This window comes from Prosopis cineraria, unplaced genomic scaffold (genome assembly GCF_029017545.1).
Source record: "Prosopis cineraria cultivar Desert tree isolate PC_DT_omini unplaced genomic scaffold, ASM2901754v1 PC1, whole genome shotgun sequence".
NCBI lineage: Eukaryota > Viridiplantae > Streptophyta > Magnoliopsida > Fabales > Fabaceae > Prosopis > Prosopis cineraria.
Window position 1 is genome coordinate 28,149,026 of NW_026555332.1, and position 72,089 is coordinate 28,221,114.

The window sequence follows — 72,089 nt, forward strand, 5'->3', positions numbered from 1 at the left end:
CTGAAGAAGAAGCATTCAAGAAGGTTAAGTGGGGTAAAACTATTATGAAAGTAGTAATACGAGCTTGAATAGCTGGTCATAATTTACCAGTAAATTGGAATGATAGGGGCCAACTAGTTAAGTCTCCTTAATTGCTTAGTTACATAAGGGTCTTAATTCATCATTATGTGCCTTATTGCATTGTAGATTGGAGAAAGAAAAATGACTCACAACTTAAAGAAGTAAAAAATAATATATGGGAAGATCTGTGTTGACCTAGAGGAGAGTCATAGGCATTACATTATGAGAAAAGTAGCATATGCTCATAGAAAGTTTTAAGCTACTCTCACAACATATCATCTAAAAGATACAAATGAAGAATTCAATCCTCATCCTCCTGAAATGTATCTACAGATCCAGCAAGAGCATTGGGATGAATTCATTAAAATGCACCAGCAGCCTGAATTTTAATAGATCAGCTAGGTCAATCGCTTTAGAGTCGTAAGTACTCTTTTTCAATATAGAGTAGGAAGAAAGAGTTATCTAGATATTGAGCATGGTTTGATAAGTTTCAATTAATATCATCTATTAATATTACTTATATATATAAGGAAATATTTTTTAATCATTCTAATATCTTCTTTAAATGGAGAGAAGAGATTGGACCTAGTGCTCCAATTTCTCGAGCTCTTATTTAGAAGACTGCTTAAGATGATAAAAAAGGTAAATTACCTTATGAACGCACTCAAAAAGTCTGGGAGGATTGTGTGAGTACTGATATTTTAGTATATTACTTTATTTACATTATTTACTTAATAATTAGTTTACAATTTGTTTAACAAGAAGCATTATCACAATCAATATCACATGATATAGGTGAACATGTGGATGTCCTTGGTAGGGCATTAGGAGCTCTAAAGGTCTTTGAACACATTAAAGGAGTCAGATTTGGCATTTCTCAAGGCACCTACTTTGGACATAGGTCCAAATTTTTTACCAAAGATTATTTTAATACAAGGATGGTGAAAATGGAGGTGAGAATGGAAAAAATTTTCAAGCTCACATGGAAAAGAGATTTAAGCAAATGATTGGAGTTGTAAATGTGCCACAAGGTAGCCCTAGTGATTAAGATAGTTGCTCATTTCATACTAAAGAAGACTTTCCTAAGGTTATAATTTTCTTTATATTAACTTCTCTTTATTTACAAATTATGTTTTAGATTTTCTTAAAATATTAATTTTTTGATTTTTTAGGGCAAGTCTTAATGTCAATTATGGTTAGAATGACCACATTGTCATGTTGTAGCACTCGAATCTGTGTGTAATGACAATAGTGTTACTATGCACTTCAGACCATTGCTTGCTAATCACTTAAAGATGACTATAACTATTCCAATAGAAAATAATGCTAAGTTGCCATTGCAAATAGAAGATAAGGATATGTTCATGATTTTTGATGTCGTTAGGACTTATGTGGCTTAGCCTACAAAGCTTATTAAGTTATAGGTATATTAATTGATGGTTCTTTAAAATCATTCATGTTTTTTATGGCCTTTCCAATCCATTTTACATATTATAGTCCTCAAAATCTAAAGAAGTTGTAAATAAGCCAATCAAAAAGAAAGCCGTCGAAAGGATCTACCTCTGTGATTAAGGTAGAGAAAACTGACACAGAATCTACTCAGTTAAAAGATCATCATCAAAATGCACTTGAAGTGATTATGTGGACAATACTTAAAAATAAGATCCGTGGAGTAGAATTTGAAAAGGAGATTTATGGTGAAATGATTAGCGAAAAATTAGCGGCTAAAAATATTAATGAGATTTTAATCAAGAATTCGCTACAAACAACATAAATTAGTTTATACATCATGTGCTTTCTAAATTTTATAGTTTATTATGGTATTTATTTAATTTTAGTTGTAAATGATTCTATTTTTTTTATTTTAAGTACTTGTATCATACTTTTATGATGCCGGGCTCATTGATAACAAAATTTTCATTTATTAGCCCTCATAACACCAATACCTATAGTGTTAAGTACTATTTTTAAAAGATTATTGATACATTCAAAGCCAAAGGCAAAAAAAAACACATCCTATTTTTAGCTCCTTACAATCCAAGGTAAATTGTTATTATTTTTTATTTTTAAATTTAGTTGATATTTTAGTTAATGAAATATTTTATTTTTTTAGGCAACATTGGGTGCTTGTTTGTATCAATCCATCATCCCTATGATTTATTATCTTGATTTAAAAGATAGTGACTTTAAGAATTATAAATTTATGATGATAATATTTAATTAGTAAGTTTTTAGTTCTATATTCTTTATATATGTTTATTATAATAATTGGTTTTTACTTGGTATGCTTAATCATTATATAATAGGGCTGTAGCATGTGATCGAGGTGGTGAAGATCTCCCTCCAAAAATTAAAAGACCTAATCCTGTTGAGTTTTATTTATGGAAAGGAATACAGGTTTGTATTATTTTCTTGATAAAATAAGTTGGTATGTATCTAAATGATTGTTTGATTGATATTTTATGCTTGTTATTCTGAATATATTGTTTTGGATTAATGTAAAATTTTTGAAAAATTTTGGAACTTTCAAGTTATAGTAGAGACTCTGCCGGATTTTTGACAACAAATACTTATACGATATATATAACTTCATCCCTAAAGTATTTTAAATTAAGTTAAAATTTGTTTCTACCATATTTTGATAATGATATCTTTTATTGTTTTATAGGTACCTACACAATTACAAGATTGGGAGTGTGGATACTATGTTATGAAGTTTATGAGAGAAGTAATCATACAACAAGAGTTGATTATTGCTAAAAATGTAAGTCAAAAGCTTTGAAATTAAGTTAATATAAGGTTAATTACTTATATATTGTTTTCATATCTTATGTAGTATTTTGTTGGAGCAAGATCTTCACTTTTCATTATGGAGCAAATAGAAGATTTAGTTGAAGAGTGGTCAGAATATATTATTCGCTATTTATGATAGGAAGTTACATTTTAATATTAGAAAAATAACAATAGTTTTATTTGTTAGGCTTGTTAGAAATTAAACTAGTTAGTTAGAAAATTAAAATTGTTGTATCAGTTTCAAGTTCTTTCCTTGTATATAAATTTTTATGTTAATATTATTTCTGAATTAGTTTTTGATATTAGGATTAGCCATTGTTGTTAAAGAGACATAAAAGAAAAAATTTTAAAAAATATATTTTTTAAAAAATATATTTTTAAAAAATAAAAGTAATCTATGAGAGCGCTCATTTGAAGAGCGTTCTTGTATGTGCCTCTGCCAACCATTTTTGGCCCTCATACACGGGAGCACTTTTCTGAAAGTACTCTCATATATCATACATATAAGAGCGCTTTTTTAAGCGCACCTATACATTTCGGAATGCTCGATATGGGAGTGCTTTGGAAGGCTCCCTAAGGCCAAAAAAAAAAGTGCTCTTATAAACTTATTTTGTAGTAGTGTGAAAGTTTAATTCATTCATCTGAAATCTTAAAAAGATATTTTTCAAATGGTTATAACAACTTGCTAGATTGTAGTAAGATTTGTTAATTAATGTCAGACAAGTTAAGCCTTATGAGTTGTACTGTGGTGGCAAACATCCATTAAAGCTTGTGAATTTAATTGGACATCTCAAGTGTAATCTTGAGGATTAGACGTAGGTCAAGTTTGGGGCTGAACTAGTATAAATCTTATGTGTCTTATCTTCTCATTGCATACTAAAGCATTTTACTCTTTTAAGTTTTCAAAAGTATTTAAATGTGACCCAACTTACCCCCTTTTGGGTGCTAGCCTATCCTATATATTTTCTTCATTAAGGAGGAGAAATCTAAATGGCGTAGAACATAACATTAGTGGTATAATCCTTTAATCAGTCATGGTGTGTTGCAGAACTTCTTTAGATGATTGCACATGCTGTAATTAGTAAATTGAACTACATAAATAGCTTTAAAAATGATGAAAATATATAGCTCATTGACTATTCCTATTAGTTAATAGACTAAGCAAATTTTGCTTATTTTTGGATGATAAATTTGGTTTGTCCACTTCAGTGTTAATACTTATTTTGTGTTCATGTTAGGTTTGTTCAAGTGGAGAAGTTGAAAGGGCAATTGTATGGAAAATAACCAGCCGACTTATTGGGTTCCAAATTTTGTGAAAATGCATTCTCGCTTGCAATTTGTTGTCCCCAAAAGTTTCACCATTAGTGGCAACTTAGCTCCAAATTTTTGACGATAACTTGCTAGCTTTTAGTAATGAGATATGTTATCACTAAAAATCTACTTTTGATTATTACTGCTAAAAAGTTTTAGGAGCGACTGTTATAATGGCAAACTTTTGTCACCACCAACTCGCCATTAAATAACACTAACGGTGACATTTGTACTTTTGGTGGCCAAAAGCCTTGTTTTTTTTTTTTTTTGTAGTGATTACTAGGCATAATACTAAGTTTAACACATCAAGATCTGGCTGCACCTACATAAATTTTCTTAAATCAAGCAACAAGAAAAGGAAAATGGAAATAGTTCAAATCATTTGGCTCACACTTCGAATTGATCACACCGTTTGATTGTCTGATGGAATCTTCAAACTGGAGCAGCAATCACGTGTCTGGATTTCTCCAGCAAACTATGTTTTGTCGGTCCTATTCAATAAACAATTAATTTATAATAGCTAATCAGGAAGATTACGGAGGATATTTATATTCGAGAACCTCGAGGAGTGTGTCACTTGCCTCTCACGACAATGAGGGCATTCAAAAACTGGCAACAAAATCTGCAGAAAATGCAAATTTTGAATAGATTTATCCTCAGAAAACTAGCGGATAGATTGATAAACATAAGGGACAGAAAATCTAAAGCAAATGTGACTTTAAATAGATATTAACAAATGATCACATAAGGGAAAAAAAAAATCAGCATTTCGAGTCATTTTCTTTGCAGGAAATGAACCTTCACTCATCTCATCTAGCAAATCAATTGTTTTTCCGACAAATTTCTAAAATATTTTTTTGGTACATTTTTTTTTGGAAGGAAATGAAGCTTGTTATCAGGTTTGAGTAAAAAACAAAGCTAGTTCTAGACCTTTGGACGTTTAGAATCATTGAGACAAAAATAAGCCTAAAACAAGTTTCCTCTAAACAGTAAATTGAGAGTTATTTTTGCAAATTCAAGAACAGGTTTAGAGTTACGTGAGTTAATAATAGTTCAATTCAATAAATCCATAAAATTATGAATACCAAATTCTTAGTTTGGCCAAATTAAAAATGATTTTAATGAAAAAGTCAGTAGCCAGTCCAAACCCTATTCTGACATATAATTATGTTCAAGAACTGGCTATATCTTACAGTACCTAGTTATATAGACTATAGTTCTTGCCACTCTAATGTAAACGAGTGTTCTGTAATACAGCTAGACAAAGTATCACTAATACTAAATTTAATTGATGCATGGCTAATAAACGTAAGCTATATGAATTAGCTAACTAGCTCCTACTTTGCGCTTCGTGCTTGAACTTGAAAAAAGGTGTTTGCAATTTAGTAGAGCATGTACCAAGCCACCACAGAATTGCATGATAAAATGTGAAATTTAGTGGAGCGCACAAGTTAGAATAAAATAATCTAATAATCTAATAGAAGAATTATTTTAGTGGTACACAATTTATTGAAGGATGCTAGTCTTGTAAGGGATGAAATTAAAATCATGTGCGACGATTCTTTAACTTGTTTTTTTTTTTTTGTTGTCTCTTTTCTTTTCTCTCTCTCTCATAACCTTCTGTGTGTGACTAACTATAATCAATAAAACATGGAGAAATCCAAAATCAATACGCAACGTCATTTTAATAATTAAATATGAGAAAAAGAACCCAAAACACCGGTTCGAATTACACAATACCTCACCACCCAAAAAAGAAACTTTACATTAAGAAGGTCGGGCGTGGTGCTGTGCCAGTCTCTTGAAATAGAAGCATTAATAATGTCATTCCTTAACACATCAATCACTCACAAAAAGCGATTGCCGGATCAGATTAAATCAATGCAGAGATGCGGTAACTAGAAGGCAAATGAGACGAACCACGAACAGCACTATAGCTAGGGATCTGGATCTTCTCACCGTCCATTTCCTTCAGCATTCATCAGCATCTCAATTTAGTCCCTTGGATCTATATCCAATATTTCATACTTTTCCACATCATCTCATGTTAAAATAATTTAATTTTAAAAATTAATTCTTTCTTTAATAATTTTATTTTATATTTTCAAAACTTAATCTAAAAATTTATTTTACAGATTTTTGTAAAGAGACCTGCAGTCTAGCTTATTTAAATTTTTTCCTAATCTATTTAATAAAAATATGTTTTAAAAAAAATCTACAGATTGAACATTCAAAATTTGGCTTGACCTTGTTCTAAGAAATTTTTCTTTAGATTTTCTTAAGCATATTTTTATTAAACAAATTAAGTCATAGTTTAAATAAGCCAGACTATAGGTCTTGCTTAAATAAATTAGGCCAAAATTTGAATAAGCCAAAATGTAGGCTTACTCTGTAGATTTTTTTAAATAGATTTTTATTAAATATGTCAAATTAAAATTTAAATAAGTCAGACTGTAGATCTCTCTGCAAAAATATGCAAGATAATTTTTTAGAATAAGTTTTGAAAATAGAAAATGAAAAAAAAAACTAAAGAAATAATTACTTTTTAAAATTAAATTATTTTAATATGAGATGATAGGGCAAAGTATAGAACATTGGATATAGATCCGATGGACTAAATTGAGATGCAGAGGGACACTGAGAAATAGATACTGAGAGGATCCAAATCCCTATCGCTAGAAGGCGCGCAACCCTAAACCAGCGGCGACGCTGAACCAGTGGCTACTCATTTCCGATAGAGAGCATCAACGGAAGGTGTTTGGAAGTTTGGGAGGGACGGAAGTCCACGAATTTGGAGCGATATGAAAAAGCAAAAATTGGCTCTGATCGTAAGTTTTTGGGAGTGGATTATGATTAAAATTTTGTTTTCTAATAAAAATATTATTTTTAATATAAACTAATCAATAATTAATATAAGTTAATATTTTTTAGACTATGATGCAGATTTTAATATAATTAATATAAAAACAAATCCGACTGAAAGTGCTCTCATTATAAATTAATAATTATATATTTAACCCACATTATTTTAAAAAATAAAAAAAATTATAAAATAAAAAATGGAGGGAGTTTTAGCACCAAAAATATCCCACAAAAAAAGCATATTTAAAATAAATTATAATGAAATTGATCAATCTCGTTTATTTATGATATAATTTTCTTTTGATAGAGTGATGTGATTTTCTTAGTTGCATAAAATAACATATTAGAACTTCTCATTTAAATGTATTTTTTTAAATAATCATAAAATAATGTATTCAAATATATGGTTTATTAATTTTAAATGAAATAAAGCTTAAAAATAATTAATATTTAATATTTTATATATATATATATATATATATATTAAAAAAGTAATTTTTTGTTCAATAATTTTCTTAATTGTCTTTTTTTGTTATATAATTAGTGGGTTGATCCATTTAACCTACCAACTAACTAAGGTTGGGTTGAAATTTTTCTAAAAGTGGGATTATGAACTAACTCGGACCATATGGTTTGGCTCATATGAGTTTGGGAAAATATGTGCTGAACTTGGTTCAGCCTATTTTTCTATAAATTGAAAAAATTTCAATCCAACCCACCCCTTAAAAGTTGATAAATTAAATAAGCTAACTTGCTTATTCATTTTTCTTTCAATTTATTTTTTCATACTTTTTCAGACATGCACCTAAATGATAATTTGTGGCAGAATTTCTCTCTTTTTTATTTTTTTAAATAATATGGGTTAAGCCGGCTAAATCTATTCCATTAGGATTAATCTATATGGTTCATAAGTTATATCCTTCAAGATAAAAAAAAAACATTTTTATCTAGGTTAATTATTTTCCCACCCAACCTGACTCTTATGATTGATTATTTAGACTAATCCGTATAACCAGACCCATATTCACAACTCTAATTTTTTTTACAAAAGTTATTTTTTGTTCAATAATTTTCTTAAAAAATAATTTCCTTCATAATATTTAATATATTACATATAGTTTTTAAAAAAGTAATGTTTTGTTCAATAATTTTCTTAATTTTTTTCTTCTAATTCTTGGGTTAGTCTACTTAACCCACCAACCAACTAAGGTTGGCTTGAAATTTTTCTAGAGCTGAGAATATTTATGAGCTAACTCAGACCATATGGCTTGGCTTATATGAGTTTGGGAAAATATGGGTTGAGTTGGGTTCAACTTATTTTTCTAAAGGTTGACAGGTTAAATGGGTTAACCTATTTATCCATTTATTTTTTTCGATTTGTTTTTTTATGATTTTTTTTAAAAACACATAAATGATAATTTGGTGGTAGAATTTTTTCTTCAATTTATATTAAAAACTTGACATTATAAAAGAGGGATCGAATTCATGACTTACCATTTAGAGGGAGGCTTATTGATAGCAGTAGAAGAGAAAGAGGAACAGAGAGAAGAGGGAGAAGGGGGGAGAGAGAGAGAGAAATAACAATTCCATCACAATGACTCATTACAACCTAGATATTTATTTAAAGAGAATATATCTAAATACCCAAACTATCCTATTATTCCTAATTCCCATATATCAATACTCCCCTCAATAAGAGATCCTTGTTCTCAAGGATCAATACAAAAGTAGAAAGTAAAACATATATATAAAAGAAGATTTCTCTCTATTTTTTTTACCTTAAGTTGCTAAAATTTGTAAAAGAAAATAATTTAAAAATTAAACAACATTAATGGACATCAAAAGCCCAGACTTTCTGTCATGATCCTTCAATCCAAAAGCCCATTATAGAAAGCCACATAGACTTATGAGAGACCCATTGTTGAAGCTTAAGAACACCTTATAGATCCATCTTCACAACTCAATCCCATAAGAAGGCTTTTGGGCTCATATATACTTAAGAGGCCTAAATTTCATCAACATAATGTCTAACAACATTGTAGTTAAGCCCACTCTGAATTTGCTACAACTTGCTTGCATGCAAAGCCCAACTTATGTCCAAAGAAGGTCTAACAACACTTCCATTAAATCCTCTTTCAATGAAGTACAAATTATTGGCACATGGTTCATGTAATACTTGCCCCGAGTGTTATCCAAAAATCACACAATTCAAATAAACTAAGTGTGGTTAAGAAGTTAATTCTAAAACCAACTTAGAAAACAAATCATTTATATCACTAAACAGATACACAATTGTAAAATAAACAATTAAAACTTTTTTAAAAAAATTATAGGTTTTGCCTATAGTGCGAGGAAGCAAGCAAGGTGAAAGCAAGGTAAAAAGATGCTATCATGATAGCCCTCCCAGGCCAACTTCCGAGAGGCGCCATTCTGTCATTCGGTCCTCGATCGAAGTAATTTTAAAGCTCACACATCACATTCAAAAGGTACTATAGGTGTACTGAATTTCAAAAAGATATAACGATTGAATTAAAAATCAGACATTTTACAAGTTTGGTCATTTTTGCTATCATAACAGCTTTTTAGCTGTCATGACTACACCTCCAGACTAACTTCCGGAGTACACCATTTTATCATCCGACCTTCGATTGGAACGATTCCAAAACCCACATGTCACTTTTAAATAGTACTATTAGCATGCCAAATTTTGAAAAGATCCAATGGACGGGTTAAATTTCGTGCATATTGCAACATCAACATTGTTACTATCATAATAGCTCCTCCAAACCAAATTTCAGAGTGCACCGTTTCTCCGTCCGGTGTCCGATTGGCATGATTCCAAAGCCCACAAGAAGATTATAAAAGGTTTTACTTGTGATCCAAATTTTAGAGAAATCCAACAGTCGGATTAAGATTTGGACACCTGGATGCAAAAGTACAGCTTTTTTAGTAAAAACCATTTTCAAAATTGTCCAAATCTCATCCTAATTGTCACAAACTTGTGAATATTTAAATGGAAAAAAATATTTTATACCAAAATTTGACCACCCAAGTGTTATTTCCCAAAATAGACCCTAAGTTTCTAAAATTTACAAATCAAACAAGAGTGGCCAAAAACCATTCTAAATATCATATACACACGTTAAATATTTTTACTTAGCTCAAAGATCTCCGTGGAGCCCACACACCCACTCTCTCTATCCAAGGTGTATTTTTGCCCACAGCACACTGTTTGCAATGCAACCACTTTGCATTTGCTTGTGGAATCATATATATACTAAAATAAATATTTTCTTGTAGTGAAAACTTGGTCTACTAAATAAATCCGTCAAAACCACACACCATAACCAAGTTATCGAGCCACAAGTCTACAAGCAAACAAAAATTCACACACAAGCCATACAATCCACACGTACTCACACACATATATACATAATCACATCCTGCTGGTATCCTAATCCTAAATACATTGCAATAGATTTGCTTAAAAGAAAGGGGTTGCAGTTCTTTATGATCTACAAACAACCCCTAGCTCTGCTTCTTTCCTCGTCCTCCACTAATTTCTTCTCCTGGACTTGAAAATATTGAAAAGAAAGGGGTGAGACAACCATAGTCTCAGTAATAGAGAAATCTACATTGATTATTACAAAGTAAGCTATAATCGAATAAACAAATAATAAATTCAACGTAATATATAATTTAGCCATTTAAAATGCATGAATGCATGACATAGGTCGGCATAGCCTTTCATGACCAACAGAATGTGCCCAAGCACTCTTTAACTCGCAGGTAAACCTTATACCCACTTGTACCTCCATAAGCACAAAACATAATATAAGGCATGATCTAATTCACCGAACTGTCTATGCCCCTTTGATGTGAATCTTGAGCAGTCAAAGCTAACTCCCTCTTAGAGCCAGCTCGACTTACTCTCCATGTAAGGACTACCTTGGCCTAGGCACTCAACCTCACACTTTATATGTCAGATTCCCTCCTCTACTGAGAGGTGTCAAATACTCAATACACTAACCACTTTGGTGTACTGAACCCACAATACGTAAGGCAACACTCAGTACTGGCAGTGTGCTATAGAATATTACAAATCCACAACTTCTCATTGGTGAACTCCTACCGAGATCATGCCTTTTACTCTTATCTACCTTTCCCGAGTATTGACCACTTTAACATTCTAAGGTAGTATAAAATTTATAAATCTCCTTTAAATGGTTCCTTAGCTTATCTAAGGTACCTTACTTAGTTACACTTCCTTAAATACAACTTCCATTCTTTATGATTACAATACATGCAAACAAATCTTGTTTCTATAAAAACATTGTTGTTAAACAATTAGAAAACATATTTGCACTATAATCAAAGTAGTACCCCATAACCCTTTATAAAGCACATTTAATCTTTTAAAACATAGAATGCATGATAGCTAGTAATATTTTTTCAAAAATAGCTAAAATAAAGTAATAAAAAATATAAATTCCCCTGTTACCTTAACCCTTTAGTTCCAAAAGGGTTCCTCTTATACAAAATAGGACTTGGCTTGTTCTTTAACTTTCGAACAAATTCAACCAATAATCCCTACAACATATAAGTAATTTACATCACTTATCATGACAAATAACATTAACGAAGACTATAACTCATACCACACAACTTGGGTCAATGAGTCATAATCCATCCTAATGGTCTATATATTAAACCAACTATTCAGATAGTATCACTTAACCACCAAAACCATTTGTTAGCCATCACTAGGCTAATTTTTAATTCATATAATTTTTAATCAATTAAAAACCTTCACTTAGTATCACTAACTTTCACCAGTAGCCTTTATAATGAAAACCAAACCTTAATTTAAATCTTATTGGGCTCAAATAGCAAAATTATAACTAAATCAATAGAGTTAAACCATTGAGGAGTAAAACCCAACCTCTTAGGGTTTGACTTTTGCCTTAAAACTCCATTTTTCATCCAATTACCCACTCAAAACATTAGGGCATCATATAAAAACTCAAAACAACCTCCTAAAGACCCAATGAAACTAAATCTTACAAGAATAAAGCCTTTTGGATCAAATTTTAAAAATTTTCTCTTACAAAAATTGAAGAAAATAAAGAGGGAAGGAAGAGGATTGAAGTAGAAAGTTTACATATCATGTAGCCGAGCTCACAACGATCATAAAGCCTCATAGATCCAAGCCTAATTCTCTCTCTTTCTCCTCTCTTCTTCCTCTCTCTCTCTCTCTCATGTGTTTCTTTTCCATCTTCCCTTTTTCATTTTTGTTTCTGCATTCATTTTTCCTCTTAAAGCTGCTGATGTAACAATTTGGGAAAAATTACAAGAAAGGGCCAAACATTTTTTTATTATAGTACAAAAGCCCGGCTCAACTTTGGTAATTTTTCCATAGTTAAAAATAAAATAAAACTAAACTTTTGCTGAGAAAAATTCAAACTCTGGACCTTTATCAAATGATTCTTAATTTTAATTTAATTATAGATATTTTATTTTATTTTTAAAATAAATTTGAGTCTTAAAATTTTGAGATATTACATTCTCCCCTCCTTTAAAAAGGATTTTGTCCCCAAAATCCCAGCTAATTCATGAAGCAAAGAGAGAAACATATCTAGGGAAACAACTGTGGATACTCCTTCCTCATTTGGTCCTCAATCTCTTAGGTTGTATCTCCTGAAGTCATCCCTTTCCAAATCACTTTTACTAACCAAATTGTCTTATTTCTAAGTTGCTTATCTTTAGCATCCACAATACGATCTGGTTTAGTTCGATAGGTTAAATTTTCTTGAATTTCAACCTCCTCAGATTCTATCACATGCGACGGGTGTAGCTAGTACTTCTTCAGCTGTGACACATGAAACACGTTGTGTAGACCTGCTAACTGAGGCGGCAACGCTAATTGATAAGCTACCAGCCCAACTTTCTTCAAAACCTCAAAAGGACCCATATACCAAGGAGATAAATTTTTAGCTCGAATTGAGCATCCAACGCCTGTCAATAGGGAAACCTTGAGAAATATATGATCCTAACCTCAAAAGATAGATCCTTACGACGATTATTTGCATAACTTTTCTGTCTACTTTGCGCTTTAAGAAGCTTGTGTTGGATCAATTTGATTTTCTCTGTAGTCTCATCTACCACATTTGGTCCCATTACTGTCCTCTCACTTAACTCATACCAACAGAAGGCGATCTGCACCATCTTCTATACAATGCTTTATAAGGAGCCATCTGAATACTAACATGATAACTGTTATTATAAGCAAACTCTTCCAAAGGCAAATACTTATCCTAGCTTCCCTGAAGCTCTAGGGCACATGACCTCAACATATCCTCTAATGTCTGGATCGTTCGCTCAGTACGTCTATAGAGGCAAATGCTTATCCCAGCTTCCCTGAAGCTCTAGAGCACACGACCTCAACATATTCTCTAATGTCTGGATCGTTTGCTCAGTTTGTCCATCTGTCTATGGATAATAGGACGTACTAAACTTCAGATCCGTGCCCCTGGCCCTTTGCATAGCTTGTGACAACTTCGATGTAAACCGAGGATTACGGTCTGAAACAATATCCCTTGGTACCCTGTGTAATCACACAATCTCCTTAATATAGATCTTGGCATACTTATCAACCATATAGGTAGTCTTGACTGGTAAGAAATGTGCTGACTTAGTCAAATGATCTACAATTACCTAGATGGAGTCAAAACTAGCCTGGGTTCTTGATAGACCAGATACAAAATCCATTGAAATACTGTCCATTTCCATTTGGGAATCTCCAAAGGCTATAACAACCCCGACAACTTCTAGTGCTCTATCTTGATCTTCTGACAAGTAAAATACTTACTAACGTACTCTGTGACATCCTTTTTCATGCCTGGCCACCACCAATGATGCTGCATGTCATGATACATCTTAGTAGCACCAGGATGAAAGGTGTAGCTACTACAATGCACCTTATCTAACAATCACTTCCGAATAGACTCATTGTTAGGAATACACCTATCCTTGAAAGCCATATACCTATCATCACTAAATTAATAGTTCTTTGTCTCACTATTCTCAATATCTTGACTTATTTTTAACAAAATTGGATCTTAAAGCTGAGCATCTTGTATCTCTTTCCAAAATTCATTAGAAATAATCGTGGTCTTAAGACCATTCAAGTAGAACTCAGTCATACCCAGAGAAGTCTCAACTAAATACTCTATCAATCTATGCTCCCGAACCATTAAATAGGCTACATGTAAGGTCTTGTGACTAAGAGCATCTGCTACCACATTTGCTTTCCCCGAATGATACTTAAATTCAAAATTATAATCTTTAAGAAACTTCATCCAACATCTCTGTCTCATGTTTAGCTCTTTTTGATCCACTAAGTACTTGAGACTTTTATGGTCACTCAAGACCTTGAACTCTATTTCATAAAGATAATGACGCCAAATCTTCAATGGAAAGACCACTGCAGCTAACTTGAGATCATGTGTCAGATAATTCTCCTCATGTGGCTTAAGTTGTCGAGACACATATGCCATTGCCCTCTCATCTTGTATTAGAACACAACCAAGACCCTTATGAGAGGCATCGGTATATACGTCATAAGGCTTTTAAGGATTCGGAATCACCAATACTAGAGCTATCATTAACCTTTCTTTCAACTCAAGAAAAGCTATCTCGCACCTATCATCCCAGATAAATGGCCTATCCTTCCTTGTGAGCCTAGTCAAAGGCATAGAAATCTAAGAGAAACCTTTAAGAAAATGCCGGTAGTAACCTGTTAACCCTAGGAAACTATGAATCTCTGTAATTGATTTCGGTCTCTCCCATTGCAAGACTGCTTCAACCTTATATGGATCAATTGCAATACCATTTACCGACATTATATGTCCCAAGAATCTAATCTCTCTCATCCAAAACTCATACTTACTGAGCTTGGCATATAGCTTATGATCTCGTAGAAACTTTAGGACACTCCTCAAGTGTCTAGCATATTGCTCCTGATCTTTAGAGTATATCAGTATATCGTCAATAAAAACCACCACAAATTGATCTAAGAAAGGTTGAAAGATACGGTTCATATAGTCTATGAAAACCATAGGTGCATTAATTAGCCCGAATGGCATAACCAAAAACTCATAATAGCCATATTGAGTCCTGAAAGCTGTCTTTGCCACATCCTTCTCATTAACTCTCAGTTGGTGGTACCCTGAACGTAAATCAATCTTAGAGAAAACTGTGGCACTAACTAACTGATTTAAGAGATCATTGATGCGAGGAAGTGGGTACTTGTTCTTCACTGTAACCTTATTCAACTACCTGTAATCGATACACAATCTCAAACTACCATCCTTCTTCTTCACAAATAAGACAGGGAATCCCCAAGGAGAGACACTGGGTCTAATAAATCCCTTGTCTAATAGCTCTTTAAGTTGCTTTTTCAACTCAACTAACTCTGAAGGAGCCATTTTATAGGGAGCCTATGAAATTGGCTGTGTCCCTAGTACCAGGTCAATCGAGAATTCAACCTCATGCTTTGGAGGTAATCCTGACCCATCCTTTAAAAACACTTCCGAGAACTCCCTAACAACCTCAATTTCATCTACTTTACCTGTCTCGGACCCTTGGGTAGTAAGCACTACCATGTAAGCCTTACAACCCTGCTAAATCAACCTTTCAGCTTGCAAAGAAGAAAGAAAACAAGAATGACCAGGGTATTCCTCAATCACCTATGGTACTTCTACTAAAGTCACGGTCTTAGCCACACAATCTAAAACAACACCATAAGCTATTAACCAATCCATATCGATGATTAAATCAATCCCTTGCATAGGTAACTTGATCACATTCACTAAGTTGATCGCCCATTAAAAGTCATCTTAGTCTTACACACCTTACTAGATCGACCGACCAAATCAGAAGTAGAGAAAACTTCTATATCATGGGGCAACTGGTCAACAAGCATACCTATTCCATCTAAGAGCTTGACAAAAATAAAAGAATACATCGCACCACAATCAAACAAAGCTTTTAAATCAAGGCCACAGATAGAAACCATACCAGTGATCAGATTCAATGACTTCCTAGCCTCCTCTTGAGATACTATATACACTCTACCAGTGATCAAATGGCCTAACTTTTCACACTTGTAGCAAGCAAAATAGTGACCAGAATGAACCCTACCATATCTATCACAAGGTGACCTCGCTGTGCTCAGAATTGGGCCCTAACTGGCCTGTGAAGAATGTGCTGGAGCATTCGTAAAGAAACGAGAACCCCCAGATCTCATATTACCATCTCGATTACCTTAAAATCTTGAATCCCTATTTAAATTCTGATTACCAAAAGTATAAGAAGACCCAACTCTAAAGGAGCCACCAGAAGAAGAATAGAGCTAAAATCCATTCTTTTGGATACACCACCAATAGGAGCTAACCCAGAAGAAAATTGACCTCGTGTATCCCTACTCTGGCTACTCTCTGTGTCTCAGCCTCAGTGAGTAGCAATCCTTATATGATTACACATCTCATCATATATCACCTTGCCCAATAAAGATAGCTGCTGGCGATATTCTGGCCTCATCTTTTCCAATAACCTCTTTGCTTTCCACTTGCTATCATTAGAAGCCTTTAGACATGTTGAGAACTTAGACAATTGACTGAATTTTCTCATAAAAGTCTCCTCGTCTAAGTCCCCCTGCTGAAATGCATGAAACTCTACCTCTTTCTCGTCTCTGGCTGGTGGAAAGTAAAAATCATAAAATCTTTTCTTAAATTTGGCCCAAGTCATAAATCTTCCATCTCTGGGCTTAATAGAATCCCACCAATGCTTGGCTTCACCAATAAGCTACATTGTAGCTAAGATAACCCTCTACTCAGATGTATACCTCACTACAGTAAATAACTACTTCATCTGATCCAACCACTCCTCAACTTTCCCATCAAGCATAATACCATCATATGTGGTCAGATTAGAGCGAGAGAATTCCTTCTAAGGTCCAGATATGCCATCCTTTAAGTTATCAACAACTGATCCATGAGGTCTCACTACACTAAAAGATCCCCGCTAGCACCTGGGTCAACATGCTAATCTGGAATAGCACGATCTCTAACATTTTACTGTATATCTACCATCACTTCAAGCAGCCTAGCCATAACTGCATCTATCCCCTGTGGTGGTGGCGGCAGAGGTAGAGGCAGAGGAGGTAAGGGTGGTGGTTGTTCCTTATTCCTCAATCTACGTCTTCCCCTTTGAGCCATATTACAACTGAAAGGTGTACGGCCATAAGCATACGGACCTTTCTCCCTTCCTAAAGAAAAATAATATTAGTCCAGGTTAGTAGCAGAAGGGAAAGAGCATAAGAGTAATGTATTTAAGGTGCCAAATAGGAAAGAGGAATCATAAACTTAAAACTAATACCAAATGTAATACTTGCCTCAAGTGTTATCCAAAAATCACACAATTCAAATAAACTAAGTATGGTTAAAGAGTTGATCCTAAAACCAACTTAGGAAACAAACTATTTAAATCACTAAACAGACATACGATTGTAAAATAAATATTTAAAACCTTTTTTTAAAAAAATTTATAAGCTTTACCTATAGCGCGTGGAAGCAAGCTAGGTGAAAGCGGGGTAAAAAGATGTTGTCATGACAGCATTAAATTGCTGTCATGATAGCCCTCCCAGGCTAACTTTCAGGAGGCACCATTCAGTCATCCGCTCCCCAATCGAAGTAATTTTAAAGCTCACACATCACATTTAAAGGGTACTATAAGTGTACCAAATTTCAAAAAAATTCAACAGTCAGATTAAAAATTGAAAATGTTATAAGTTTGGTCATTTGTGTTGTCATGATAGCTTTTTAGCTGTCATGGCAGCACCTCCAGATTAAATTATAAAGTGCACCATTTCATTATTTGACCTCTAATCAAAGCGATTCTAAAGCCCACATGTCACTTTTAAAGAGTACTATTAGCATACCAAATTTTGAAAAGATCCAACAAATAGATTGAATTTCGTGCCTATTGCAACATCAATACTGTTGCTGTCATGACAGCTCCTCCAGACCAAATTTTAGAGTGCGTCATTTCTCCGTCCGGTGTCCGATTGATGTGATTCCAAAGCCCACATAAAGCTTATAAAAGGTTTTACTTGTGATCCAAAGTTTAGAGAAATCCAACAGTTAGATTATGATTTGAAAACCCGAATGCAAAAGTGCAGTTTTTTAGTAAAAACCATTTTCAAAATTGTCTAAATCTCATCCTAATTGTCACAAACCCATAGGAACACTTTGGACACGTGAAATAGGACTAAAAACACCTGATAGAACATTTAAATGATAGAAAAATCCATTAGACCAAAAATTGACCACCCGAGTGCCATTTCCCAAAATAGACCCTAAGTTTCCAAAATTTACAAATCAAACAAGAGTGGCCAAAAACCATTCTAAATATCAAATATACACGCTAAATATTTTCACTTGGCTCAAAGATCTCCATGGGGCCTACGTACCTACTCTCTCTATCCAAGATGTATTTTTGCCCATAGCACACCATTTGCATTGCAATAACTTTGCATATGCTTATGGAATCATATATATACCAAAATAAATATTCGCTTGTAGGGAAAACTTGGTCTACTAAATAAATCCACCAAAACCACACACCATAACCTAGTTTCCTAGCCATAAGTCTACAAGCAAACAAATATTCATACACAAGCCACACAATCCACACATACTCACATACATATATATATAATCACATCCTACTGGCACCCTAATCCTAAATACATTGCAATAGATTTGCTAAAAAAAAAAGGGGTTGCATTTCTTTGCAATTCACAAACAACCCCTAGCTCTACTGCTTTCCCCATCCTCCACTAGTTCCTTCGCTTAGACCTGGAAATATTAAAAAGAAAAAGGTGAGACAACCATAGTCTCAGTAACAGAGAAATCTACATTGATTATTATAAAGTAAGCCATAGTCGAATAAACGAATAATAAATTCAACGTAGTATATAATTTAGCCATTTAAAATGCATGAATGCATGACATAGGCCGATATGGCCTTTCATGACCAACAGAATGCCCCTTGGTACTCTTTAACTCGCAAGTCAACCTTATATTTACTTGTACCTCCACAGGCACAAAACATAATCAAAGGCATGATCTAATCCATCGAACCGCCTATGCCCCTTTGACGTAAATCCTGAGCAACTGAAGCTAACTCCCTCCCAGAGCTAGCTCGACTTACTCTCTATGTGAGGGCTACCTTGGCCTAGGCACTCAACCTCACACTTTATATGTCAGATTCCCTCCCCCACTGAGAGGTGTCGAACACTCAATACATTAACTACTTTAGTGCACTAAGCCCATAATACATAAGGCAATACTGAGTACTGACAGTACACCATAGAATATTACAAGTCCACAACTTCTCATTAGTGAACTCACACCTAGATCATGCCTTTTACTCTTGTCTACCTTTTCTGAGTATTAACCACTTTAACACTCTAAGGTAGTATAACATTTATAAATCTCCATTAAATGGTTCCTTAGCCTATCTAAGGTACCTTGCTTAGTTGCACTTTCTTAAGTGCAACTTCTATTCTTTGTAATTACAATACATGCAAACAAATCTCATTCCCATAAAAACATTATTGTTAAACAATTAGAAAACATATTTGCACTATAATCAAAGTAGTACTACATAACCCCTTATAAAGCACATTTAATCTTTTAAAACATGTAATGCATGATAGCTAGTAATATTTATTCAAAAATAGCTAAAACAAAGTAATAAGAAATATAAATTCTCCTGTTACCTCAACCCTTTGATACCAAAAGGGTTCCTTTTGTACAAAATAGGACTTGGCTTGTTCCTTAACTTCCAAACAAATTCCACCAATAATCCTTACAACATATAAGTGATTCACATTACTTATCATGACAAATAGCATTAATGAAGACTATAACTCATACCACATCGTTTAGGTTAATGAGTCATAATCCATCCTAATGGTCTATATATTAAACCAACCATTCACATAGTATCACTTAACCACCAAAACCATTTATTAGCCATCATTAGGTTAATTTCCAATTCTTATAATTTTTAATCAATTAAAAACGTTTACTTAATGTCACCAACTTTCAGCATTAGCCCTTATAATGAAAACCAAACCTTAATTTAAATCTTATTAGACTCAAATAGCAAAATTATAACTAAATCAATAGGCTTAAACTATTGAGGAGAAAAATCCAACCTCTTGATGTTTGACTTTTGCCCTAAAACTCTATTTTTCATCCAATTACATGCTCAAAACATTAGGGCATCATGTAGAAACTCAAAACAACCTCCCAAGGACCCAAGGAAACTAAAGCTTACAAGAATAAAGCCTTTTGGATCAAATTTCAAAAACTCCCTCTTCTAGTGGGGACATTGTAATATTTCTTTTTTGGAAAAAGGGTTAAAGAGAAAATCTACCCCTAAAGTATTACAAGAGGTGCAATTGATATTCTTAACTCTTAAAAAGTGCAATGTTTCCCCTACCTTTGAAAAAAGTGCAACATTCCCCTCTACTAATAAATTCCATTTGTTGACCATGAATAGGTTATATTTGACTATGAAATGCTTTGTTTGGCTAGACACCTAGCATATCCTATGTGAAAGTTGCAACATTTTGATTTTTCAACCCCTAACTAAATAAGAAAATGAAGGGTAAACTAGTACATTTATGCATAAATTGAGTTAATGGTGGTTAAAGATGACTAATGGACCTATTGAATTCTTAGACAACCTTAGATTAGGGTTAGGTGGCATACTAGGCCATTATAGGCCAAGTGGAGGTCCAAAATTAGTGGAGTTACTCTCTCTATACCGTCTTTGTGATTGATGTTCAGTACATCATGGAGGATGGTTAAAAAAAATTATTTTAAGTATGATGCAATTAAGGTAAAAATAGAGAAGGAGAAAATGAGTGACCGAATAGAACTTGATATTCCTCTACTATGGCATGCGATTTGAGTCACCTAGAGGCTTATTTAAAGTAGAAATCACTAAGTTAAACATATATTCTCATCTCCCTCCCTCTTTACATGATTTTGGAGCTATGTTTTAAGTTGGAAGATGATAATTTCAGCCTTGTGTGGGTTTTGGCCGGATCCAATAGTCTTATAGGAACTAATGGTAGCTGTTTTAGGTTTTTAAACCTACGTTTGTTAATTTTTTAAATTTTTATGAATGGGTTTGGATGAAACATAGAGAGAAAAATGATGATCTAGGTCGTTGAGTGATAAATTGATTTTAGTTAAGCTAATGGAAATTTATTTAAGCCAATATATGTTCTTAAATGATTATATGGTGAAGAAAATGTAGAATGGGAATTTGATGTTAAGTAGAGATAGTTAAAAATATGTGAATTATTGTTGGAAATTTATGTTGGAATTGTTCACCAATTTAAGCTCAAAGTTAAGGTCAAAAAGCATGTTATTGGTTGGAATCATTCACCAATTTGAGCTCGAAGTTAAGGTCAAGAAGCATGTTATTGAGGGCTAACCTTTGATAACCCAAAGATTTGAGGTGACCATGACAAACTATTTAAAAAAAATTCATTAAACACCCCCGACCAAACTTATTTACAATCAACTCCATAAAATTTTGAAACATCAGTTCAATCTTTGCGGGTCCCATTTAGGCTAAATTGAAATTAAGTTTTTGAAGGAAATGACACAAATAAAAGCAATCCTCTCGAATAAAAATGACTAACATAGGGAACATGAACAATTGATGTATAGAAAATGAACAACTAATGTAAGGGAAATTTTTAACTCTCATTAACAACATAACACTATTATGAATAAAAACAAGTAAAGCTAGGCATATGAATAACTAGTAAAAGGAAAATGAACAACTAACATAGGTGAAATTTGTAGCTCTCATTAACAGCATAAAACCACTATGATATAAACAAGTGAAATTAAGTGTATGGACAACTCATGTAAAAATAATAATAATAACTGTTATATAGAAAATAAACAACTAATGTAGAGAATTTGGGTAATATGCATCATTTCCCTTGAAAACTTAATTTCAATTTTGCTTAAATGGGACCCACAAGGACTGAACTAATGTTTTATAATTTTATGGGGATTGACTTTAAATAAGTTTGGTCAAGGGGTTTAAAGAAATTTTCCCAAACTATTTCTTTTACCTTTCTTGTTTAGATAATTGTAAGTTTTGTTAACTTGTAAATATGTGTTTTATATTATAAATTATGTGTTTTATGCTTTTTGAAACATAATGTAAGTGGGGTTGAATTGTGAAATGATAAAAATTATAATGAAAATGATGACTTGAACTAGAATTTGACTTGAGAATTTTGAAATGAAATTTGCACTAGCTCAACTAAGAGAGTCATAGATTGAAAGGGTGAAATTGGGGTGAACTTTAGTTAAAGGATATTTATGTTAAGTTTAAAAATTAACATATGATACCAATTATTGTAGATTGAGGTGGGTGGGAGCTCATTAAAGGTTCAAGAGGTGATAGAGGAGATTTAGCGTAATGCCCTTCATGACATTACAATGCAACACACCATTCCACAACTGGTATATATTTTCATAAAAAACCAATTATCATAAAAAGAATGGGATTACCATAAAATCTTTTGGAAAACTGATGCACACAAATATGTAACAAATTTTACAAGTGTACTAGTCAATACACAATATGTTAGAGTGTCGAAGTCGATCCCATGAGAAATCAAGTAAAATAGTTACTAGGCAATAAATTCTCCATTTTCATTTAAGTTAAGAAAAGCAAAATTTAGATTTGATAATACAAAATAAAAAACAAAATTATAAAAATGTACTAAAACTAAAGTTCCAACAACTTAAATAATCAAGGCAACTTAAGATGATTAATCCCTTCTTCAATTCATAGAGCATATAATTGCTTGAATAAATTCACTTAATATTAATTTGTTAATCTAGAGTATTAATAGGAATAATTATCTTTTGATTAATTATACCCCTCACTTGAATTAATATGCTATTCCTAACACAATTATCCAAGAGGCACAAAGGCACAAACTCACTTTAATGTAATTATTTGGGTTCAATAGGTATATTCCTTCGCTATTTGCAAATTAAAAATAATCCTAATCCCACAATACTCAATCTAATAGTCTAATCTAGATTTTCCTCTTCCAAGGCAAAACCTAAACTCATGAATTCATACTCAATAATAGCCAAGCATTAAGTAGATAAATAAGAACAAGATTAAGTAAATAAAACTAACATTAAGCTCAAATTAATAGTTCAACCATACTCTAGTCCAAGATTCAATTCATAGCTGTAATGTCTACCTTGACAAAGCTCTTCTTGCCCAGTGCTGCAGAACTACTTAGGCCATAACCCATCTTCTTAGAGACTCCTAGCAGAGCAATTTGCTGTCTATATTCAGGCTTTATCTTTTCCAAAAGCCTCTGGCCTTCCACTCACTATCATTGGTCTCATTCAGATAAGTAGAAAATTTTAACAGCTAATTAAACTTCTGGATAAATGCTTCCTCATCAAGATCTCCCTGTCGAAATGCATGAAACTCGGCCTCCTTCTCATCTCTAAATGCTGGAGGAAAATGATGATCAAAGAATATTTCCTTGAATTGTTCCCATGTTAGTTGGCATCCATCTACTGGTCTTGCAAAATTCCACTAGTGTTTAGCATCTTTAACCAGATACACTGTGGCTATGATCACCTTCTATTCTGTAAAGCACAGTACCACCACAAAGATGGTTTCAACTCTCTTTATCTATTTTTCCGCTTCTCCTTCCTTCATAGTTCCATTAAAGGTTGGAGGGTTAAACCAAGAAAAAGTCCTCTATGCTCGATCAATAGCCATCCCTTTAACATCTCCATCCACTCTCGTCCCAGATGATCCAGGTCTACTACTAGAAACATGAGATGGTTCCAATCTGCTCTCATGAGCTTCCTCTTGTCTCCTTTGTTCCTCCTCACCTCTATTATAGAGCAGAGCATTGTGGTCTTGAACAGTTCTCTGAATATTCCTTATCATATCTCGCAATTCTTCAAGAATTGCATCATTACCCTGGGGCCTTTGTTCTTGTTCCACTTGTTATCTCTGGCTATACCTCTGGCATAGGCCCATCATTCTCCGTTAAATTATGGGCATTTCGAGTACTTCTTCTAACCATTTTCTCCCCTTTTAAGGAAGAAACCAAGTGGAAAAGGGGAATTAGTGAGAAATAAAGGAAATGAGACAAAGGGAAAGAGTTGTGTACATAAAGTTGCCAACTAATAAGAATGAATGCAATAAACACATCACCACAACTAGATCTTATAACCCGAGAAACTGATACCAAAATGTAATGTCCACCTTAACATTACCAAAATTCACCACACAATCATAACAAACAATCATAATTAGGAGTAAAGATTGCTCTTAAGCTCACATTATAAATATAAAGGTTAAAACTAATAATCCTTTAAAAATAATTGTGAAATATTTGGGATCCCATGAAAACCCTTCATATTGATAGTTTGAGCTGAAACATAATGATTTATAAAGGTATTAGAAGCATAAAAAATTTTTGGGAAGCAAACCATTTCAAAACAGAGCCAAAAATGTCATTTTTGAGTGTTTTGGTCCATCCGCCGTGGCTCGTGGTCCGTGCACCATGGCATGTGGTATAGAAAGCCAAGTTTGCTCACTGTATCATGTGCCATGACTTGTGCGAAATGCGCCGTGGCCCACCTATCTATAATAGCAATGCTATTATGATAACTTTTCTGGATAAACTTCGAACACGCGCCATTTTCACATCCGATGTCCAATTGGAGTGATTCAAGTGCCCACGCGAAGCTTATTCAATAAGCTAACTAATGGTATAAGTTTTGTTATGGTTTGACACTATATGAGAATTTTAAAAAATCGAATGTAAAAGTTAGTTTTTCAAAGAAATTTTCAACCATCAAAGTACCAAAAACTCATAACTTATACCATTAACCCATTGTAAGGCTTGAACTAAGTCCAATAGACCAAAATATACTTGAGTGAGCATTCAAACACACAAAAACATACCAAATCTAAAATTTGGCCACTCAATGGCCCTTTCACCCAATATGGCCAAAATGCACAATCAACACTACAGGCCCTATTTAGCCTCTATTGCTACATAATACATTACAATTACATTATCACCACATAGATAAAACATTCCTTACACTTGTATTAGTATTTTAGCCCTTCACCAAAAAAATTCCCATATATTCACATCATATACCATATTAGGCTAAAATACAAAATAACATAGTATGAAACAAGTGCAACTAATCACAATGATATGCATTCCTAGTTGGCAACATATAATATCATTCATATAAGTTTATATACACCACTCAAACTAAAATCGGGCATTACTATTTGATGTAGCAAATCTACAAATCTTTGCCCGATTCCTCCCCTCGCTCAGTCTCAACTGTAGAACCTGTAAAATGGTAACCACAGGGTGAGATAAAAATCTTAGTAACTAAGATAATCTACATTATTGATTAACAAGCCAAGTTTAAACAAGCCTTAAAATAAGTAACATAATCACATCATATAAGATCACCACAAATTGCATGCATGATCCCTAACCATCCAGTCCTCCAATACTCTCGACCGAACCAGTAGGCTATTTCACAAAACCAAACCACATGTATGGTTCCCAAGCTCACCATCCATGGTAGGACTACCCGACCAAGGTGTCCTAAACCACTTCTAGACTACTATTTTCCCCTATTACAAGTAATTAGGGTGTCGTTACTCCAACATCACATCCTACGAATGCTAAGGAGCATAATCTCCAACTCCGTACCCTTTTGGGTGCTAAGGAGAATAAGTCTCTAACATCGCACCCATTTTCGAGCACTAAGGAGAGTAAGTGCTGTACTTCGTGTCCTGAGGTGCCAGTAATGCCATATGGACTTAATCTTCACGATCTCCACTAGGGTGACCTCCCACCCTCTAATATGCCACATTTCACTACATATCTTTACTTGACCATGCATAAGCAACTTTCCCAACAAATATAACAAATCTTACCATTTACTTCAAAAATATAGAATTTCACAAACTAATACTCCACTCATTTTCTAAAATAGTTAACCTTTAAAGAATTTATACATATATACCCAACAATTCATAGAAAAGAAACTTGAGAATAACTTATACAAGGTAATAAATAATGCAAATTATCTAGTTATCTCAACCCTTTTGTTACTAAAACGGTTACCCATGGTACTAAATTTCTTTATGTGGCAAGGTAAGTCTTCTCACACCACAATCTACATCAACAAGTACTATATGTTAATTTTCAATTAACACAAGCACCATTAGCTAATATTAACCTCCCAATTCTCCCACTTCTCACTCATATTCTCAACAAATAGACTTGTCAAGATTATAATTTATTCATATCATCCCTTTAAGTCTCCTTCTAACTCTATCACAACATAAAACTTAATATCTCAACTTATCACACTTCAAAATCCTATGATCAAGTTAAGGCTTGATCTAACTTTTACTAAACAACAAAGTAGCTTTATATTACCACATATCCAAGATCAATAAGCCTAAATCAAACCTTTAGAGTCAATAGAAACCTTTAAAACATTGATTCCTGGCTTAATCTAATCAGACCAAATTCTCACTCTTCCAAATCCCATAGAAAATGAGATGAAAAGGTAGAGAAGAAGGGTAGGAAACTTACTCAAGAGTTTGGAGGCTCAAATTATCTTCAAAAAGCTCATAAATTGATGCCCTAGTAGTGCCCAAAGTTGTCCCCTTCGTGTTCTAGGTTTTCCACCCTAAAATCTATCAATTTTTGATGATTCCTGAAATTTTAAGTTTCCTGCTGTGCCGTGCACCGCAGCGCATGCCACACAAGCCACGACTCATGATGTAGCAAGCAACAAGTGGATTTTGCTCTCCTCGATGCCTCCCAACATGATCTGACTTTCATCCTATCTCAATTTATGGCCAAAAATGACCTAAAAATCCAATTAGCAACCCAAAAACATAATTAAATAAATTAATCATATTTTTAACTAATTTATCCCTTAATTAATTAACTTTTTCCAAATTTGAAGTTTTAGGATGTTATAATAGCTACCCTACATTAAGAGAAAATCAACCATATATGGCTCTCATGATAGCATAAATAAGTAATATTTACATCAAAGTAAAGAGAAGAAGGAGAAGAAATGCTTAATCAAAGTAATCTTGAGTTAAACCCTTTATTTCCTATTAAACTCAAGCTTCTAAGCCCCCTTTTGGCTTTTTTTCCTCTCCTTAGACATTTTGCAACTATTAGAAGTAAGGAATGGTTAAAAATGAGATCTCCAAACCCTAAAAGTTTGCTGAAGATCAAAACTATGTATTTTGCTAAAATTTTGCTTCATTGCAGTGAAACATGTTCTCTCTACAATGAATATGACCTATGCAAAATTTCTTTTCAAATTTACTTCCATGGATTTGGACTTCAAAATTTTCACTTTGAGGCCCATAAATTGGGCCTCCCTACATGTATAAAACCTAAAATTAATGCTAGAATTGGTCTACTAATTTTCAATTACATTTCTATATCCATTTTCACACATAATCATCCATTGAATCATATCTTTGCTAATAAATTCAAAGAAACGACATCCAATTGCATGAAAAACATAAATCAATTCAATAAAATATTGAAATTCATCAAAAACCATTTAATTTTTTTTAAAAAAACTCATATATGCCTAGCAAAAGTATATGGATTGCATATATGGCACATAAAGAGAGAACAAATTAAAAACATTGAGTCAAGGCAAATTGAGCCATATGTTGCAGCATGTGACACATATGCTATGGCATATGGTACAAAGCCACCAATTCTCATTTTGTCCCATGTGTGGCACCATGTGCCATGACTCACATATCAAATTTTACTGTCAAATAGCACGTATCATTTGAACTTTTAACGTGCACTATTTTCGTATACAATGTTCGATTGGGGTTATTTAATTGCCCACACAAAGCTTATTTCAAAAACTAGCTAATGCTATTAATTTCATTTCAATCTAATATTTTATTTGAAAGTTAGACACCCAAATTCAAAATGATCATTTTAAGTCATTTTTACTCAACTGAGCAACCCAATCTCAAACCATATGTCATTAGCCACTTTTAAGACCTTGACCACGATCAATGGGATTACACACCTGATTAACCATTCACACAATTAATATCATACTTATACACAAGTTTGGCCCTCAAATTGGCCCCACACACACACCTAGGCAAAATCACATTTATACACATTTATACACTCTCGGCTAAACTTCACACACTTTCATATTAAACAAACATGCATGCATTTGACACCATATCTTAGCCTTTGATTACAGAAAACACCACATATCACATGAATACACACCTAGGGATAAGTTTCATATATTACACAAGTGTATTAGACATCTCATATTTATGCAATCCTCTGGCAACTTATACACAACAAAAATTATAGATTCAAGTTTATTACACTCACTCTTGGGCTATCAGTAGTATCATTACTCTTGATGTGAATCTTCTTGTTGGGAACTCTCGACATCAAATCCTATAAAATGGTAACCACCAAACCTCTATGCTCCCTGACTGAACCTATATGCTCTCTTAAACCAATCTCATAACATTGATCGAGCACACCTTTAGTGGTAGAAACACATAACCAAAGGTATTCTAACCCAGTTTTAAACTATGCATTCCCCCTTTCACACACACACAAACACACACATACATACACATACAATATGGGTGTCATTGACTCCTAATTGTAGCCCCACTTGCACTAGGGAGTTGCTAGATTGCCGGATGTCCCATGATAATAGTCTCAAATATAATACTGCACCGGATGTCCTATGGTGCCAACCTGACCCTATGAATTTTGTTTTCACACATATCTCTATACATTTAGGGTGAACTCTCACTCCCTAAAATGATCATGCCATATTTGTACCTATATAGTCACATTCTCACACTTTTGTACAATAACTTACTTAAAAGAAGCATTTTAAAATCATTTCAATTTATAACTAAATTCTTTTGATGCTAAAACTTGTTAAGACATGCAAATTCAAACATAATGATGATTACAATCATAAATCACATTTATATTTATTTATAAACAAATAAACCAATTAATAGACATAATAAATTATCTAGTTACCTCAACCCTTCTGCACTTTAGAAAGGTTACCCGTGGTGTTACTCAAATCTTTAACTTCTTTTTTGCTAAACAACATGCAAATCAAGCTAATCTACACAAATTAACACTATAAGTCAATTGCTGAATGGATTAAAAATACTAATTGTCATACTAAGCATCCAAACACTCTCACTTAACCATCTTAGGTCCTTACCATTCTATTAACTCTTCTTATCATTTCTAGTAGCCTTATTATACTTTTTACTAAACTTCCACCCTTTTTAACATATTAAATTAGGCTAAATTAACCTTATAGCTTCAAATCTTAACATTAACTTTTAAATCAGTCGTAAAGCTTTAATTTAACTTTAAGGAGTCTTTTTGTTACAAAAGCGTTCCCTTAAAACTCCCTAATTCAATTTCTCTACAACTTAAACTAAGAGAAATTAGTATAGAATAGTAAGGTGGTATGAAACTTATCCAACAAGTGACAGGTCAAAAATATTTCCCAAGGATTCAATATTCCTTACTCTAGCACAGCTCCCTCACTTCTCCTTTCTTCGTGCCTCTTTTCCCTTTTTTGTTCTCTGGTCTATGAGCTAATTACATCTTAATCATTTTTTTATGTCATACATTGTGGCACATGAAGTGTATGTTATGGCACGTGGCATAATGGAAAAAAATATCACCGTGCTCACACTCTTCACTTCAAGCCTTCATTTTCTCATGTGATCCTATCAATTCAACAACCCAAGAAGTCAAAACCTTAATTTACCATCCAAAACCCTAATTATCATATTAATATACTAATTACTAATTTATCCTTTAATTAATAATTAGTTTTTCCTCAAATTTAAATTTTAGGATCTTACATTTAGTATTATGAGTAACCCTTTTTGCAATAAAATGACCAAGGTAATTGGATAATTTACATTATTTATTAGCTTGTAAAAGTTATTCACAAGTAGATTGTATTTATTAGTGGTCAAATATATGTATGTATAGGTTTTGCAAAAGAAGAGTATCTTAAAAAATATAAAGTATTAGTTAGTAAAATTTTATAATTTTAAAATAAAGGAAAAGGATAGTTATTATTTGTATAAGTCTATTAAAAGGCTAAATTGGTGATGAATATAGTTGAAAGTGTGGCACAAATGAGCATAATATTTATAGAATGTTATGTGTATAGTCTGGTAGTAATACATGGTGAAATGTGACATGTTAGAATAGGTAGGAGTTCACTTTAGTAGAGATAAAGTCCATATGGCATCGCTAACACCTCGAGATGCCAGGTGCATCTTATCTTCTTCTTAGTACCTGAAAGGGTGTGTTATTAGAGAATTACTTTTCTTATTACCGTAAAAGAGTGCAATGTTAGAGATTACGCTCTTTAACATTAGCAGAATGCAGCATAGGAGTAACGACACCCTTATTACTTATAAAAAGGGGAACCTATAGTCTAAAAGTGGGTTAGGAATCCTTAGCTATGTAGACTTATTATGGATGGTGAACTTAGGACTAGACTCATGATTTGCTCCTGTGAAATAGCTTACACATTTAGTCAGGAGTATTGGAGGATCAAATAGGTAGTGATCATGCAATATATTATGGTGATAATACTTGTATTTATAAATGTGTTTATACATATTTTATTACTTGTTTATGACTTGGCATGTTAATTGATAATGTAAATTATCTTAATTACTGAGATTATTATCTCACTTATAGTTACTATTTTATAGGTGTTGATTCTCGTAGGGATCAAGGGAAAGATCCGGGCAAAGATTAGCTCCTAAGCTATATTATGTAATGCCTAAGTTTATTTTGAGCTTGTGTACATGTTTGTAAATATAGAGTACTTTGGGTTGCCAACTAATAATGCATGTCATTACGATGGTTCCACTTGTATGATATTATAGGCATATCACATTTTAGCCTAAATATGTATATGTTGTGAATATGTGATGATTTTTATGGTGAAAGGCTAAAATACTAGTACAAGTGCATGGATAATGTAAACCATACTAATAATGTATATAAATTATGATATTATCTTTATGTGGTGAATTAAGCATTTTGTGTGTATGTGATTGGTGTTGTGATGATTTAGCCATCAATGGTGTTTGTATATGGTTATAGGAAACGGCCCTATTGAAATTCAGGGGCCAAGATGGCTAAATCTTAAGTTTATAGTTGTATTATGACATTGTATGGTCAATTAGGTGTTAACAAGTCCGTTGAACTTGATTCAAGGCTCAAAAGTCACTAATAGCATTAGGTGTGAATTTAGGTACTTATATGTAAGAAAAATCATTTAAAACAAAGTTTATGCACTCGAGTATCCAAATTTTGAATGAACCATTAGATTGAAACCAAACTAATGCCATTCGATAGATAATCAAATGAGCTTCTTGTTGGTATTTGAATCACTTTGATTAGATGTTAGATGTGAAATTATCGTACACCAAAAGTTTACTTGAAAAAGCTATCATAACAGTTTTATGCTATCATGATCAATCATATGCATCACAACGCATGCTTACCACACCATGTTCCATAGCATAGGCAAAGGAGTGTGATCCTTATGCCACAAGCTACAGTGCATGTGCCCTACGCCATGACACAATGCTCTATTTCAGCCAAGATGATATGTTGGCCTTAGTTTCTTATGGTCTAAGTTTTATATGGTTTCCATACTGCCTTTACAATTTTTAAACATTAAGTTTGAGCTCAAATGATAATTTTAAAAAGTTTTATGGGATCCAATAAATTTTCAAATAATTTGTTTAATTTGTTTCTTAAACTTGTCTAAGTTTACTTTGTGGCTTACGTATGCTCAGTATTATCTAATTATTTTTATAGTGATTTGTGGTGATATCAAGGTAGACATTATAGTTTGGTATTGATTTCTCAATTTTTGAGATCTGGTATGTTGTGATTTGGTTTTTTGCATTCCATCATATAAGTTAGAAACCATATGTACACATCTTTTTCTCTTTGTCTCCTATATTTCTCTATGTTTTAATCTCTTTTCTCTGGTTAGTTTCTTCCTTAAAAGGGGAGAAAGTGGTGTAAAGAAATTAAAATGCCAATGATCCACCCAGCAATTTGCTAAAGAATGACAGGCCTATACGAGATGTATAACTAGGGGTAAAGAGTTGTGAGATACGATGATTGCTATCCAATGAACTATACAAGACCTTGATGCTTTACTCTATACTAGAGGTCATGAGGAGGAGCAAAGGAGAGCGAAGGAAGCTCACGAGAGTAAAATGGAACCATCTCATGGTTTCAATAGTAAACCTAGTCTATCTAGGACTAGTGCCGGTGAAGATGATCAAGGGATTTCTATATATATATATAACACTCAACAACCTCAAAACAATCTTAGGATCTATACCTATTAGCTAGAAACTAAATTTATCATAAAACCCTTCCATTACTCCTACATAAAGCTAGCTCAAAGTGAAGATTAAAGGGTAAGAGAGGGATTACATTAGTTACCTTAGCAATTTGAAAGCTTAAATCCATGCCTTAATGACCTTGCAGAGCACTGAAAAATCACATCAAAATACTCCAAAAACACTCTCTTGCATATGTTTTGCAAATACACTTTTTAAGTTTGATCTTTAGCTATTCATTGTGACAAATGTAACATTCTGAATTTCTTAATCCTATAATTAGCTATTAATCAAGGGTAAAGTGGTAATTAGTGTGGGATTAGAGATTTGAATGATTAGTTGGTGATTTGACTCAAAGGGATGTTAAATGAACAAATACGGGTAGAAGGATTGCATTTCAGATCGAAGCAAGTATGCATGGTGAGAATTATTCTCACTATGCCACGTGCCGCGGCTTATGCTGCATATGCTGTGGCACATGGACCAGAAAGTGACTTCTTAAGTTATGAAATCTTAGAGATTTCATAAAGGAGAAATCTAAAACACACAAAAGCAATGAGAGAAGAAGGGAAAGCCATTTCAGGTTATAAGAAGGTGCTTCTAATCAATAACTTAGCAGGTAAGCTACTAATAATCCTTACCTTCCATTATACACAAATTTCTCTGAATATGAGTTATAGAGAAATTGAATTGGTGGAATTTAAGGGGTTTGATTATTGCCTAACAGTAATAAAAAGGTTCTCAAGAGTTAAATTAGAGTTTTGTGACTAGTTTAGAGCTAAACGATAGAGCTTTGTACTCATAGGCTTAATTTGGCCTTAAAAGAGAGAGACTTTAGGGTGAAATTTTGATTTGAGTGAAATAAGACTTGTTGAGGCGGTATAAAATAGTAATCGAATAGTAATGAACCTAGAATGGATAAATGGAAAAGAATTTACAGCTGAACATAGCCATAAATAGTGAAAATGTATTTTTGGTCAAATTGGACAAAATAACTAAAATGTGCAAAATATGTTTAGATTGGCATATTTAGCGAGTGAGTTAAGAAAGGAAGTTTGAGAAGATGTAATGGTGATTGAAATCCACTAGTAACCTTTTTAGTGACATAAGGGTTGAGGTAACTAAATAACCTCCTTTGTTTAACTATTATTGTAACTATGCGTGAGTATGCTATGTAGTGTATGAAATGGTTTTCAACTAACCATGATTTATGACATTTTATGAATGTTGTATGAAATGACTTTTTGATTGGATAAAAGGATTGAAAAATGTGATTTCATATGGTTGATGTGTGTGTGTGTGTGTGTGTGTGTTATGAATGAGAAAACATGTAAAGTGGTGATGAGGAACCTTAAATGGTTTAGAAAGTATAATCATAGGGGTAGGAGTTCACCCGAGTAGAGAGATGGTGATAAGATTATATGGCATATTCTTCTTAATACTTGACAAGGTGTGGTGTTAGACAAGTATACCTCCTTAGTGCTTTTTTATGGTGCAATGTTGGAAAAGATCTCCTTAGTGCTTGTTGAGGTATGGTGTTAGAGATATCAAACTCCTTAATGTGTGTATGATATGGTATTGGAATCAATGACACCCCACTGTGTGTATTGGAAGAAACCATAGTCTAGAAGTGAGTAGAAAACCTTTGAGTAGGTAATTCTACCACTAAAGGTGAGCTCAGGGCCAATGAGGTGGTATATTAGTCTAAGGCGAGTCTATGGTTTCATTTTAAGGTAATTTGGAGGTTTGGTCAGTATTGATCATGCTATGGGATGTTATGGAATGCTTATGTTAGAAAAGTGGTGAAATATATTATATGATGTGATTTGAAATGAGATATGTGATATAAATGCTATATTAATAAGATTTGAATGTTATATTATGATTTACTTTCATATAGTTTCATGTGATAGTTAATAGGAGTAAGTTATTCTGTTATTAAGATTTTTATTTCACCCCTGTAGTTACATTTTACAAGACAGAGCGTGATCAGGACGAAGGAAGAGAGTCTGGACTAATATAGTGGTGCCATAGTTATTAAAACCTTTCGAGTTTGTGTAATGTATTGATCACTTAAGCATATATATTTATATAAGTTTCCATCGGGTTGCATGCATGTTTTGAGTTGTAATTTTGTGAAATTTTAGCCCAATTGTATATATATGTGGTAAATTGAATCAAAGGGGTAAGAATTAGATGTGTATGTGTTGAAAATGTTGCAAAGGTTAGTGAATCTTAAGTCCACATGTGAAATTATGATGAAATGAGTAATTGGGGTTAAGATTGAGTAGTAAATATGTTATGGTTGTGATTTTATGTGAATGTGTTGAGAAAAATGGCCAAGTTGGCCAAGATGTGTAAAAGTGTGTTGTTTTATAAAAGGTTGAGGGGTTAAATTTTGATATCTATGTGTATATGTGATATTTTGTGTTTAATTTTGACTTAGTTCAAGGCCTTGTGTGGCCTAATGAGAGAAAGGGATCGATTTGAACACTTAGGTGCGTAAATTTTTTGAAAAATATTTATACTCGAGTGTTTAAATTTTGATCAGACCGTTATATCATGCCCAAACCTATCTCATTAGCTAGCTTATACGATAAGCTTTGTATGGATATTTGAATCACTCCAATCGAATGTCGTATGTGAAAATGACACACGCTAGAATTCATCATTTTACTGTTAAAATGATAGCAGAAATTTTGAACTAGTGTGCTACAATGCATGGTGTCTCACATCGCGACGTATAACACAAAAAGTTAGGCATGTGGCTCTATACCACATGTCGCCGCGCATGTACTACACTCCACAATGCATGGCCCTTAATTTCCAATATGATTTCATGGTTTTTAGGGGATGCAATGAATGTTATGAATGCAACTTCTTGTCTTTTGTTGTACAATGCTCTGATATGGTATGGTTTTGATGATTTTACAAATAAATTTTTGGCCAAAGCTTTTTAAATAGGTTCTTTGATTACTAATTGGTGTGTTTAAGTAGTAATTATGTTAATCTTCTCATATATTGAAGGATATGAGGGAGGGTTACAACAAATGCCTTCTTCACCGTGGCAAACTATACAATTCATGGATCTTCACTTAAGTCCAATACTTTAGACCCTAATCCAACCTAAGACCTAATTTGAACCTTAAATAACCCTCATACATGATCCTAGACCCAATTTTAATCATAATTAAGCAAGTAAACAATTAATTAACCACAACAAACCTTAATCATACATAATTCAACCATTAAATCCTCAATTAAATCATAATTATCTACACTTTTCTCAATTAATTTTCCATATAGAAATCAGGATGTTACAAGCTTCACAACAACAGATAGCCTCAATGTTGTTAGCCATAGTGGATGCATTGTTAGTCGCAACAAACATGCCTTATTGTGTGAAAATTTCCTTTTTACATCTTATTTTGAATGTTTTTCAAATTCTATAGGTTTCCATGAGAGAAAATATGAGAGAAAGTATTTTTCTCTCAAATTTTAATTGTTTTCTCTCAAAATTTTTTTGAGAGAAAATTATGTTTTTCTTGTACTAATTATTGGGCACATTTTAGAAAAATTCCTAGGCCCTTAATTTACTCCCTCCATCCCATATATGGTGTTTTATAAAAGCTTATTTTATTATTAAATATAAGGAGTGTTATAATATTTTTGAATAACTAGAAAATTTTGCCATTGTCTTTAAAAGGGAAGTAGATATTAAGTGTGTGCTTTATTATCCACTACCATGATATTAATTGTGACATTATAGTGACAAAGCTGGAAAACTATGTGGTTTTATATGCTTTCTAACTAAATAATAAATTTTTATTATTTTTTGATCAAAATAATAAATTTATACTAGTATGTAAGATTGATTTAAAAACACCTTATATACAGGAGTAGGGAGAGTAAGGCATATTGATGTTTACTTATTACCATTTCTAAGTTTGCCCCAAAATTTAATTTTTGACTCATTGCATGTTGTGCAAATCTCTCTCCCTTATTTTAATATGTATGAAGTTAGAAATGTTTTTCATTTTAATATATTTAATGAGTTTACTCTTATCTCTTGATTCCAATTATAAAATTGAAAATATCTTATAATAGAGACATGATTTCGTTTCACCAACGTTCTTGTTCAAAGTTGGAAAATTGGAAAGAAATAAAAAGGAATTGGAAGATGGCCGAACCCGAATGGCACAATAGCTATGCCTTAAAGTCGTGCTTGGATTCTTGTTCAAAGTGTTTGCCAAAAAACCAATTCTTGTTCAAAGTTTATTTTTCTTTGTTTTTGTTGTCTTCAGAGGTCGAGTTCATTTCCTGCCCGTGAAGAAAGCGTGACTTTTCTAAGAAATATTTGAACACTCCATTGATTAAAAAATCTAAAATATTTTTTTAAAGGTTGGATACTAAAAATACAATATATTTTTAATATTTTAAAAATATCTTTAATAAATAAATCATTTTATATTTACTTGTAAGTTAAATACCTTATTAAATTAGGGTAGTTATAGAAAAATAGTTTTACTTTGAAGTCAATTAGCTAATTTATTGACAAATATGATTCGATTGAAAATACTTTATATTTTTAAATGAAAGAAATAATCACATAAATTTAAATAAAATCATGAAAAAATCCCACACAGTAAACTTATTTACCAATGAGTCCCATAAAATTTAAAAACTACAATTGTTATTTATAATTGAGGTATAAAGACAATATTGCCCAAATTAATCTAGTTTTTATTTACAACTGCAACTTATGTGGAGTCTCTATAAAGTTAATTATGTATACTTAAGGCTATAATTGATCTAATTAAGATGTAAAACTCATAATTCACCATATAATTATAGCTTAAGAAAATATAATTAATTTTATAAAGACTCTATATTATATCAAAAGTTAAATAAGAAATTTAACTTGTAAATTATGAATTTTTACTTATAAATTGTAAATTTAGGATTGCAAGTAAAAATCAAATTAATAGGGGGCAATATTGTCATTATACTCCAATCATAATTTACACTTAAGTTTCACAAAACTTGATTACAGTTTTTGAATTTTACAAACTTTATTTATAAATAAGTATACTATATAAAACCTATTCGTAATTTTGCCTAAATTTTAATCACAAACATGAATTCATGTAAAAAATTACTGTGGCAAAAGAGAGAGAGAGAGAGAGAGAGTAAAAAATCACATACTTTTAGGTCAAATAAAAATATCATAGTACATGACTTTTAGAGGAAAAAAAACCTACATAAAAATACAAACAATATATTTTGCTTGGTATTATATTAGTATTCAAAAGAAAATATAAATACACTAGTTTGAATATTTTTTAAATTAAAATTATATTTTTATAATTTCTTATAAGTAAATACATACATATTCTAGACATATATTTTACTTTTTTGAAAAATAAAAGTATCCCTGGGATATATATTACTCCTTCTGTTTAAAAATATAAGGTATTTTTAACAGAATATCACCATTCAAGAAAATAGTTACCTACTTTTCAATCAACCCTATCTTTTCATATGTACTCCTATAAAACACTCTAAAATAAATATAAAGTCATTATCAATAGGGGCACTCTTGAAAAAAATAATGATTACACCTCGAAAAACTAAAAATACTTCATATTTTTAAACATTCATCTTTTTAAAAAATGCCTTAAATTTTTTAACTGAGAGAGTATATTATAATATTCTAATCCTCCCATATCAGTTAATTTTTTTGTTAAATTAAAATAACTTTAATAAATGACAAAAATAAATAATTAATTAATTATTAAAAAAATAAAGATTATATGATTTTTTATATAAAATATATTTTCGTCTAAAATTATTTTTATTTCAAAACCTACTTTTACCAAGCGTATAACATTAATAATTATTATATATTCTCTTCGTTTAAAAATATAAAATATTTTTTAATTAAATTTTATCATCTAATAAAGTAGTTACTGATTTTTAAATTAATCATATTTTTTATATTTATTTTTATTAAATAACTCATAATAAATATAAAATTATGGTATTTAAAAAAAATAATAATTAAAAAATTAAAAATATTTTATACTTTCAAACATTTAAGGGAGTATGCTGGAAGATTGCAGAGAAGCACAACAGATTTGGTACCCGCTCTTTCCTTCACCTAATGGCGAAACCAGAATCAATGGAAGTTCTTGAAGCTGGCCGAGTGGCGCCGCCAGGGGAAGCCGCCGCATCGGAAACCTCTCTGCCGCTCACCTTTTTTGACGTACTGTGGATGAGATTTCCGCCTGTCGAGCGTCTTTTCTTCTACGAATTCCCCCACCCACCTTCCTCTTTCTTCCATTCCCTTCTTCCAAAACTCAAACTTTCTCTCTCTCACAGTCTCCACCACTTTCTTCCTCTCGCCGGCAACATCTTATGGCCACCTCACTCTCGGAAACCCTCCATCCGCTACGTTCCCGGAGACGGCGTCTCACTCACCGTTGCAGAATCGAACGCCGATTTCTACCTTCTTTCTGGGTCAGACTTCGCAGAAGCCGAGGAAATCCGCCTTCTGGTACCGGACTTGCCTGTTTCTGATGAAAAAGCTTCTCTCATGAGTCTGCAAATAACTCTGTTCCCCAACTCTGGGTTCTCTGTTGGAATCACCACCCATCATGCAACCGCGGACGGTAAAACATCAACTTTGTTCATGAAGTCATGGGCTTACCTCTGCTCTAATCTCGGAGAATCGTCATCGGTTTCATCTTTGCCGGAGAATATGAGGCCATCCTTTGACAGGTCAGTGATCAAAGATCCGGCAGGGATTGCTGAGATATTCGCGAATTTTTGGTTAAACCAAGGTGGGCCAAACAACAGAAGCTTGATGTTGTGGGACTTGAAGAAAACAGATCAAGGGAAGCTAATAAGGGGGACATTCGAATTACTTCCTTCGAATATTCAAAAGCTTAAGAAATCTGCAGAGTCTAAGCTGAATAACAACAAGTTTCATATATCAACCTTCTCAGTAACATTTGCCTATGTGTTGAACTGCTTGGTCAAAGCAGAACAAACAAAACACGAAAAAGTGATGTTCCTATTCAGTGCGGATTGTAGATCTCGTTTGGATCCTCCGATTCCATCTGCATATTTTGGAAACTGTATTGGGGCGGCTAAGGCTGAGGCTGAAACGAAGAACTTGCTTGGGGATAATGGGTTCATCACTGCTCTTGAGGCCATAAGTGAAGCTTTAAAGAGATTGGATAATGAAGCGATATTAAGCGTAGCAGAAACATGGATATCTGATATGGAAACTTTTGGACTGACTGATACTTACAGAATGTTTTCAGCTGCAGGATCACCACGATTTCAAGTTTACAGTAATGATTTTGGATTGGGAAGGCCCAAGAAGGTGGAGATTGTTTCTATAGACAGGACAGGAGCTATTTCTCTTGCAGAAAGTGGTAATGGCAATGGAGGTATTGAGTTTGGGTTGGTGTTGAACGGAACTGTAATGGAAGCTTTTTCTGCTATTTTTCTCAAAGGTCTTTCTTCTTGATGATGATTCTCTTATTATTGCTTAGAGGTAGTGTGCTTTTGCAGCAGAAAATAAACTTGTAATTTTGCTTGCTTTGTTGAATGCTTCTATTGGTAATCCCATCCTTTTCTTTGGAGATTGTGAGAATCAAGTTCCATTGAAAGATTTATTAATTAATTAAAGGCATAATGAAATATTTTAAGAGAGTGAATAAGACATGCATGATTCAACTATGCTATCTGTTTTTTTTTTTTTTAAATAAGATCAACTATACTATCTGCTAAAGATATGCTTTGCACAACATTGTGCGGGTTATCTGGAAGGAATCAGGTTTAATTTTCTCGTATGAGCCATCGCCATCCCTCCATTACGACTAAGCTGATTATCTAATGATATCCGGACTGTTTAGATTCTAAACAGTTCAAATTTAAAACTTTTAATTCTATTTTTTATTTTATAATTATTAAACAGTTCAAACAATTATCCAAGAGGCACAAAGGCACAAACTCACTTTAATGTAATTATTTGGGTTCAATAGGTATATTCCTTCGCTATTTGCAAATTAAAAATAATCCTAATCCCACAATACTCAATCTAATAGTCTAATCTAGATTTTCCTCTTCCAAGGCAAAACCTAAACTCATGAATTCATACTCAATAATAGCCAAGCATTAAGTAGATAAATAAGAACAAGATTAAGTAAATAAAACTAACATTAAGCTCAAATTAATAGTTCAACCATACTCTAGTCCAAGATTCAATTCATAGCTGTAATGTCTACCTTGACAAAGCTCTTCTTGCCCAGTGCTGCAGAACTACTTAGGCCATAACCCATCTTCTTAGAGACTCCTAGCAGAGCAATTTGCTGTCTATATTCAGGCTTTATCTTTTCCAAAAGCCTCTGGCCTTCCACTCACTATCATTGGTCTCATTCAGATAAGTAGAAAATTTTAACAGCTAATTAAACTTCTGGATAAATGCTTCCTCATCAAGATCTCCCTGTCGAAATGCATGAAACTCGGCCTCCTTCTCATCTCTAAATGCTGGAGGAAAATGATGATCAAAGAATATTTCCTTGAATTGTTCCCATGTTAGTTGGCATCCATCTACTGGTCTTGCAAAATTCCACTAGTGTTTAGCATCTTTAACCAGATACACTGTGGCTATGATCACCTTCTATTCTGTAAAGCACAGTACCACCACAAAGATGGTTTCAACTCTCTTTATCTATTTTTCCGCTTCTCCTTCCTTCATAGTTCCATTAAAGGTTGGAGGGTTAAACCAAGAAAAAGTCCTCTATGCTCGATCAATAGCCATCCCTTTAACATCTCCATCCACTCTCGTCCCAGATGATCCAGGTCTACTACTAGAAACATGAGATGGTTCCAATCTGCTCTCATGAGCTTCCTCTTGTCTCCTTTGTTCCTCCTCACCTCTATTATAGAGCAGAGCATTGTGGTCTTGAACAGTTCTCTGAATATTCCTTATCATATCTCGCAATTCTTCAAGAATTGCATCATTACCCTGGGGCCTTTGTTCTTGTTCCACTTGTTATCTCTGGCTATACCTCTGGCATAGGCCCATCATTCTCCGTTAAATTATGGGCATTTCGAGTACTTCTTCTAACCATTTTCTCCCCTTTTAAGGAAGAAACCAAGTGGAAAAGGGGAATTAGTGAGAAATAAAGGAAATGAGACAAAGGGAAAGAGTTGTGTACATAAAGTTGCCAACTAATAAGAATGAATGCAATAAACACATCACCACAACTAGATCTTATAACCCGAGAAACTGATACCAAAATGTAATGTCCACCTTAACATTACCAAAATTCACCACACAATCATAACAAACAATCATAATTAGGAGTAAAGATTGCTCTTAAGCTCACATTATAAATATAAAGGTTAAAACTAATAATCCTTTAAAAATAATTGTGAAATATTTGGGATCCCATGAAAACCCTTCATATTGATAGTTTGAGCTGAAACATAATGATTTATAAAGGTATTAGAAGCATAAAAAATTTTTGGGAAGCAAACCATTTCAAAACAGAGCCAAAAATGTCATTTTTGAGTGTTTTGGTCCATCCGCCGTGGCTCGTGGTCCGTGCACCATGGCATGTGGTATAGAAAGCCAAGTTTGCTCACTGTATCATGTGCCATGACTTGTGCGAAATGCGCCGTGGCCCACCTATCTATAATAGCAATGCTATTATGATAACTTTTCTGGATAAACTTCGAACACGCGCCATTTTCACATCCGATGTCCAATTGGAGTGATTCAAGTGCCCACGCGAAGCTTATTCAATAAGCTAACTAATGGTATAAGTTTTGTTATGGTTTGACACTATATGAGAATTTTAAAAAATCGAATGTAAAAGTTAGTTTTTCAAAGAAATTTTCAACCATCAAAGTACCAAAAACTCATAACTTATACCATTAACCCATTGTAAGGCTTGAACTAAGTCCAATAGACCAAAATATACTTGAGTGAGCATTCAAACACACAAAAACATACCAAATCTAAAATTTGGCCACTCAATGGCCCTTTCACCCAATATGGCCAAAATGCACAATCAACACTACAGGCCCTATTTAGCCTCTATTGCTACATAATACATTACAATTACATTATCACCACATAGATAAAACATTCCTTACACTTGTATTAGTATTTTAGCCCTTCACCAAAAAAATTCCCATATATTCACATCATATACCATATTAGGCTAAAATACAAAATAACATAGTATGAAACAAGTGCAACTAATCACAATGATATGCATTCCTAGTTGGCAACATATAATATCATTCATATAAGTTTATATACACCACTCAAACTAAAATCGGGCATTACTATTTGATGTAGCAAATCTACAAATCTTTGCCCGATTCCTCCCCTCGCTCAGTCTCAACTGTAGAACCTGTAAAATGGTAACCACAGGGTGAGATAAAAATCTTAGTAACTAAGATAATCTACATTATTGATTAACAAGCCAAGTTTAAACAAGCCTTAAAATAAGTAACATAATCACATCATATAAGATCACCACAAATTGCATGCATGATCCCTAACCATCCAGTCCTCCAATACTCTCGACCGAACCAGTAGGCTATTTCACAAAACCAAACCACATGTATGGTTCCCAAGCTCACCATCCATGGTAGGACTACCCGACCAAGGTGTCCTAAACCACTTCTAGACTACTATTTTCCCCTATTACAAGTAATTAGGGTGTCGTTACTCCAACATCACATCCTACGAATGCTAAGGAGCATAATCTCCAACTCCGTACCCTTTTGGGTGCTAAGGAGAATAAGTCTCTAACATCGCACCCATTTTCGAGCACTAAGGAGAGTAAGTGCTGTACTTCGTGTCCTGAGGTGCCAGTAATGCCATATGGACTTAATCTTCACGATCTCCACTAGGGTGACCTCCCACCCTCTAATATGCCACATTTCACTACATATCTTTACTTGACCATGCATAAGCAACTTTCCCAACAAATATAACAAATCTTACCATTTACTTCAAAAATATAGAATTTCACAAACTAATACTCCACTCATTTTCTAAAATAGTTAACCTTTAAAGAATTTATACATATATACCCAACAATTCATAGAAAAGAAACTTGAGAATAACTTATACAAGGTAATAAATAATGCAAATTATCTAGTTATCTCAACCCTTTTGTTACTAAAACGGTTACCCATGGTACTAAATTTCTTTATGTGGCAAGGTAAGTCTTCTCACACCACAATCTACATCAACAAGTACTATATGTTAATTTTCAATTAACACAAGCACCATTAGCTAATATTAACCTCCCAATTCTCCCACTTCTCACTCATATTCTCAACAAATAGACTTGTCAAGATTATAATTTATTCATATCATCCCTTTAAGTCTCCTTCTAACTCTATCACAACATAAAACTTAATATCTCAACTTATCACACTTCAAAATCCTATGATCAAGTTAAGGCTTGATCTAACTTTTACTAAACAACAAAGTAGCTTTATATTACCACATATCCAAGATCAATAAGCCTAAATCAAACCTTTAGAGTCAATAGAAACCTTTAAAACATTGATTCCTGGCTTAATCTAATCAGACCAAATTCTCACTCTTCCAAATCCCATAGAAAATGAGATGAAAAGGTAGAGAAGAAGGGTAGGAAACTTACTCAAGAGTTTGGAGGCTCAAATTATCTTCAAAAAGCTCATAAATTGATGCCCTAGTAGTGCCCAAAGTTGTCCCCTTCGTGTTCTAGGTTTTCCACCCTAAAATCTATCAATTTTTGATGATTCCTGAAATTTTAAGTTTCCTGCTGTGCCGTGCACCGCAGCGCATGCCACACAAGCCACGACTCATGATGTAGCAAGCAACAAGTGGATTTTGCTCTCCTCGATGCCTCCCAACATGATCTGACTTTCATCCTATCTCAATTTATGGCCAAAAATGACCTAAAAATCCAATTAGCAACCCAAAAACATAATTAAATAAATTAATCATATTTTTAACTAATTTATCCCTTAATTAATTAACTTTTTCCAAATTTGAAGTTTTAGGATGTTATAATAGCTACCCTACATTAAGAGAAAATCAACCATATATGGCTCTCATGATAGCATAAATAAGTAATATTTACATCAAAGTAAAGAGAAGAAGGAGAAGAAATGCTTAATCAAAGTAATCTTGAGTTAAACCCTTTATTTCCTATTAAACTCAAGCTTCTAAGCCCCCTTTTGGCTTTTTTTCCTCTCCTTAGACATTTTGCAACTATTAGAAGTAAGGAATGGTTAAAAATGAGATCTCCAAACCCTAAAAGTTTGCTGAAGATCAAAACTATGTATTTTGCTAAAATTTTGCTTCATTGCAGTGAAACATGTTCTCTCTACAATGAATATGACCTATGCAAAATTTCTTTTCAAATTTACTTCCATGGATTTGGACTTCAAAATTTTCACTTTGAGGCCCATAAATTGGGCCTCCCTACATGTATAAAACCTAAAATTAATGCTAGAATTGGTCTACTAATTTTCAATTACATTTCTATATCCATTTTCACACATAATCATCCATTGAATCATATCTTTGCTAATAAATTCAAAGAAACGACATCCAATTGCATGAAAAACATAAATCAATTCAATAAAATATTGAAATTCATCAAAAACCATTTAATTTTTTTTAAAAAAACTCATATATGCCTAGCAAAAGTATATGGATTGCATATATGGCACATAAAGAGAGAACAAATTAAAAACATTGAGTCAAGGCAAATTGAGCCATATGTTGCAGCATGTGACACATATGCTATGGCATATGGTACAAAGCCACCAATTCTCATTTTGTCCCATGTGTGGCACCATGTGCCATGACTCACATATCAAATTTTACTGTCAAATAGCACGTATCATTTGAACTTTTAACGTGCACTATTTTCGTATACAATGTTCGATTGGGGTTATTTAATTGCCCACACAAAGCTTATTTCAAAAACTAGCTAATGCTATTAATTTCATTTCAATCTAATATTTTATTTGAAAGTTAGACACCCAAATTCAAAATGATCATTTTAAGTCATTTTTACTCAACTGAGCAACCCAATCTCAAACCATATGTCATTAGCCACTTTTAAGACCTTGACCACGATCAATGGGATTACACACCTGATTAACCATTCACACAATTAATATCATACTTATACACAAGTTTGGCCCTCAAATTGGCCCCACACACACACCTAGGCAAAATCACATTTATACACATTTATACACTCTCGGCTAAACTTCACACACTTTCATATTAAACAAACATGCATGCATTTGACACCATATCTTAGCCTTTGATTACAGAAAACACCACATATCACATGAATACACACCTAGGGATAAGTTTCATATATTACACAAGTGTATTAGACATCTCATATTTATGCAATCCTCTGGCAACTTATACACAACAAAAATTATAGATTCAAGTTTATTACACTCACTCTTGGGCTATCAGTAGTATCATTACTCTTGATGTGAATCTTCTTGTTGGGAACTCTCGACATCAAATCCTATAAAATGGTAACCACCAAACCTCTATGCTCCCTGACTGAACCTATATGCTCTCTTAAACCAATCTCATAACATTGATCGAGCACACCTTTAGTGGTAGAAACACATAACCAAAGGTATTCTAACCCAGTTTTAAACTATGCATTCCCCCTTTCACACACACACAAACACACACATACATACACATACAATATGGGTGTCATTGACTCCTAATTGTAGCCCCACTTGCACTAGGGAGTTGCTAGATTGCCGGATGTCCCATGATAATAGTCTCAAATATAATACTGCACCGGATGTCCTATGGTGCCAACCTGACCCTATGAATTTTGTTTTCACACATATCTCTATACATTTAGGGTGAACTCTCACTCCCTAAAATGATCATGCCATATTTGTACCTATATAGTCACATTCTCACACTTTTGTACAATAACTTACTTAAAAGAAGCATTTTAAAATCATTTCAATTTATAACTAAATTCTTTTGATGCTAAAACTTGTTAAGACATGCAAATTCAAACATAATGATGATTACAATCATAAATCACATTTATATTTATTTATAAACAAATAAACCAATTAATAGACATAATAAATTATCTAGTTACCTCAACCCTTCTGCACTTTAGAAAGGTTACCCGTGGTGTTACTCAAATCTTTAACTTCTTTTTTGCTAAACAACATGCAAATCAAGCTAATCTACACAAATTAACACTATAAGTCAATTGCTGAATGGATTAAAAATACTAATTGTCATACTAAGCATCCAAACACTCTCACTTAACCATCTTAGGTCCTTACCATTCTATTAACTCTTCTTATCATTTCTAGTAGCCTTATTATACTTTTTACTAAACTTCCACCCTTTTTAACATATTAAATTAGGCTAAATTAACCTTATAGCTTCAAATCTTAACATTAACTTTTAAATCAGTCGTAAAGCTTTAATTTAACTTTAAGGAGTCTTTTTGTTACAAAAGCGTTCCCTTAAAACTCCCTAATTCAATTTCTCTACAACTTAAACTAAGAGAAATTAGTATAGAATAGTAAGGTGGTATGAAACTTATCCAACAAGTGACAGGTCAAAAATATTTCCCAAGGATTCAATATTCCTTACTCTAGCACAGCTCCCTCACTTCTCCTTTCTTCGTGCCTCTTTTCCCTTTTTTGTTCTCTGGTCTATGAGCTAATTACATCTTAATCATTTTTTTATGTCATACATTGTGGCACATGAAGTGTATGTTATGGCACGTGGCATAATGGAAAAAAATATCACCGTGCTCACACTCTTCACTTCAAGCCTTCATTTTCTCATGTGATCCTATCAATTCAACAACCCAAGAAGTCAAAACCTTAATTTACCATCCAAAACCCTAATTATCATATTAATATACTAATTACTAATTTATCCTTTAATTAATAATTAGTTTTTCCTCAAATTTAAATTTTAGGATCTTACATTTAGTATTATGAGTAACCCTTTTTGCAATAAAATGACCAAGGTAATTGGATAATTTACATTATTTATTAGCTTGTAAAAGTTATTCACAAGTAGATTGTATTTATTAGTGGTCAAATATATGTATGTATAGGTTTTGCAAAAGAAGAGTATCTTAAAAAATATAAAGTATTAGTTAGTAAAATTTTATAATTTTAAAATAAAGGAAAAGGATAGTTATTATTTGTATAAGTCTATTAAAAGGCTAAATTGGTGATGAATATAGTTGAAAGTGTGGCACAAATGAGCATAATATTTATAGAATGTTATGTGTATAGTCTGGTAGTAATACATGGTGAAATGTGACATGTTAGAATAGGTAGGAGTTCACTTTAGTAGAGATAAAGTCCATATGGCATCGCTAACACCTCGAGATGCCAGGTGCATCTTATCTTCTTCTTAGTACCTGAAAGGGTGTGTTATTAGAGAATTACTTTTCTTATTACCGTAAAAGAGTGCAATGTTAGAGATTACGCTCTTTAACATTAGCAGAATGCAGCATAGGAGTAACGACACCCTTATTACTTATAAAAAGGGGAACCTATAGTCTAAAAGTGGGTTAGGAATCCTTAGCTATGTAGACTTATTATGGATGGTGAACTTAGGACTAGACTCATGATTTGCTCCTGTGAAATAGCTTACACATTTAGTCAGGAGTATTGGAGGATCAAATAGGTAGTGATCATGCAATATATTATGGTGATAATACTTGTATTTATAAATGTGTTTATACATATTTTATTACTTGTTTATGACTTGGCATGTTAATTGATAATGTAAATTATCTTAATTACTGAGATTATTATCTCACTTATAGTTACTATTTTATAGGTGTTGATTCTCGTAGGGATCAAGGGAAAGATCCGGGCAAAGATTAGCTCCTAAGCTATATTATGTAATGCCTAAGTTTATTTTGAGCTTGTGTACATGTTTGTAAATATAGAGTACTTTGGGTTGCCAACTAATAATGCATGTCATTACGATGGTTCCACTTGTATGATATTATAGGCATATCACATTTTAGCCTAAATATGTATATGTTGTGAATATGTGATGATTTTTATGGTGAAAGGCTAAAATACTAGTACAAGTGCATGGATAATGTAAACCATACTAATAATGTATATAAATTATGATATTATCTTTATGTGGTGAATTAAGCATTTTGTGTGTATGTGATTGGTGTTGTGATGATTTAGCCATCAATGGTGTTTGTATATGGTTATAGGAAACGGCCCTATTGAAATTCAGGGGCCAAGATGGCTAAATCTTAAGTTTATAGTTGTATTATGACATTGTATGGTCAATTAGGTGTTAACAAGTCCGTTGAACTTGATTCAAGGCTCAAAAGTCACTAATAGCATTAGGTGTGAATTTAGGTACTTATATGTAAGAAAAATCATTTAAAACAAAGTTTATGCACTCGAGTATCCAAATTTTGAATGAACCATTAGATTGAAACCAAACTAATGCCATTCGATAGATAATCAAATGAGCTTCTTGTTGGTATTTGAATCACTTTGATTAGATGTTAGATGTGAAATTATCGTACACCAAAAGTTTACTTGAAAAAGCTATCATAACAGTTTTATGCTATCATGATCAATCATATGCATCACAACGCATGCTTACCACACCATGTTCCATAGCATAGGCAAAGGAGTGTGATCCTTATGCCACAAGCTACAGTGCATGTGCCCTACGCCATGACACAATGCTCTATTTCAGCCAAGATGATATGTTGGCCTTAGTTTCTTATGGTCTAAGTTTTATATGGTTTCCATACTGCCTTTACAATTTTTAAACATTAAGTTTGAGCTCAAATGATAATTTTAAAAAGTTTTATGGGATCCAATAAATTTTCAAATAATTTGTTTAATTTGTTTCTTAAACTTGTCTAAGTTTACTTTGTGGCTTACGTATGCTCAGTATTATCTAATTATTTTTATAGTGATTTGTGGTGATATCAAGGTAGACATTATAGTTTGGTATTGATTTCTCAATTTTTGAGATCTGGTATGTTGTGATTTGGTTTTTTGCATTCCATCATATAAGTTAGAAACCATATGTACACATCTTTTTCTCTTTGTCTCCTATATTTCTCTATGTTTTAATCTCTTTTCTCTGGTTAGTTTCTTCCTTAAAAGGGGAGAAAGTGGTGTAAAGAAATTAAAATGCCAATGATCCACCCAGCAATTTGCTAAAGAATGACAGGCCTATACGAGATGTATAACTAGGGGTAAAGAGTTGTGAGATACGATGATTGCTATCCAATGAACTATACAAGACCTTGATGCTTTACTCTATACTAGAGGTCATGAGGAGGAGCAAAGGAGAGCGAAGGAAGCTCACGAGAGTAAAATGGAACCATCTCATGGTTTCAATAGTAAACCTAGTCTATCTAGGACTAGTGCCGGTGAAGATGATCAAGGGATTTCTATATATATATATAACACTCAACAACCTCAAAACAATCTTAGGATCTATACCTATTAGCTAGAAACTAAATTTATCATAAAACCCTTCCATTACTCCTACATAAAGCTAGCTCAAAGTGAAGATTAAAGGGTAAGAGAGGGATTACATTAGTTACCTTAGCAATTTGAAAGCTTAAATCCATGCCTTAATGACCTTGCAGAGCACTGAAAAATCACATCAAAATACTCCAAAAACACTCTCTTGCATATGTTTTGCAAATACACTTTTTAAGTTTGATCTTTAGCTATTCATTGTGACAAATGTAACATTCTGAATTTCTTAATCCTATAATTAGCTATTAATCAAGGGTAAAGTGGTAATTAGTGTGGGATTAGAGATTTGAATGATTAGTTGGTGATTTGACTCAAAGGGATGTTAAATGAACAAATACGGGTAGAAGGATTGCATTTCAGATCGAAGCAAGTATGCATGGTGAGAATTATTCTCACTATGCCACGTGCCGCGGCTTATGCTGCATATGCTGTGGCACATGGACCAGAAAGTGACTTCTTAAGTTATGAAATCTTAGAGATTTCATAAAGGAGAAATCTAAAACACACAAAAGCAATGAGAGAAGAAGGGAAAGCCATTTCAGGTTATAAGAAGGTGCTTCTAATCAATAACTTAGCAGGTAAGCTACTAATAATCCTTACCTTCCATTATACACAAATTTCTCTGAATATGAGTTATAGAGAAATTGAATTGGTGGAATTTAAGGGGTTTGATTATTGCCTAACAGTAATAAAAAGGTTCTCAAGAGTTAAATTAGAGTTTTGTGACTAGTTTAGAGCTAAACGATAGAGCTTTGTACTCATAGGCTTAATTTGGCCTTAAAAGAGAGAGACTTTAGGGTGAAATTTTGATTTGAGTGAAATAAGACTTGTTGAGGCGGTATAAAATAGTAATCGAATAGTAATGAACCTAGAATGGATAAATGGAAAAGAATTTACAGCTGAACATAGCCATAAATAGTGAAAATGTATTTTTGGTCAAATTGGACAAAATAACTAAAATGTGCAAAATATGTTTAGATTGGCATATTTAGCGAGTGAGTTAAGAAAGGAAGTTTGAGAAGATGTAATGGTGATTGAAATCCACTAGTAACCTTTTTAGTGACATAAGGGTTGAGGTAACTAAATAACCTCCTTTGTTTAACTATTATTGTAACTATGCGTGAGTATGCTATGTAGTGTATGAAATGGTTTTCAACTAACCATGATTTATGACATTTTATGAATGTTGTATGAAATGACTTTTTGATTGGATAAAAGGATTGAAAAATGTGATTTCATATGGTTGATGTGTGTGTGTGTGTGTGTGTGTGTTATGAATGAGAAAACATGTAAAGTGGTGATGAGGAACCTTAAATGGTTTAGAAAGTATAATCATAGGGGTAGGAGTTCACCCGAGTAGAGAGATGGTGATAAGATTATATGGCATATTCTTCTTAATACTTGACAAGGTGTGGTGTTAGACAAGTATACCTCCTTAGTGCTTTTTTATGGTGCAATGTTGGAAAAGATCTCCTTAGTGCTTGTTGAGGTATGGTGTTAGAGATATCAAACTCCTTAATGTGTGTATGATATGGTATTGGAATCAATGACACCCCACTGTGTGTATTGGAAGAAACCATAGTCTAGAAGTGAGTAGAAAACCTTTGAGTAGGTAATTCTACCACTAAAGGTGAGCTCAGGGCCAATGAGGTGGTATATTAGTCTAAGGCGAGTCTATGGTTTCATTTTAAGGTAATTTGGAGGTTTGGTCAGTATTGATCATGCTATGGGATGTTATGGAATGCTTATGTTAGAAAAGTGGTGAAATATATTATATGATGTGATTTGAAATGAGATATGTGATATAAATGCTATATTAATAAGATTTGAATGTTATATTATGATTTACTTTCATATAGTTTCATGTGATAGTTAATAGGAGTAAGTTATTCTGTTATTAAGATTTTTATTTCACCCCTGTAGTTACATTTTACAAGACAGAGCGTGATCAGGACGAAGGAAGAGAGTCTGGACTAATATAGTGGTGCCATAGTTATTAAAACCTTTCGAGTTTGTGTAATGTATTGATCACTTAAGCATATATATTTATATAAGTTTCCATCGGGTTGCATGCATGTTTTGAGTTGTAATTTTGTGAAATTTTAGCCCAATTGTATATATATGTGGTAAATTGAATCAAAGGGGTAAGAATTAGATGTGTATGTGTTGAAAATGTTGCAAAGGTTAGTGAATCTTAAGTCCACATGTGAAATTATGATGAAATGAGTAATTGGGGTTAAGATTGAGTAGTAAATATGTTATGGTTGTGATTTTATGTGAATGTGTTGAGAAAAATGGCCAAGTTGGCCAAGATGTGTAAAAGTGTGTTGTTTTATAAAAGGTTGAGGGGTTAAATTTTGATATCTATGTGTATATGTGATATTTTGTGTTTAATTTTGACTTAGTTCAAGGCCTTGTGTGGCCTAATGAGAGAAAGGGATCGATTTGAACACTTAGGTGCGTAAATTTTTTGAAAAATATTTATACTCGAGTGTTTAAATTTTGATCAGACCGTTATATCATGCCCAAACCTATCTCATTAGCTAGCTTATACGATAAGCTTTGTATGGATATTTGAATCACTCCAATCGAATGTCGTATGTGAAAATGACACACGCTAGAATTCATCATTTTACTGTTAAAATGATAGCAGAAATTTTGAACTAGTGTGCTACAATGCATGGTGTCTCACATCGCGACGTATAACACAAAAAGTTAGGCATGTGGCTCTATACCACATGTCGCCGCGCATGTACTACACTCCACAATGCATGGCCCTTAATTTCCAATATGATTTCATGGTTTTTAGGGGATGCAATGAATGTTATGAATGCAACTTCTTGTCTTTTGTTGTACAATGCTCTGATATGGTATGGTTTTGATGATTTTACAAATAAATTTTTGGCCAAAGCTTTTTAAATAGGTTCTTTGATTACTAATTGGTGTGTTTAAGTAGTAATTATGTTAATCTTCTCATATATTGAAGGATATGAGGGAGGGTTACAACAAATGCCTTCTTCACCGTGGCAAACTATACAATTCATGGATCTTCACTTAAGTCCAATACTTTAGACCCTAATCCAACCTAAGACCTAATTTGAACCTTAAATAACCCTCATACATGATCCTAGACCCAATTTTAATCATAATTAAGCAAGTAAACAATTAATTAACCACAACAAACCTTAATCATACATAATTCAACCATTAAATCCTCAATTAAATCATAATTATCTACACTTTTCTCAATTAATTTTCCATATAGAAATCAGGATGTTACAAGCTTCACAACAACAGATAGCCTCAATGTTGTTAGCCATAGTGGATGCATTGTTAGTCGCAACAAACATGCCTTATTGTGTGAAAATTTCCTTTTTACATCTTATTTTGAATGTTTTTCAAATTCTATAGGTTTCCATGAGAGAAAATATGAGAGAAAGTATTTTTCTCTCAAATTTTAATTGTTTTCTCTCAAAATTTTTTTGAGAGAAAATTATGTTTTTCTTGTACTAATTATTGGGCACATTTTAGAAAAATTCCTAGGCCCTTAATTTACTCCCTCCATCCCATATATGGTGTTTTATAAAAGCTTATTTTATTATTAAATATAAGGAGTGTTATAATATTTTTGAATAACTAGAAAATTTTGCCATTGTCTTTAAAAGGGAAGTAGATATTAAGTGTGTGCTTTATTATCCACTACCATGATATTAATTGTGACATTATAGTGACAAAGCTGGAAAACTATGTGGTTTTATATGCTTTCTAACTAAATAATAAATTTTTATTATTTTTTGATCAAAATAATAAATTTATACTAGTATGTAAGATTGATTTAAAAACACCTTATATACAGGAGTAGGGAGAGTAAGGCATATTGATGTTTACTTATTACCATTTCTAAGTTTGCCCCAAAATTTAATTTTTGACTCATTGCATGTTGTGCAAATCTCTCTCCCTTATTTTAATATGTATGAAGTTAGAAATGTTTTTCATTTTAATATATTTAATGAGTTTACTCTTATCTCTTGATTCCAATTATAAAATTGAAAATATCTTATAATAGAGACATGATTTCGTTTCACCAACGTTCTTGTTCAAAGTTGGAAAATTGGAAAGAAATAAAAAGGAATTGGAAGATGGCCGAACCCGAATGGCACAATAGCTATGCCTTAAAGTCGTGCTTGGATTCTTGTTCAAAGTGTTTGCCAAAAAACCAATTCTTGTTCAAAGTTTATTTTTCTTTGTTTTTGTTGTCTTCAGAGGTCGAGTTCATTTCCTGCCCGTGAAGAAAGCGTGACTTTTCTAAGAAATATTTGAACACTCCATTGATTAAAAAATCTAAAATATTTTTTTAAAGGTTGGATACTAAAAATACAATATATTTTTAATATTTTAAAAATATCTTTAATAAATAAATCATTTTATATTTACTTGTAAGTTAAATACCTTATTAAATTAGGGTAGTTATAGAAAAATAGTTTTACTTTGAAGTCAATTAGCTAATTTATTGACAAATATGATTCGATTGAAAATACTTTATATTTTTAAATGAAAGAAATAATCACATAAATTTAAATAAAATCATGAAAAAATCCCACACAGTAAACTTATTTACCAATGAGTCCCATAAAATTTAAAAACTACAATTGTTATTTATAATTGAGGTATAAAGACAATATTGCCCAAATTAATCTAGTTTTTATTTACAACTGCAACTTATGTGGAGTCTCTATAAAGTTAATTATGTATACTTAAGGCTATAATTGATCTAATTAAGATGTAAAACTCATAATTCACCATATAATTATAGCTTAAGAAAATATAATTAATTTTATAAAGACTCTATATTATATCAAAAGTTAAATAAGAAATTTAACTTGTAAATTATGAATTTTTACTTATAAATTGTAAATTTAGGATTGCAAGTAAAAATCAAATTAATAGGGGGCAATATTGTCATTATACTCCAATCATAATTTACACTTAAGTTTCACAAAACTTGATTACAGTTTTTGAATTTTACAAACTTTATTTATAAATAAGTATACTATATAAAACCTATTCGTAATTTTGCCTAAATTTTAATCACAAACATGAATTCATGTAAAAAATTACTGTGGCAAAAGAGAGAGAGAGAGAGAGAGAGTAAAAAATCACATACTTTTAGGTCAAATAAAAATATCATAGTACATGACTTTTAGAGGAAAAAAAACCTACATAAAAATACAAACAATATATTTTGCTTGGTATTATATTAGTATTCAAAAGAAAATATAAATACACTAGTTTGAATATTTTTTAAATTAAAATTATATTTTTATAATTTCTTATAAGTAAATACATACATATTCTAGACATATATTTTACTTTTTTGAAAAATAAAAGTATCCCTGGGATATATATTACTCCTTCTGTTTAAAAATATAAGGTATTTTTAACAGAATATCACCATTCAAGAAAATAGTTACCTACTTTTCAATCAACCCTATCTTTTCATATGTACTCCTATAAAACACTCTAAAATAAATATAAAGTCATTATCAATAGGGGCACTCTTGAAAAAAATAATGATTACACCTCGAAAAACTAAAAATACTTCATATTTTTAAACATTCATCTTTTTAAAAAATGCCTTAAATTTTTTAACTGAGAGAGTATATTATAATATTCTAATCCTCCCATATCAGTTAATTTTTTTGTTAAATTAAAATAACTTTAATAAATGACAAAAATAAATAATTAATTAATTATTAAAAAAATAAAGATTATATGATTTTTTATATAAAATATATTTTCGTCTAAAATTATTTTTATTTCAAAACCTACTTTTACCAAGCGTATAACATTAATAATTATTATATATTCTCTTCGTTTAAAAATATAAAATATTTTTTAATTAAATTTTATCATCTAATAAAGTAGTTACTGATTTTTAAATTAATCATATTTTTTATATTTATTTTTATTAAATAACTCATAATAAATATAAAATTATGGTATTTAAAAAAAATAATAATTAAAAAATTAAAAATATTTTATACTTTCAAACATTTAAGGGAGTATGCTGGAAGATTGCAGAGAAGCACAACAGATTTGGTACCCGCTCTTTCCTTCACCTAATGGCGAAACCAGAATCAATGGAAGTTCTTGAAGCTGGCCGAGTGGCGCCGCCAGGGGAAGCCGCCGCATCGGAAACCTCTCTGCCGCTCACCTTTTTTGACGTACTGTGGATGAGATTTCCGCCTGTCGAGCGTCTTTTCTTCTACGAATTCCCCCACCCACCTTCCTCTTTCTTCCATTCCCTTCTTCCAAAACTCAAACTTTCTCTCTCTCACAGTCTCCACCACTTTCTTCCTCTCGCCGGCAACATCTTATGGCCACCTCACTCTCGGAAACCCTCCATCCGCTACGTTCCCGGAGACGGCGTCTCACTCACCGTTGCAGAATCGAACGCCGATTTCTACCTTCTTTCTGGGTCAGACTTCGCAGAAGCCGAGGAAATCCGCCTTCTGGTACCGGACTTGCCTGTTTCTGATGAAAAAGCTTCTCTCATGAGTCTGCAAATAACTCTGTTCCCCAACTCTGGGTTCTCTGTTGGAATCACCACCCATCATGCAACCGCGGACGGTAAAACATCAACTTTGTTCATGAAGTCATGGGCTTACCTCTGCTCTAATCTCGGAGAATCGTCATCGGTTTCATCTTTGCCGGAGAATATGAGGCCATCCTTTGACAGGTCAGTGATCAAAGATCCGGCAGGGATTGCTGAGATATTCGCGAATTTTTGGTTAAACCAAGGTGGGCCAAACAACAGAAGCTTGATGTTGTGGGACTTGAAGAAAACAGATCAAGGGAAGCTAATAAGGGGGACATTCGAATTACTTCCTTCGAATATTCAAAAGCTTAAGAAATCTGCAGAGTCTAAGCTGAATAACAACAAGTTTCATATATCAACCTTCTCAGTAACATTTGCCTATGTGTTGAACTGCTTGGTCAAAGCAGAACAAACAAAACACGAAAAAGTGATGTTCCTATTCAGTGCGGATTGTAGATCTCGTTTGGATCCTCCGATTCCATCTGCATATTTTGGAAACTGTATTGGGGCGGCTAAGGCTGAGGCTGAAACGAAGAACTTGCTTGGGGATAATGGGTTCATCACTGCTCTTGAGGCCATAAGTGAAGCTTTAAAGAGATTGGATAATGAAGCGATATTAAGCGTAGCAGAAACATGGATATCTGATATGGAAACTTTTGGACTGACTGATACTTACAGAATGTTTTCAGCTGCAGGATCACCACGATTTCAAGTTTACAGTAATGATTTTGGATTGGGAAGGCCCAAGAAGGTGGAGATTGTTTCTATAGACAGGACAGGAGCTATTTCTCTTGCAGAAAGTGGTAATGGCAATGGAGGTATTGAGTTTGGGTTGGTGTTGAACGGAACTGTAATGGAAGCTTTTTCTGCTATTTTTCTCAAAGGTCTTTCTTCTTGATGATGATTCTCTTATTATTGCTTAGAGGTAGTGTGCTTTTGCAGCAGAAAATAAACTTGTAATTTTGCTTGCTTTGTTGAATGCTTCTATTGGTAATCCCATCCTTTTCTTTGGAGATTGTGAGAATCAAGTTCCATTGAAAGATTTATTAATTAATTAAAGGCATAATGAAATATTTTAAGAGAGTGAATAAGACATGCATGATTCAACTATGCTATCTGTTTTTTTTTTTTTTTAAATAAGATCAACTATACTATCTGCTAAAGATATGCTTTGCACAACATTGTGCGGGTTATCTGGAAGGAATCAGGTTTAATTTTCTCGTATGAGCCATCGCCATCCCTCCATTACGACTAAGCTGATTATCTAATGATATCCGGACTGTTTAGATTCTAAACAGTTCAAATTTAAAACTTTTAATTCTATTTTTTATTTTATAATTATTAAAATAAAAATATAAATTTTTTGATAAATCCGGTCATCATCAATTTGCATAATTCATAGCTAATATGAATGATTTAAATTTAATATTAATTTTTTTAATATTTCTTATAAATTGATTGAGGAGATTTATTTGGGGTGCTTCAAATTTAAAACTTTTAAATTGTAGTTTTCTTAAAAAAAATTGGGAAGTGCTAGTTAAAAGATTATATTTATTTTTAATATAGTATTTACCAAAATATAAAATTATAAAAATTTAATATTAAATCTGGATCATTCACAATAAAAATATATAGATAATTTATAAAAAAATTATAAAAAAGGTTATTATTAAATTTGAACCATTTAAATTAAATATAAATTATTTAGATTAATGATGACCAAATTTATTAAAAAATTATCATTTTAATAAATATAAAAAGATAAAAAAAAATAAAAAAGATTTAAAACTGGAAGATTTGATATCCTTAAAGAATCAAAGGAGGCATGTGACATTTCAAAATTTCTAATACTCAAATTTATTTTAAAATAAAATAATTATAATTAAATTAAAATTAAGAATAATTTAATAGAGGTAAAGTTCAAATTTTACTAAGCAAAAGTTTGGTTTTATTTTATTTTTAATTATGAGAAAATTATTGAAGTTGACCCAAGCTTTTGTGCTATAATAAAAAAATATTGGGTCCTTCCTTATAGTTTTTCCTAAATTATTTTAAGTTCAGTTTTCATTTATAAGAGGCATGCAGAAAATGAAAAATAGAGCATAGAACAGAGAAGCAATGCACGAGAGACTGAGAAAGAAGAGGATGAGAAGAGAAGAGGAAGAGAAGAAGCTTGGATTCAAATTTGAAAGATGTTGGGATGGTTGCGAGCTTAGTTACGCATTAGGTAAGCTTTCTATTTCAATCATCTTCCTTCCCTCTTGGTTTTCTTCAATTTTTGGAAGAGGAAATTTTTGGATTTTGATTCCAAAAGGTTTATTCTTGCAAACTTTGGTTTTTTTTGGGTTCCAGGGAGATTATTTTGAACTTTTATATGGTATTTTGATATTTTGAGTAGGCAATTGAATGAAAAAGGGTGTTTTGGGCACGAATTAAACCCCAAGAGATTGGGTTTTGTTCTTTAATAGTTTGAACTTATTTATTTTGCTATAATGGTGCTATTTCAATCCAATGAGATTTAAATTAAGAATTGATTTTCATTATAAGGGCTAATTGTGAAAGTTGGTAATACTAAGAGAAGGTTTTTGGTTAATTAAAAATTGTATGATTTGAAAATTGACTTAATGGTAGCTAATAAATGGTTTTAATGGTTAAATGATACTATGTGAATGGTTTGTTTAACATATAGACCATTAGGATGCATTATAACTCATTGACTCAAGTTGTGTGATATGAGTTATAGTCTTCTTTTATGCTATTTATCATGATAAGTGATGTGAATCACTTATATATATTGTAGGGATTGTTTATGGAATTTGTTTGGAAGTTAATAGACAAGCCAAGTCTTATTTTTATATAAGAGAAAAGCCTTTTGGTACAAAATGGTTAAGCTAACAGGAAAATTTATATTTTTTATTGCTTTGTTTAGCTATTTTTGAGTAGATAATATTATCTAGCATAAATTGCATATTTTAAATAATTGAATGTAAATAAAATATGTTTTAGAACAGTTTACGGGGTATTACTTTAATAATAATACATCTATGTTTACTATCTATTTAAAAATAATATTATTTATGAAAATAAGATTATTAGCATGCATTATAGTCATAAAAATGAGAAGTTGCACTTAGAAAGTGTAATTAGGTTTGGTACCTTAAATAGGCTAAGGAGCTATTTAAAGGATAAATTATGAGTGTTATACTATCTTAGAATGTTGAAGTAATCAATACTTTGAAAACGTAGAAAAAGGTAGGAGACATGATCTCGGTAGGAGTTCACCAATGGGGAGATGCAGTTTTGTGATATTCTATGTCTTACTGTTAATACTCAGTATTGCCTTTCATATTGTGGGCTCAGTATACTAAAGTGGTTAGTAGATTGAGTATTCAACGCCTCTAAGTAGGGGAGGGAATCCAGCATATAAAGTGTGAGGTTGACTGCTGAGACCAAGGTAGTCCTCACGTGGAGAGTAAGTCGAGCTGGCTCTAGGAGGGAGTTAGCTTCGACTGCTCAGGATTCACATTGAAGGGAGTTCAGTGGATCAAATCATACCTTAGTTTATATTTTGTGCCTGTGAAGATACAATGAGTATAAGATTTACTTACAAGCTAAAGAGTGTCAAGGGGATTTCTATTGGTCAGGAAAGACCATATCGACCTATCTCATGCATTCAAGTATTTTAATTAGTTAATGATACATTATTTTGAATCTATTATTTACTCACTAGTACAAAATATGAAATTTATGGGGTATTTTTTACATCAGTTGGAAGGCAAACGGTGTAAAAAATTAAAACAGTGGCATTTTTGTAATTATGTTGAAATATTTGATACTTTTTACATCGGGTGGTCACCCAGTGTAAAAAGTTGAGTCTTTACATTGGGTGAGTCCACCCGGTGTAAAAAGCAGATTTTCTACATTGAGTAACCCCTCACCCGGTGTAGAAAATTTTTTAAATTACCCTCAATTTCTTTGCATAGTCTCCTCCTTGCTCTTCATTTACTCTGCTCCGTCTCTCATTTCCTCCTCCTCCTCCCTCTCCCCTTTGCCGCTTGCCCTCCCCCTCCTCCCCCTTGTCGCTTGTCGTCCCCTTCCCCCTCCCCCACACCCTCGTTGCCCCTCTCCCCTTCTGTCTCGCCCACCCTATTTTCACATCCGATGTTCGATTGGAGTGATTCAAGTGTTCGCATGAAGCTTATTCAATAAGCTAACTAATGGTACAAGTTTTGTTATGATCTGATACCGTATGAGAATTTTAGACACTTAGATGCAAAAGTCAGTTTTTTAAAGAAATTTTCAACCATTCAAGTACCCAAAACTCATAACTTATACCATTAACCCATTGTAAGGCTTGAACCAAGTCCAATGGACCAAAATACACTTGAGTGACCAAACAAACACATAAAAACATACCAAACACAAAATTTGGCCACTCAATGGCCATTTCACCCAATATGGCCAAAACACACAATCAACACAACATGTACTATTTGGATTCTATTGCCACATAATACATTACAATTATATTGTCACCACATAGATAAAACTTTTCTTGCACTTGTATTAGTATTTTAGCCCATCACTACAAAAATTCCCACATATTCACATCATATACAATATTGGGCTAAAATATACAACAACATAGTATGAAACAAGTGCAACCAATCAAAATAATATGCATTCCTAGTTGGAAACATATAATATCATATAGCAAGTTTATGTACATGACTCAAACCAAAATCAGGCTTCACAATTAGAATGTAGCAAGTATGCTAGCCCTTCCTCGATTCCCTCCCTGGCTTAGTCTCACTGGTAGAACCTCAACCTTTTTGTTATTAAAAGGGTTACCCATGGTACTAATTCTCTTCTTGTGTCAAGGTAAGTCTTCCCACACCAAAATTTAAGAGTTTAGAGGCTCAAATTATCTTTAAAAAGATCATAAATTAATGCCCTAGCAGTACCCAAAGTTGCCCCTTTCATGTTCTAGGTTTTCCACCCTCAAAATCTATCAATTTCTGATGATTCCTGAAATTTTAAGTTGCCTACTGTGCCGTGTGCCGCAGTGCACGCCATGCAAGCTGCGGCTCACGATGCAGTGAGTAACAAGTTGATTTTGCTCCGTCGGATGCCTCTCGACTTGATCCGACATTCATCATATCTCAATTTAGAGCTAAATATGACCCAAAAATCTAATTAGCAACCCAAAAACATAATTAAATAAATTAATCATATTTTTAACTAATTTATCCCTTAATTAATCAACTTTTTCCAGATTTGAAGTTTTAGGATGTTACACCCTCCCCCTCTATGTCCGTCTCCCCCTCCCTCTCCCTCTCACATGCCCCCCTCCCCCTCTCCCTACCTCTCCCCCTCTGCTCCCCTTCCCCCTCCTTAGTGCCTCTGCCATGCCACTACTCCTTCTCCCCTCCTCACTCTCTTAGTGTTAAGCCGTTACTGCAGCTGCCACTACCCAAATATGTCTTGAATATAATTTTTAGATTTTATAATACTTAAATTTAGATTTTAATAGTATCAATTGTTATTGGGAGTACGGTTAGTGGCTTTATAAGACCTCAGGTTGTTGCATGTGATTATTTATTTAGTTTAAAATTGTTAATTGTCTATGTAAAATTTTTTAAAACTTTTAGGAAGTCCAATTTTTAGGGGAGACTCTGACAAAATTTTTTTTGAGTTCATTCTTTCCTCTAAATTGCTTAAATTTAGTTTTTAATGATATTGATTGTTGTTGGGAGTGCTATTAGTGGCTTCATAAGGCCTCAGATTGTTGCATGTGATCATTTATTTAGTTTAAAATTGTTAATTTTCTCTTGTAAATTTTTTTAAAAAGTCTTAGGAGATCCAATTTTCAGGAGAGACTTTATCGAAATTTTTTCAAATCTTAAGTTAATTAGGAATTTAGTTTCTTGAAATAGTTTGAAGGTAATAACATTAGTTATATTTTTTAGGAGGTGACACATGGATCATAGTTGGATGAATGCTAGATGAACGAGTGACGAGTATGATAATGGGCTGAATGAATTTTTGAAATTTGCTAAGAAAAATGCTATTGATAGTAGTGAAAGGTTCTACTGTTCTTGTGTTAACTGTTTGAATGAGAGGAAAGTAGGTATTGCCGAAATAAGAGAGCACTTAGTTTGTGATGGGATTTTTAAAAATTATACAATATGGATTTGACATGGTGAATGATTGAAAAATTATAGTAACACATCTCAATCTGTGAAAGTTGATAATCTTGATGATGAAGTAGAAATGAATGAAGATCGGTTAGGGGACATGATCCGTGATGTTGGGAAAGAGGCTTTTGAACAAGTACATATATATGATAACTTGTGCATTGACGTAGAGAAGCCTATATACCCGGGTTGTATTGATTTTAGTTTGTTATTTGGGGTGTTAAAATTGGTTACCTTAAAGGCAAGAGCTGGGTAGAGTGACCAAAGTTTCACATGGTTGCTAGAGTTACTTCAAATAATGTTTCCAAAAGGCAATGCACTACCAAATCATTATTATGATGCCAAGAAGATCTTGTGTCCAATGGGTATGAAATATAAAAAAATACACGCATGTCCTAATGATTGTGTGTTTTGCAGAAAAGAGCTTGAAGGGGAGGAGAAGTGTCCGAAATGTGAGGCACCATGGTATAAAGAGAAGGGGACTCCTACAAAGGTCTTATGGTATCTTCCAATTATACCAAGGTTCAAGCGTTTGTTTGCAAATACTAATGATGTGAAGAACTTGATATGGCATGTAAATGAGAGGATATTTGATGGAAAACTTCAATATCCAGCCAATTCTCCTCAATGGAAGAAAATTGATCAATTGTTTCTCGAATTTGGCAATGAGCCAAGGAACTTAAGGCTCAGACTTTCTACCGATGGAATGAACCTTATGATAATCTTAGTAGTATACATAGTTCATGGCCTATTCTTTTGGTGATTTACAATCTATTACTTAAGTTATGCATGAAACAAAAGTACATGATGCTATCCATGTTGATTTCAGGACCAAAACAACCTAAAAATGATATTGATATTTACCTAAGACCTCTGATTGAAGATTTGAAAGTGTTGTGGGAGGTAGGTGTGGAAGTGTTTGATGCAAATTCAAAGGAGAATTTTAAGTTACATGCTATGATCTTTTATACTATAAATAATTTTCTTGCATATGAAAATTTATCTGGTTATAGTGTGAAAGGTTATAAAGATTGTCCAATTTATGAAGAAAGCACAAACTACCATCAACTTTAACATGAAAGGAAGACAGCCTACCTTGGCCATCGGAGGTTTCTTAGAAGAGATCACCCATATCATAAATTGAAGAAAGCTTTTCAGGGTCACCAAGAACACAATGATGCTCCGGATGCTTTGACTGGGGATCAAGTGTATGAACGTGTGAAAAACATTAATATTGTCTTTGGTAAGACTAAAAAGAATATTGGTGCAAAAAGCATATGGAAAAAAAAGTTTATCTTTTTTGACCTCCCATATTGGTGCAATCTTGAAGTGAGGCATTGTATTGTGTTATGTATGTGGAGAAAAATGTATGTGATAGTATTATTAGAATGCTTCTAAACATACCAGGTAAGACTAAGAATGGTGTGAATGCAAGATTGGATTTGAAAGAAATGGGAATACGGGAAGACTTACACTGAAGACCAGAAGGTAAACAAACTTATTGTTCCCTAGCCTCTCATACATTGTGCAAATATGAGAAAACAAGTTCTTTTGAGTATTTACATAGAATCAAAGTTCCTTTGGGTATTCTTTAAATATTATGAAGCTTGTATCTGTGAAAGAGTTGAAACTGGTAGACTTAAAATCTGATGATTGCCATGTCTTGATGTAATAGCTATTACCTTTGGCTATGTGAGGCATATTGAAAGAAGATTTAAGACTCATAATAACTAGACTTTTTTTCTTTTTCAACGCTATATGCAGTAAAGTTATTGATCCCTGTAAACTGGAAGAGTTAGAACAAGAAACTTATACTATCTTGTGCCAAATTGAGATGTACTTTCTTCCTACATTTTTTTACATTATGATTCACTTAATAGTGCATCTAGTAAGGGAGGTAAAATTGTGTGGTCCTATTTATTTGCAATGAATGTACTCAGTTGAGAGATACATGAAAATATTGAAAGAGTATGTCAGGAATTCATATCGACCCGAAGCATCGATAGTTGAGAAATATATTGCTGAAGAAGCTATGGAGTTTTGTTTTGATTACTTGTCAAGTATAGAATCAATTGGACTTTCTAAATCACATCATAAGAAAAGACAATATGGTCAAGGCACATGTAGAGTATCAGTGAAGAGCATGAATCATGATGAATTACAAGAAGTACATTTATATATCTTGAATAATATTGATGAAGTTAAAGATTACATATCTTCTCATAAAAAACATCTAAAGGCAAAAAATTATCGAATGAGAATGACTGAACAAAAGTTATTGAAAGAGCATAATAGGACTTTTGTAGATTAGTTCAAGCAAAAAATTTTGAATGAAAGTGGTGTTTCTGATACAGTTAAATAGTTAGCTGGAGGTCCTAACTTTAATGTTATATGTTGGAGTGCCTATGATATTAATGGGTATTCTTTTTATACAAAGTCCTTGAATGAGAAGAGTATGGTGCAAAATAGTGGAGTTATGATAATGGCTAAAGCCGTACACTTCTCTAGTTCAAAAGATGAAAAACCTAAACTAGCATCCAGGACTTATTTTGGGTTATTGAAGAGATTTGTGAGGTTGATTATATAAAATTTAGAGTTCCTGTTTTCAAATGGAAATGGGTTGACATCAACAGTATTCATGATGATAAGTTAAGATTTACAATGGTTGATCTTAAAAAACTAACTTTTGAAGATGAACCATTTATTATGGCAGACCAAGCTAAACAAGTTTTCTATGTTATAGATTCAGTAAATAAAAATTGGTCAACAGCACTTTAAGGAAAAAGGGTGATTGATAGTGATAACGATCATGAATCAAATTTTAATATGTTTGAAACTCCTAACTTCTCAAGTGGAATATCAATTTTGAATATGGTAGATGAAGTAGATGATAAACATGCTGTAAGAAGTGATCACCATGAAGGGATACGAGAGAATATCCTTATATAAGTTTAGTTTTGAAATTAAAATATGTTAGTTTAGTTTAATTAAATTCATATTGTGGGATTGTTTTTCTTAATTATCTTATCTTTGACTATTTTTTTAATTAATTTCATTTATTTGAATTAATAAGAATATGGAGAATCAAGGTGATGACACTCAGAGCCAGCCCACTATAAGCCAATCAATTGGTGATATTGCTCCTAATGAGGAGTCGAGTTAGAGCACCCTTAGTGAGGAGCCGAGTCAGAGTCAGTCTGTAAGGAGGGAAAGACGTGACACATGATTGAGAGATCTGACTTTAAGTAGGAGTACTGGGCATAGGTTATCAATTTAATTTGATCGGAGATGGAATCTAATAGGGCTGTATAAAGTCAAGCTTGTTAGTTTTCTTAGCCTCCCATCACATACCAAGCCTCCTATTGTGTTTGAGGATTGGCCTGATGTGCCAAAACATATAAAGGAACATATTTTGGAAAGTATTCAAGTAAATAATTAAAAATTAAAAGCTTTTTATGGTTATATATTATTGGACAATTACTGGTTATTATCTTATGTCTTAATTATAGCTTACATGCGATGTTTCATCTAACTAAGATTGTCGACACAAGTGGATTTCTTACTATGGAACACGTTGGAGAAATTTTAATACTGATCTTGCTAGAAGATATATCTTTATTGAGGTGCCAGAGGGTCAAGCTCGTCCTAATCCTCTTGATACATACCAGTTCCTTAATGAAGATACTTGGAAAGAATTTGTCAGGATTCAAACTTTTGAAAAAGCTTTGGTCTGTTGATTTTTAATTGATTTAAGTTTTATTTAGATTTAATTCACCTATAAAATCTAAAATTTAATTTATTAATAGGAAAAATAAGCTAAAGGGCGAGGAATTGCTTGGTAGAATTAATGTCCCCACACCTATCTTGTGGATATTATGTTAGAGTTGATGATATATTCATAGTAGAGAAACAGAAGAAGAGAGAAGAAAAAGCTAAGTCTAATCCTTCCATACTTCTTTCTCTACCATCACCTATCTCTCGAGAGGAGAAATGGAGATATAGACATCAGTACAAGAAAGGAGGCTATACAAATGAGACAGCACGGGAGGTTGTTGAAAGGATTGTAACTAAAATTATTATTCCTTGTCCCTTTAAATTTCTATATGATTGTATATATTATTAATTAATATTGTTATTTTTACATTACAAGATGCTCTTAAGGAGCAACAAGCCTAAGGAAGCTTCATTCTAGAGGGCAAAAATGATATCTTAATAGTTGCTACAGGCAAACCAGAGCATCCGAGTCGTGTGAGGGGCATTGGATATAATGTGGGCATTAAGGACTACTTTGGAGCACCTGCATGTCCCAATTTAGGAGGCGTAGTGACTAGAGAAGAGCTTGATACATTGATATCCACTGTGAGGCAGCAGACTAAGGATGAGTTTGAAACTTCATTTATAGCTTGGCTTCTATGAATGAAAGAGCAAATGATGGAGGAGATGATAAGTATGATGAGCTCACGACAGGAGACAACTGCTGAACCATTTCATATGTCTCCTACATTTCATAGTACAAAAGGGAGTAATGTTTGTAAGCGTGTGTTAGAAGGTCCTTTTAGTGACAACATTGGTGAACTATGTGAGATATTTCTGGAAGATCCTAATAAATGCTTGGTTGCTCTTGGTAGCATCTACAGCTTGGGGTCAACCGTCCACCACAAGCAAATTTAAGATGATCAAGTGAGAGTGGTGGTTGTAAATCTAAAAGTGCCAGATGCTTTAGTTCCATTCCCTACTGATGAGGTGAAGACTGTGGTTGAAGCTGTTGGTAATTTTATCCTATGGCCTAAGAGACTTATGAATCTGGTTCAAGCTGTTGTACAAAATTTCATGAATTTTTATTATGTAGCAACTTCCTAATATATATTTTTTATTAACTATTTCTTGCCTTTTTATTATGTAGAAGCTTTCCTTACTGAATCTCCTAAAACTTCAACAACCCTTGTTGACTCCGCATCAGCGAATGATCTTAATGGCGTATGATTCATCATTCAAATTCAAGAGTTTAGAAATGGATTTGGAGGTTGTAGGTAAGAAAGACATGATAGTGAGAATTGAATGGGAAAATTTGGTTCGATTTCTATCGAATAATGAGCTTACCACACCACACATTGAACTATTTATGATGTAAGTATGTTTTTCTTTAATATAATTGCATTGTTGTAAGTAAACTTAATCATCAAGTTTAGTAAACTAATATAATTGCATTGTTGTAGGTACCTTCATCATTTGTGCATTACATCAAGCAAAGGTGATAAGTTTGGATTCCTTTGCCCTTATCCCATGACAGAGAAAGGTAATACTCCAGAGTTAAGGGTTGAGTACCTCTAACAGAGAATATGTGAAGTCAAAAAGGACATTTTTATGGCTCTATATGTGCACTCGTAAGGATCAATTTATAATTAATAGTTTTTTTCAATATGGATTTACTTTAACTTGTATCATATTTATCAAGGACCATTGATAGTTATTTTTCTTTCAATGAAGAGCAACACTATCATCTTTTTATACTCCCTCCATTACAAACTTGGAAAAGAAATGAAGAAGACGATAGACTTATAAGAATACTTTTACTAAACTATTTAATTTAATTTTTTTACTAAACTATTTAATTTAATTTTTTTTTGAATATATTATTTACTAACTTGGTGATCTTGATCATAGGGCAATGAGAACATATCAAAATGTAGTTTTACAAAAGCATGGACATGAGCTCAGGGATCCCACATGGATTGAGCCAAAGTTGATACTATACTTTATTAATATGTTCAATTATTAAGATTTCTTACTAATTTCTTATGATTTGTTCTTAGACAGAGTCATAGACAACTGGTGAGGATGAACTTGTGCGATCTATATGTCATGAGATACAAGCTCAATATCATCATATTGGGCATGACCGAATTTACAAAAGAGGTAAATATATTTTTAAAAGTTTTTTTATTATGTTATTTGAGATTGATTAATACGCCTATTTTGTGAATCAAATTTTAGATGTTTGATAATTCAAATGCATTTCCTGAAGCTGAAATTGAAGACATCCGCATACATTGGGCAACCTATTTTGTGGAGAACTTGTGAGGCTTTTTGTTACTTTTAGACAAGTTTTAATTTTGATAGTTGACACAATTTAGACAATTGGTAGTCTTTTTAATAGTTAAATAGTTTTGTATAGTTGATAAATACTTGATAAATAATTATAAATGAATTGAGTTGTCTGATTTGGCAATTTTTATGCACAGGAATAGCAATTTTGACAATTTAGACAATTGTTAGTTTTTTTAATAGTTAAATAGTTTTGTATAGTTGATAAATATTTGATAAACAATTGTAAATGAATTGAGCTATTTGATTTGGCAATTTTTATGCATAGGAATGGGTAAAATTGATAAAATAAATATAGTATAAAAAAATTAAATACTTTTTACACTGGTTATTACAATAAGCGTTATAGAATATAATATTTTTTACATTAGTTACGTCAATAACCGGTGTTAAAAGTTCACTTTTAACACCAGTTGGACTGCCAACCGATGTTAAAAGTTAAAGTAATTTTTTTTTTACTTTTTTGTATATAATTTTCAACATCGGGTTTATAACTGATGTAGAAAGATGGACTTTCTATACTCCCTGAAACAACATTGTCTCTTTAACTGCTGTAAAAAGTCATTTTTAATCATTGTAAAAAGTTATTTTTGCACTAGTGACTTACTTGACTATGGCTTTCCTTGTAATAAAAAATATTGATTTCTTTGTAATTGAGACTGTGGTTGTCTCACCTTTTTCTTTACAATATATGAGAATCTGAGGAGAAAAGCATACCTATTGTGTTGGCCAAATGCTATATCGTATGTGGGAACAAAGTTACAAACCAAACTCAATTCGTGACTCATGGCAAATACACGTGGAGAGGATGAAAAACCAAGAAAAATTGAGAGAGTTCTGTTTGTTAACTCAGAGCTGAGACAACTACACCCATAACCGAAGATATAAAGGAACGTGCATATTTGGTTTCTCAACTGTTGTCTTTCAAAATTCAAAGGCTAAAAAATGGAAAAAAATTACATTTGAGACCCTGAGCAAATTACACATTAAACCCAAGCATTGCTTATAATTGTGACAAGAACTACATTCTTCAATTTAGGCTTTTATATGAGCTTGATCCACTAAAGGTGCATAACCCAACATCTCCCACTCACACTTGGTGGAAAAGATAATGTTAGTTATATCTCTTTCTCTTTCCTCTCTTCATAGAAGGTGCTTTGCCATGACCATATAGGCTTGATGTCTTAGTTTTGGGTGTTTGTACTTGAAATCCTATCAAGGACCAACACAAATAACCCTAAAGTTAAATTTATTCTTAATTGAATTCGTGCCTTAATGTCCTAGATTTACCAATATACACTTTTCTCATTATGACTAATCTAATCCTTCTTAAGTCAATCTAAGACTCAGATAGTCTCTCTTATATGCGTAGTATCCACACTTATGAATTAACAAATTATTTCATAAGGGACATATATTGAATACGAGCATAGACGTGTATATTTAAGATAATCTTCCTTTCACCCTTATACCATTTTGATAGGAAATAGCCGCTTTCTTAACATGATACCTTTAGGTTGCATCAATCATGACCATAGGATGTAAGTTAAAATAGCAGACACTGTGACATATTTTCATGATAATGTCAAAGTCAAAGGATATCATTGAAAGGATTTTTCCTTTCTGAGACTCACATAACAATGAAGCAGGGATTTATTCACTTTCTTCCCATTATGATTCTTAAGCACATTTGGTATAAAACACATGTTATAGTGTTACTCTTGCTTATGAGAGCGTACATCATTTTCATTTATTATTAATACCATACAAATTTAAGGTTAGATACTCACTGTACCTAAACCCAAATTCTTCTTTTCTATTGATCTCATATGACATCAATTTAGAAGAATTTGTTGTTTGGCTATAGGTATCATGGATATAGGGATCCATGACTCGATCCAATTATACTTATGAATCTCATCTCGATTTGCTCTTTGATTGAGGTGACATATGATTTGTGTTTCTTCTCTATCATATCATCATTTTTGTTGCCTTATTGGTGAACACAAATCTCTCATCTTTGATTTGAATGTCAAAGGCAGTTGCTCATATGAGAGAGTCAACCTTGTCAACTTATATGACATACTAAACATTATATTTTCTCAAGTATACACATATGGAAGTAATGAAAATTTCTCATTAATATAACTAAAAAATTACATCAAGTCAATCTAGCCATGCCAAAAGCCCTTACATGTTTCTCAAATATCTCGTTGGCTATGAGTTTTGTTAAGGGATCTGCTATCATATATTTCATAGAAATGTATTAAACAGTGATAACCTTTTGTGCTATATAATCCCTTACAAAATTGTACTTAATGTCTGTATGTTTAGTTTTGCTATGGTACTTAAGATCTTTGGTATAGGCTATGGTTGCAATATTGCACAATGAATTAACACTAGATTTTTACTTTCATTTCCAAATCCAAGATGTTCTAAAAATATCTTCAACCATATAACCTCTTGAACTACTGCAGTACATGACAAACTCAGCTTCCATAGAGTGTAGGCAATACATGTCTACTTCTTGCTGCTCCAACAAATAGCCCCATTGTTTAGCAAGAAAGTGTAGCCTGAAGTCAATCTTCGTTCATCTTTATCTCTGCTTAAATCTACATCAGAGTATCTTGTTAGGCATAGATCACTCCCTTGGTAACACAGTGCAAAGTCAATAGTACCCTTTAAGTATCTTGAGATCCTCTTTACAGCCTTCCAATGTCCTTTAATAGGGTTAGATTGGTAGTAACTCACAAGTCCTATGGCATAGCAGATATCTGGTCTTATACATGTCATTGCACACATCAAATTTTTGATTGCACTGGCATATAAAACTCTTTCCATTTTCTTTTTAGCTATCTCAGTTTTAAGACCCATAT

General features: G+C 32.7%; 2 protein-coding genes across 2 annotated transcripts; both read left to right on the forward strand.

The window, feature by feature from the left end:
• Positions 1-38,833: 38,833 nt before the first annotated feature.
• Positions 38,834-40,346, forward strand: LOC129310669 (phenolic glucoside malonyltransferase 1-like). Its single transcript, XM_054952581.1, has one exon. The coding sequence runs from the start codon at positions 38,858-38,860 to the stop codon at positions 40,229-40,231; it is 1,374 nt and encodes a 457-aa protein (XP_054808556.1). The 5' UTR covers positions 38,834-38,857; the 3' UTR covers positions 40,232-40,346.
• A 16,065-nt stretch (positions 40,347-56,411) lies between these two features.
• Positions 56,412-57,924, forward strand: LOC129310883 (phenolic glucoside malonyltransferase 1-like). The gene has a single exon (XM_054952786.1). The coding sequence runs from the start codon at positions 56,436-56,438 to the stop codon at positions 57,807-57,809; it is 1,374 nt and encodes a 457-aa protein (XP_054808761.1). The 5' UTR covers positions 56,412-56,435; the 3' UTR covers positions 57,810-57,924.
• Positions 57,925-72,089: the final 14,165 nt, after the last annotated feature.

Bases quoted from the DNA above. Each gene is read 5' to 3' on its own strand.
- LOC129310669 (XM_054952581.1), top strand. From the start codon at position 38,858: ATGGCGAAACCAGAATCAATGGAAGTTCTTGAAGCTGGCCGAGTGGCG.
- LOC129310883 (XM_054952786.1), top strand. From the start codon at position 56,436: ATGGCGAAACCAGAATCAATGGAAGTTCTTGAAGCTGGCCGAGTGGCG.